The 72089-nt window shown below is 38.8% G+C and overlaps 2 protein-coding genes and 1 long non-coding RNA gene across 5 annotated transcripts; 2 read left to right on the forward strand and 1 right to left on the reverse strand.

The window, feature by feature from the left end:
- Positions 1–17069: 17069 nt before the first annotated feature.
- LOC113333564 lies at positions 17070–18100 on the forward strand. The gene is made up of 3 exons (XR_003352167.1): positions 17070–17102; positions 17204–17286; positions 18054–18100. It is a non-coding gene; the product is annotated as an uncharacterized LOC113333564 (long non-coding RNA).
- A 14700-nt stretch (positions 18101–32800) lies between these two features.
- Positions 32801–40915, forward strand: LOC113305023 (NEP1-interacting protein 1-like). 3 transcript variants are annotated; one of them, XM_026554139.1, is made up of 5 exons: positions 32801–33069; positions 33184–33335; positions 39614–39697; positions 39786–39986; positions 40184–40915. In XM_026554139.1, exons 1-5 carry the CDS (start codon positions 32988–32990, stop codon positions 40304–40306), a joined length of 642 nt encoding a protein of 213 aa, XP_026409924.1. In that variant the 5' UTR covers positions 32801–32987; the 3' UTR covers positions 40307–40915. The 3 variants fall into 3 exon arrangements, with proteins under 3 accessions (XP_026409924.1, XP_026409932.1, XP_026409934.1); XM_026554147.1 differs by having other exon boundaries at positions 39819–39986; XM_026554149.1 differs by having other exon boundaries at positions 40062–40325.
- A 140-nt stretch (positions 40916–41055) lies between these two features.
- LOC113305013 (probable nucleoredoxin 2) lies at positions 41056–43422 on the reverse strand. Its single transcript, XM_026554132.1, has 2 exons — positions 43121–43422; positions 41056–42594 (listed from the first exon to the last, which is right to left on the reverse strand). Exons 1-2 carry the CDS (start codon positions 43217–43219, stop codon positions 41461–41463), a joined length of 1233 nt encoding a protein of 410 aa, XP_026409917.1. The 5' UTR covers positions 43220–43422; the 3' UTR covers positions 41056–41460.
- Between the last annotated feature and the right edge of the window lie 28667 nt (positions 43423–72089).

The following is a 72089-nucleotide window of genomic DNA, read 5'->3' on the forward strand; positions in this document are numbered from 1 at the left end:
GAGTTCGCGGACTTGGCAAAGGGGGAGTGGTTTCCATGTGAGATGCAGTATTGACTAAGGGGGAGTGATATATATCACCGTAGTATTATTTTTAAAGTCGTGATGCAATTGTACTTTGATGTTACATAATAATACTATGTCACTGTATAATAATGATCGAGAATCTCGATTTCTCTCATTGTTATAGCTACGGATCTTTAACAACGGTGATGCTAAACTTACAACCTTTGGGATCATTGGAGTACTTGGAAGGACGAAGATTTCAGGGAACGTTGAAGATTAGACTATGGAATAGGAGCCACTAAAGTTTATCTTTTTTGTACTCCATATGTATTAATAGTTTTGTCACTAAAATTGACAAAGGGGGAGATTGTTAAAGCATTGCTCGGTCAACCTCGCATGCGTTGCTATCTCAAGCATGTTTGTCAATGTTAGTGATCAAAACTATGAGTCTTGATTTCTAGTCTACATAGCTAAGTCTCGGACTAGGATAGAAAAGTTTAGTTGAGCTCAAGGACTTCATGGAGATTCATCATACAACGACGAATATCTACTCAAGGAACCGTGGAACTTCATCAACAAAAAGGTATGTGGAGACTTGAACTTATCTATCACTCAAAAGTCTATCTCTTCTATCTCCTACTTCTTATGAGACAAAAGTCGTATGCTATATAGACTGGATCATACACATTTGATATTTCGAGCCGAGTATATCTTGCCTATCTATATCTCGAAATCATGTGTTGGTAAATCGTTTCGCTTTGATCGGGTTTATCTTCACCTAGTGACGAAAGTCATAATGTTTCAATCATTTTGAAAATCGCTTTGATGAGAAATAGCGTAACAACTATATAACATCCTCTAAGAATGTTTCAATGGTTGGAATAAGAGTTTAGGTCTATATAACCAATGATTGATATAAGCATTGTGTGGAAACACATATGTGCATAAGTCCTATTCCTTAATCCGAAGTTTGCGAACTTTGTTGATTGAGAGAAACCGGAGGAATTGGCTTTGTCAAGTCCGCGAACTCAGTTTGCAAAATCAGACCGCGAACTGACGGAAGTTCTCTTGCAGAGAATTTCTGCTGGGATTTTCCAAAAACTCGTTTGCGTGTTTAGTCCGCGAACCTAGTCCGCAAACTGGCGAAAGTCTCCTTGCCGAGATTTTCTCCTGAGTTTGGAAAACTTTGCCGGTTGTCTTAAGTCCGCGAACTTGTTTGCGTACTTGAGTGGGTTATGATCTAAAGATGTGCTCAGAACATGAAACTTAAATTACTAAGGAATGCAGTATGCAAACCGTGGCTATAAATTTCATGAGCTGATTCAATCGAATCGAATCATCTTTGTTTCAATTGTGTCTTGTGTAGTTACATAAGATCTCATAGCAATTGAACAACTCTCTAACTAGTTCATTTGAGTCAATTGAACTAGTTATGGTGAAGAAGAACAAGGTTAATATGAAATGCTCATATGGTTGACTTTTTAGGTTACTATGTTGAACCAACATACACGTACACGTTTGGGCACGGTTTTCACAAACCCAGTAAACGTATATCTCAAGTGTGTGTGACAAGATAAGTTTTCGATCTAACGGTTGATAAATATTAGCTCGAATCTAAATCAGGTTTTCATCTAACGGTGAATATTGGTTGCTTTGTAACTAAGGCAAAACCCTGATTCTAGCATTGGGAAAAACCAATCCCCACACGTCTGTGTGATACTAGTGCGCTCGCTAGAGTCGATTCTCCTCTAACCTTTGGTTTTCTTCTCTAAAACCAGGTTAACGACTTAAAGACTTCACTGGGATTGTGAAGCCAGACCGATACTACTTTTATCGTAGTTGTGTGATCTGATCTTGCATCTTCTATCTTACGAGTACAATCTTTGATTGGCTTGAGATCGTGAGAGTTCTCCGATAGGCAAGATAAAGAAGTCATAAACATCTTTGTCTCACTGTTTGTGATTCCTCGACGTCCTCTTGTGTATTCAAGTAAGACTGTTGAGAGGTGATTGATTAATCTAGGTTGTTCTTCGGGAATATAAGACCGGATTATGAATTGGTTCCTGTTCACCTTGATTTCATATCTTAAGACGGAACAAAAACCTAGGGTTTTTTTGTGGGAGACAGATTTATCCTTTGATAGACTTTTCTGTGTGAGACAGATTTGTTTATTATCAAGTCCGCGATTTTGGGTTGCAGCAACTCTTGGTTGTGGGTGAGATCAGCTAAGGGAATCAAGTGCGCAGTATCTTGCTGGGATCAGAGGCGTAGGAGTACAACTGTACCTTGAATTAGTGGTAGACTGATTGGGGTTCAACTATAGTCCAGTCCGAAGTTAGCTTGGAGTAGGCTAGTGTCTGTAGCGGCTTAATACAGTGTGTATTCAATCTGGACTAGGTCCCAGGGTTTTTCTGCATTTGCGGTTTCCTCGTTAACAAAATTTCTGGTGTCTGTGTTATTTCGTTTTCCGCATTATATTTTGTTATATAATTGAAATATCATATGTGCGTTAAGATAAATCAACTAGAATATCCAACCTTTGGTTGTTGATTTACATTGATTGACACTTGAACATTGGTCTTTGGTACCGTTCAAGTTATTTCACATAATAATCAGGCTCACGGATTTCTGTCAGTTCGATTTGCTGATTACATTGTGAAATAGAGATATTAGAACTCTTTGATATACTTTATTAAGATTGAGTCTAGTTGATTCTCTTAAAAGTATATTAGAGTTTGTCCATACAGATTGCTATCGAAATATTGGATGAGGTTGGTGTACCCCCGCATTTTCACTACCAATATTGAGTTTAATCTTCTAAGATTTTCTCGAGATTTATCTCCGATAGGTAAGATATAAAAAGTACTCACAACAGTTTCTTCGTCTCAGACTCTTGTGATTCCGCAATAACTTCTTATTTTAATCAGTTAAGTTATTGTGAGGTGACTAATATTCTAGGCTGCTCTTAGGGAGTATAAGACCGGATTATTAGTTGAGTTTCATGTTCACCTTGATATTTATCTTAAGACGGAAATAATAAATAAAATATACTTATCAGTGGGAGACAGATTTGTTTATAAGTCTCCGACTTTGGGTCGTAGAAACTCCTAGGCTGTAAAGGACGTCAGCTAGGGTAATCAAGTGCGCAGAGTCTTGCGATATTCAAGAGACGTAAGGAACGCGACTGTACCTTAATCAGTGTGAGACTTTGTTAGGGATCAACTACATTCCAGTTCGAAGTTAACTTGTAGTAGGCTAGAGTCTGTAGCGGCTTAAAACAGTATGGTATTCAAGTTTGGATTAGGTCCTGGGGTTTTTTTTTGCATTTGCGGTTTCGTTTTTAACAAAATTTCTGGTTTCTGTGTTATTTCTTTTCTGCATTATATTTTCTTTACATAATTGAAATATCACAGGTTGTGCCTTGTTCAATCACAGTTGACAAATCCGATATTGTTTGTTGGATAGAGCTTGACTGACACTTGATGGTTGTTGTAAGTGCAATCAAATTAATAATCTTATTTCCGCACAATTAACTGGTAATATAATGGAAGTAAGGATCGTTCCCACGAAGAGTAGTGAGATTTAGTGGCCAAAGTGTCACAAAGGGGGCTTTTGTTTTAGATTTAAAAAAAATAGATAATCAAAGCAAATAAAGTTAAATTGCAAACAATAGAGAGAAATATGATCGAGGAATCCTTCTCTGTTAATAAACCGTCAATGAGTTATTATAATTGCCTACTCGTCGTTAACCATAGATTATCACCAACTGTGAAATAACAGCTAGATCAGTGTTGTTCCCTAAATTTCTTTTATCACTGAGTACAAAAGCTCTCCAATACCAGATTCTATTCTTCTAAACCACCTAGTAGTAGTAGCTCACTCAAGGTGTAATTTGGTTGAATGCTTTATCTTCTGTGAATTTATAGGTTGATCCTAGTAGTTAGACTCTTAGCTCAAGGTCCACTTTCTAGTGTTGTTTATACCCACAATCGCTCCACAAAATCCCTCTGTAAGGTCTCGTGTTCTCTACTTGTGTAAAAGTTATTCGACGATTACTTATCTCCTAACTCAATACTAGCAATATATTAGATCAACAAATCAATTTAGTTGGCCACCTAAACAATCTATCAATCAATCATAAATATTCATTATAATATAAACAAACGATACTCATATGAAGAACTTCAAAGTAGATTGATATAATAACTCAAATCTTGTTTACAACTTAGAATTCATTTTCAATCAATATGTGTTTAGTTACTCATGGATGTAGAATCATCCATGTTATACATATAAGAAAAGTTTAGAGATATTGTTACGATTGAGGAACCGCTCCGAAACCCTAGCTTTCGATGTTTCTTCTCTCAAAGACTTACAATTTCGTGACATATTTTTTCTCCCATTTCACATAACCTAATACCTTTTTTATAGGTTTACTTTGCTTGGCCATCAAGTATCTAATTCGGTTCAAGAACCCAAACCGAAACTATGAAATAAAGACCTCAACCGTGAGTTTTGGCCTTCCATGGTACTTAAGTATGCATACCCGTACGCATACCTCCAAATCCAACAGAAATTCACAGAACTATAGGTATGCGTACCCGTTTTTGTACCATAAAGTCTTCGGTATTGATCAAGAGCTTGTTTTGCCCAAAACTTCTTCGTCCGAACTCGGAATGACCTCATTCATTTTGCATTCTTTTACTCTTTCAATTCTCTTCAAGATGGTGATGAGAAATCCTTAATTTGAATGAGTTAAGATCAATCTTTGGCCCGTATCTTGATTTTGAGCATTTTGCTACTTTTCGTCGCACTTCTTCAACTTCTCTTGGAATTTGGCACTTGGATACTTGGAATACTTCTCTTCTTAGCTATTTTAACACTTTATAGCTTCTTTTAGGATGATTCACCTAATAGAGGCAAATAAGAGAAAAAAAGAGTAATAATACGAATACATGCAAGAATAATAGCTAAAACAAGTATGAAATGGACACTAAAATCATATGAATTATGCACTTATCAACACTCAGACTTTGGTCTTTGGTACCATCCGAGTTATTCTCATTTCAATCAGGTTCACGGATTTCTATCTGTTTGATTTACTGATTGTGTTGAGAAAGAGATAAAGCTATTTTATATCTTTCTTGATTGAGTTTCATTAAGTTGATACTCTCGGAATTATATTGGAGTTTAGTCCATACAGATTGCCGAACGAAATAGTTGGGTGTGGTTGTTATACCCCCGCGCTTTCAATTGGTATCAGAGCAGGCAAACACGATAAACCTAATAATTTTGTGTTTGTTTGATCCTAAAAAGCTTGTCCTGATGGGAAATCACTTTGATAAACTTTTTCTGTTCATCTGCGACGTACACCAGGAATCTTTTAAGGTTGTTCAGAGTTTATTTTCTTCAAGACCTCTGGTCAAAAAAGATGATCTCGACTCAACCAAGAATTTAAAAACCTTAGCTGATGGAAAACAATCTAAAGGAAAAATGAAGGGTTTTTCTAATAGAATTCGATACAGGCAAGAATAAGAGAAATTGATAAAAAAACCACAACGTTGGAGTTACCAAAGAACAGGTAGATAAGATAAAAACCAAGAACTTCAAACACATACTCTTTCCACATCCAAGCAATCCCTTTGTTACCATCAACCGAATACCTCTTACACTTCCACCAGTTATATATACTTACCTCCCAAGCCCTCGGTGAAGGAGTCAAATGACTTAAAGGTCTTATGTCGAGATATACCAAGAAGAAGTGCAAACTGAATTCCATCAAATCATCCCAAATGTTTAAAATAATAGACTGATTGAAAGAGAAGAATTTAGTCATAAGATCCTCAAGAACCTGCCGGGAAAAGAAGAAATTTCTCGAATACATTCAACCAAACCACTTGTACCCAGCAATAAAAGCCCCCTTATACCCATACCAAATATGAATACTGACATCCCAAGCCCCTGAAGGAGTAAAATGGCTTAAAGAATTTCCAGCGAGGTATATATAACAAGAATGTAAACAGAATTCAGCATAAGATCCCAAATGCTCAAGCGAAGAGAATGCATTAAAGGATAGATTATAGAAGTACCCAGTACAAAAAAATGAACCATAAACCACTAAACTTCCACGATCCAAGTCCTGGAAAAATAAACCCACAAACATACCGATGAGAAAATCCAACATTCTCCTCAAGGTTTATTTCAGGGATTAAGATAACATGCAGCAAGATAACTAACCAGAAAAATACTAATATCCTTACAGAAGAAACAATTAGACCTTTCCCTGGAGTAATTTCTCTACCACCAAACCTTTGTGTTCAAGCCAATCATGCCAATTATAATGTTTACCTCATATTCCTTAAAGGCCAGAGTAATGATTCCATTCAACTCTCGAAAGAACAAGTAGAAGTCAAGTCTTACTTGTCTAGAAGAAATAATTCTCATGACTGCAAGCTTCTTCCAAATACTATCGATAAGTTTAAAAACATAGCTACCTTATGTACCTTGATTATGGCCACTACAATCCATATCATAATGATTAGTACTTATCTTATTAGGCACCATTAATTATCTTAGATTGATAGACCTTAGATAGGTAATCACAGATAAATAATATTTCAAATACATACCATCATACTCAAACAAATAAAAATCCACAGTAATAGAAAGGGTTAGGAAGGCATAAGGGTTAGGAACGCATACGAAGATGTACCCATTACATCACATGAGCTGGAGAAAACGTACCACTCGCCTATGTCACTTGAGTAATAAGATCCGCTGAATGAAACACAAATCAGAACCCTATAGATATCTCCGGTGATCCCAGGAAGACTAACTGTCGGAGAAGTACACTCCTTCATAGACTTACTTCTTATCCCAATAAGAGGACCCGAAAAAACCCTAAAAAGAGATAAACCTTGTATTAGATTTCAAAGAAAAAACCAGACCCATAATCAAGATAAGTCAATCCACATGTAGGATTTAAGATAAAGTAAGAGATTTGACCATTAGCTAGATGACCTGAGTCCCGGTTCTTAATTGCCTGAATCCCGTTATAGCTTAAATCTCCTTCAATCTCGCCGGAGAACTTAACATTTTTCAAGTCAGTCATCATGATGACATGGTTAGGCCTTTTGTCGACTTGATCTAAACATCCATTAAAAAAACAAATTGATTCAGTATCCAGAATGTTATAGCTCTTTGAATCTTCATTAACAAATAGTAAAAACGGGTAAAAATCTTCACCGCCAATAGTATCTTTCCCATGAATCAGGTCACTTGAGACCGCATACCCTTCGGATTGAGCATTGTTATGAACGCCACCGTTTATATTAAGACCCTTAAAGTTATCTCACGTAAACCCAATCTCAATTAAAGCTAGAGATTGTCCTGTGGAAGCATATTCAAGACCAAGTGTTTTGGGGTAAAAACTGATTCTACTGGAAATGGTAAATTTGGGTGTGCCATCGAGAAACGTATCTAAACCCTAAACAAATGCATTGCACGGGAGTACTTTAGATGAGAGATCAATCTGTACAATTCTGGCCTAAACCAAGAAATAGTCGTTCCAGTCTTGCTTCGGTCACAAAGTGAAGTAGAAGGGTTGATCTTATAGAGGGAAGCGAAGAAGGTGTTGAGATCAGAATGGTTAACTCTGAAGGTGTGGTTGTTTTATGACTTGTATCAGAATGTGGAACTCGCTTGTGAAATGCAAGCTATGAGTTCTTTGGTGTTTTTCTAGATACTTATGTTGATAACCGTTGTTGTTGGTTGAAATAGGTTGAAAACCTATTTATACAAGTCATGATTGAGCGCACCCTGATCTCATAGGAAGTGGGATCATGCAAAAATGTTGGAAACCACGTCTTACCATGAAGGAAGACAGGTCGGTTTATACCCATTACTTCTGCGCGCCACTAACTGTCCGCCTTTCCTGACACTTTCTTATAATGGGCGTGTTGCACGCCGCACGCTGTAAACCGCCAGACCAATATCCTGATGAACATACCCCAGTTTGTGACATGATGTCTCCAGTATTTTCGTGGAAAATATATAGTAAGTTGTTGAGTGGGTCTGTCTTGCAAGACCTAGCTATCTGACCAATTATGCGCAAGCTAGGCGGCGGGCGGTCATATGTTAGGAGTCAAGTCATGAGACTTGCCGCAAGAAATAGCATGTAATGCTTTTAAGTCAAATAATTAAATTATTTGTGAAATCGATATTTATAAAACATCGTTTGTAATCGATGTGTATAAAGCGTCGCTTTTAAGAAAGCAGCTCAAATAATCGATGCCCATAAAGCATCGTTGTATAAAGCTCATTTAAATTAGTCGCGGATCTTAATGTCTTAAAAGGAGCATGACCGGCCATATGGCTGTTACCCATTTTGACATCCTATTCATCGGCCCAAGTCAAATCTAGACCGATTAAATTGGCTAGCCAAATTGGATGGATGAGATGATTTACGACAGTTATTGGTTGCCTCTAATTTATTTAAGACTCCTATAAGAAGCACGGCTAGACATCTTTAGGAGGCCGTCGAGAGCCGTATGGGTAGGCTGTGGATTGGCCGATCGGCCCTCATGGAAGAGGGGCGGCTGGTGATCATGACAACATCCTATTGGTTGCCCGGAATTATATCTGGGATAATCAATTTGGCCAGCGAAGTTGTATGGCTAGGATTACTTTGCGGTAGTTATACACTGCCGCTGGTCGAACCCGAGGCTTTTAAATCCGTGTAGTCGGCGCTCTTTGGGTGAGCGAATCGCGGCATTGCTGGCATGCTATGAGAATTCCGATTGGTTGGACTAAAAGTGGGCACGCCAGTGAGTATCATGGAGCTTGTCTGGATGTGCTGGGAGGATGTCAGGCTCGTCGAATTGGCTGGCCAAAACGTATAGTCATGATCGTCTTGAGACTGACATGGCCATCCTATGTTCAATTCCTTAAAGAATTAGGCGTGCGCCCAGCCAACTTCCACTTAAAGCGTTTTGATTGGTTGATTGGCCGGTCGGCTACGGGTAGCGCCTGCTAGGGCAAACTGTCTGACCAAGTGATGTGTCCGCGCCTTCTTTTGCTGCTATCTTTATTTGCCACAGTTTCTCTTTGTTTCTTTCTTTCTACTTTTGGTAGGATTTTGCTCCTACTAGTCCATGACGGATCAATTTCCTAGCTTGCCTAGGTTTGGACTCGACCAATAAGGTTCGAGATATTGCGCAAACCGCAAAAAAACTAATTTTTTGCAAATTGATTAGGTTCGAAAATTGAATTTTGCGTGCTGACACAAAATTAATCAATTTCTGGTGAATTTTGCGCGCTGGCACAAATTCACTAATTTTTATCTCAAAGAGAAGCCAACTTGCATGCTTCTGATTGAGTACCTTCATGCGTATCTTAATCCTGACACTTCGGGAAATTCATGTTACTCTGCTGCGAGCGAACATTAATTGTCATGTCATGTCAGTAGGGCTGTTCATGGTCGGTTTTGGTTCAGTTTCCAGCCAAACCAAAACCGAAACCAGTACAATTGGTTTCTAAAAATCTAAACCAAACCAATCCATTAACCATTGGTTCAGTTTCTAAATGGTTTTTGCCGGTTTCGTTTTGTTCCATTGGGTTTATGGAAAACCCACTGTGTGTCAGTTTTCTGAAATTGATAGTTCAAATCTTTTAAAATAATAACAGTTGAATTTTTTTAACCTACCTACAGAATGTAATTAACGTACAAGCGTAGTTCATAACTCAAGTTTATAAGCATAGTTCAAAAAATAAACATTAAAGATTCAAAATACATATACTCCAAGTCCTGCATGCTCCAAATTCATAAGTCAGCTGAAGATTCTGGCGAATGGTGACTGGAGACGAAGAAAAGATGAAGAGAAAAAAATGAACTCATCTGGAGTAAGGGTAGGTTTACAAAGAGTGAGATGGACGGGGTAGATTAAATCTATATGATTTTAATCAACAGCCTATACTTATCGATTTTCTATTAGTTTTTGTTCGGTTTTCAGGTCAAACCAAAACCGAACCAGTAATGTCAGTTTTCAATTTTTTTTAACCATAACCAATCCATTAGTAAATGGTTTGGTTCGTTTTCTTCTTAATCGGTTTGGTTCGGTCCGGTTTTCGGCGGAAAACCGAAACCATGTTCATCCCTACATGTCAGTATTAAGAGTTCAACTGGGGAACATAGCATGGGAAAATACTCAGCAGGCCATGCATTAGTGGATAATACAGCTAGGAGGTTCAAATACTCATTAGTCTCTATACTAGTGAACAATTAATCTAGGAGCTTGAGTTTTAATATAATATGAAGAGACGCATAGGTGCTCATCATATTTCGATATATTCTTCAAATTCTTTGCGGAATACAGACATATCAAGGTATAATACTTCTGATGTCGGATCAGGTAGACAGACTTTTACAGTTTTCGCCCTAAGAAAAAAACCACCATCAACATTAAGTCCCTTGCTTAGCACGTAACAGTGACATTGTTGCGGGGTAAGCAATAGATGGTGACAGACGAGATTAAAATTGAAAATACGAAGCAGGTAGATATTACCAGGAAAATTCTAATCGTCCTTCAACAACGGTATTGCGCGACCAGTGGTCTTCGTAGTAGCATGTCTCTAGATCGGCTATGGGGTATGAGTGTTGTGTGCCTAGTTATCTATTCTCGTTCATGGAGCAAGAAGGAATCCTTCTTCTGTTCGAACTCTGGAAACTCCATTCGTAAAAAGGGGTATCAACCCTCTTCTGTTTTTTGTTGCTCGTATGGTTCCGTGCTTTCGTCCGCAGAAGCCGGATCCTCTTCGCCACTATCAACAGCTCCATCAAGAGCATGCCAATCGTCAGCGACAAGGTAAGTACATCTTGTTCTTTCTTCTTCTTTTTACAAGTATAAACTTTAGTTGTACGTATAACTTTCACGGTTTTGAAATTTCATCAAATCTTGAGTGAATTCCATCGATCCTCTCTGAAATGTGTAATAAGGTCCTGTCTCCAGAAAAATGAGTATCTAACCTCTCAAGTGGATTTCAAAATTTGCCAAACTCCATTGTACTCAATTCAAGAGTCCTTGACTTTAAATTGTTTGGTGTTTGTACTGCTGAGTCGCAACTAAAATGTTCTTTAAACTCCTGAGCATTGACTGGAATGAAATTGGGTTCATTCTGACTCTTTATCTCATAGGCTCGTTCTTTCCCTTCTGATTACGATAACGATATGCTTGGGATGCTTGTATGAGCAAAATCTTCTGGAGCCATTGGATGGAGTAGACCAGCTGAGAAGCGTTCCGTTTCCGACGTGCTGCTATCAAGTCTTCAAGGACTTCGTATCAGGCGACACCCTTTGAACTATCTTCCGAATCTTGGATTGTTGTATGAAATGAGATGCGATTGAGCAGTCCCTAGTTACACTTCTGTTTAATTACTAGATATGTATTTTGAGTCGGCATGGGAATACAATGCAGTCTTGTAAGGAGTTGTAGATGCGTGCTAGATCCGATGGCGTGGCAGGATATGTGAAAATATCTCTGTGGCGTACTTTTGGAGTCTTTGATGCACGTGTACATCTTCATGTTGAGGAATTACTGCGGCTCGTAAAGCTTTGACAGCGATGATGCTGATATCAAAAGTAACCTGGTCGAGGGACGTGAAGACATCCCGTGCTGGCAGTCCCCAAGTGTAATTATCCTGAGCCTATTTTCTATTGATAGATGTACTTCTATTGCATTTGCTGGTAAGGTGGTTGACGAATTGATGAAGGCGGCAATCTTTTGGATTCGTCATTTTTTGATCAATGAGCGGGAGTCGCATTTGATAGATCTGTATTGTATCCAAACTTTTGGCATCCGATGCACCCCTTGTTAGAGCACTGCTCGGTCGAACTCGCAAGTGTTTCTATCTCAAGCTTGTTTGTCAAGTTTAGTTGCCAAAACGATAAGTCTTGATTTCTAGTCTACTTATAGCTAAGTCTCGGACTAGGATAAAAAGTGTAGTTGAGCTCTAGACTCCACGACGTTCATCATGCAAAGACGAAGAACTACTCAAGGAACTGGTGGATCTTCATCGACTAAAAGTTATGTGGAGACTTGAACTTATCTATCACTCAAAAGTCTATCTACTTTATCTCCTATCTTGAGACAAAAGTCGTATTACTATATAGACTTCGATTATACACATTTTTTATTTCGAGCCGAGTTTATCTCGCTTATTTATTTCTAGAAATATGTGTTGGTAAGCTTTCGCTTTGTCCAAGTTCATCTTTACAAGTGACGAAAGTCATGTTGATTTTCAATATCTTGAAAATCGCTTTGATAAAAAATAGAGTGTGAATAACCTCTATATAACATCCTCTAAGAATGTTTCAATGGTTGAAATAAAGAGTTTAGAACATGTAACCATCTTTGGATATACGCATATAGTGTGTTCGCACATTAGTGTATAAGTCCAAAACCGGGAACCAAATGTATGCATACTTGTGTGTGTACTAAATGGTTGATGGAGACTGGCTAAGTATGCGTACCCGTACGCATACTGGCGGAAGTTCACGACCGTGAATTTCTGTTAAGTTTGGAAATCAAAACCAACTCAATCTGGTTACATAAGTATGCGTACCCGTACGCATACTGGTGGAAAGTTCACGTCCGTGAATTTCTACTGAGTTTGAAAACCAACACAAACTCAAATCCGGTTACTTGAGTACGCATACCCGCACGCATACTTAAGTGTGTTACTTTCTAAAATTGGTTTGTTCATGAACTAAAACATTCATATAATAAGGAATGCAATTTGCAAACCGTGGCTATAATGTTCATGAATCGATTTGAGTGAATCAAAACCGATTTTGCTTCGATTGTGTCTTGTATACTTCTATAAGATCTAAGCAATTGAAAAACTCTAGAACTAGTTCATTTGAGTCATTTGGACTAGTTATGGGGAAGATGAATAAGGTTGATATGAAAGTGCTCATATGGCTAACCATTGGTTAACTATTGTTGAACCAACTAGGTGTACACGTTTAGGTAGGTTACACAAACCTAAATGAACGTGCATTTTGTTTGTGTATGACAAGCTAAGTTCGATCTAACGGTTGAAAAATATTAGCTTGAATATGAATATTGAATGCTTTGTTACCAAAGTAGCATTGATTGCAAACCCTGATTTGAAGACTATATAAAGGAGAACTCTAGCAACTGGGAAACCTAATCCCCACACCTCCTCTGTGATACTAGTTGTATAAGCTAGAGTCGGTTCTCCTTTAACCTTAGGTTTCTACCGAGACCCTGTAGGTTAACGACTTGAAGACTTCATTGGGATTGTGAAGACAGACCCAACTATTTTCTCTGTAGTTGCGTGATATGATCTTGCTGTTTCTATCGTATTGAGTACAACTGTAAAATTGGACCGAGATTAATTTCTCCGATAGGAAAGATAGAAAATTAGTCACAAACATCTTTGTCTCATTGTTTATGATTCCACAATATCTTCTTTCGCTAGTCGATTAAGATTATTGTGAGGTGATTGATATTTCTAGGTTGTTCTTCGGGAATATAAGTCTGGTATATTAGTTGGTTCATGTTCACCTTGATTTATCAAAAGACGGAAAAAAACTCATAGGTATTTCTGTGGGAGACAGATTTATCTATTCTTGTAGACTTTTCTGTGTGATACAGATTTGTTTATTAAAGTCTTCGACTTTGGGTCGTAGCAAATCTTAGTTGTGGGTGAAATCAGCTAAGGTAATCAAGTACATAGTATCCTACTGGGATCAGAGATGTAAGGAACGCAACCGTACCTTGGATCAGTGTGAGATTGATTGGGGTTCAACTACAGTCCAGACTGAAGTTAGTTTGTAGTAGGCTAGTGTCTGTACCGACTTAATACAGTGTGTGTTCAATCTGGACTAGGTCCCGGGGTTTTTCTGCATTTACGGTTTCCTCGTTAACAAAACTTCTGGTGTCTGTGTTATTTCTTTTTCGTATTATATTTTTTTATATAATTGAAATATCACAGGTTGTGCATTGAATCGATCAATTGGTAAATCCAACCTTTGGTTGTTGATTGAAATTGATTGATCCTTCAACATTGGTCTTTGGTACCGTACAAGTGAATTTCTCTTGTATTCAATTAGATTCTCAAATTGTTATTTGCTTGAGTAAGTATTGAATCGAGAAATTGAGATATAACTCTTTGATATACTTTTTTTAAGATTGAGTCTGACTGTCTAGTTGATTCTCTTGAAAGTATATTGAAGTTAGTCCATACAGATTGCTAAGCATAATATTGGGTGAGGTTGTTGTACCCCCACTTCTTCACCCCTTCCATAGGAAATTAGAAATCTAGAAACACAGAATCTGACTTTGTCAGCGATGTGGTTGTTGACGCGCAGCTTCCTGCAGACCTTGGGTAGGCGGTGTTGAGTTCTGAGTAGGTGATGTGGCAGACATGATGCGGTTGGTCTGTGTGGCTTGCTGGGGCGCGACTTTCATCTTTGATTTTTCACTGACAACAATGCCTATGAATGGCTGAACCAAATACTGCTTGTTGGTCAGGCTCCTTCCAGACAGGGAGGTGATGATATCCTTACGCTACATCTTTGAAGAGTGGTTACCTTGTCACGGTTTCTTGGTTGACCGTCTCTTCTGAGTTGAAGAGGTCCTTGACAGTGAAGGGATTCCGTGTTGAGCCTCAGTCTCCTAGTGTGGTTTACGTGGTTCTATCTTATATGGTCGGTGGGTTTACCATAATAAATATATCAGCATCTTTCCTTCATACTGGTGACTCTATTACTTCCTCCATGGGAAAATAAAATATGCAGAAGTTCGGATTACCTTTGTCCGTAGTTATTGTTGCTATGGTGAAGCTCCGACTGGTATCAAAAAATGGGCAACAACGGTTCTTAGAAGCAGCTGCAATTAGAAGAGACATGCATTTTCGTGGAAACAAAACAGATTGGCTGGAGCTTGGCTGTCTACAGTCACGATCCTTGACAGGGAGGAGTGGTGGCTGGGGACACGGCAGGGAGAGGCGTGGTGACGGTGGTCATGGGCTTTGGTAACCACAACCATGAATCTTGGATGAGCGGAGAGGCATAAGTAGTGGTAGCTACGTCCACGATCTTTAGGCGAGCATAGCCGGTGATGTTAGCCACAAACACGAACATTAAAAGGCTTTGATCGACTGTTATGGCCCAAAGGATGAGTTTCTTCCTTTCGTATAACTCACATACGTGAGCTTAATTCTCCTTTTATTATTTCCCCTCTTTTATTTTCGGTGAAGCAGATCCTCCTTGATTCCATGCGTGCGGAAGCTTGCCTATTGTTGCTTTCCTGATACAACACGGTTGAGGGCTGCAAATATGTCTTAACACTGCGCCTTGGAGAAATACAGAATCTCACATGAATGCTCCATCATGGACTGTACAATTTTGTGGACGGAGTCCCCAGAAACCATGCAGCTCCTGACGGGAAGAGGATCTACGTGGACTCCCTCAGTGCTTAGTTGAAGTTCTCCTGCATCCACCTTTTCTTTGAAAATGTGCTTCAATTTGTTGCAATCGCTAGTGGGGTTATTGACGAACCTATGGTAACGTCAATATTTAGGATTTTCCATTTCTTCTTCAGCTGGAGGACGTCTGATAGGAGGTATCTTGATGACGCCATCTTGAATCCACGCTTCTAGGAGTTTGATTACCTCTTCAATTGGAAACGAGAAGAGTACAGCAGCCTCTCCAGTTTCTTGTTGTTGTGCAGGCGTCTTAATCGTAGCTTTTCGGGCTTGAGTTGTCTGTTGCGCTAGTGCCACACGTTTAGGTTGTTGATAGCCGTTTCCCAGATACCTTCTCTTTCCACCCTCACTAGTGATTGGCTGGAGGCTGGATCTTTTATTGGAAGGATGCCTGCTTTCCTGAACATCTTTACGAGCTTTTTTATTCTGGGACGGTTCAGATCGACTGGGTAAAGCAACATCGGATCTCTTAGCATCTTCTGATGCAATATGGGAATTTATATTTTCCAAGAAGGACGCATATAATGAAATCACCTTTTCATTGCAAGGACTCTGATAAGAACGTGATAAATCCCAAAAGTCTTCTTTCTGAGTTTGAGTAAACATCTCTTGATCTTCATGAGCATACAAGTTAGGTTGGTGGCTACCTTTCCATTCAACGTGACCATGGGCTTCATCTTCATCACCAGGAATAGGAATATGAATCTTGGAAGAAGGACTACTACCATCAGTATTGATCCAAAATGAATTGTTGATAGCATTTCCTCCAGAATGAATACGTGTTGGTTCCTTTGATAGTTGATCCGTGAGGACTTTCAAAAGCGTAAATACTTCGTCCTGCGTCTTGAAAATAGTATCTTGATTCCTGACAATATCATTCAGGATTTTCATCAAATCGTGAATAATTGTTAAATATTGAGACTCCATAGCCTCGACTAGAGCTGGCAAACAAGTTGAAACCCGCGGGTTAACCCGTGCCCGGACCGTGAAAACCCGAACCCGGACCGGCTGGTTTCTAAACAAGCCGGGTTAGGGTTGGAGAAATGGTGACCCGTCAAAAATCGGGTTAACCCGGACCGGACCGTACAATCACGGGTTAACCCTTAACCCGCACTTCATTCATAATGTCGGGTGTCACTATACGTGTCTCACTCATCTGCCATGCATCCATGGTATAAAAACAAAAAAACCCTACTTCGTCTTTTCTTCTCCGTCCGCAGCACTTCCCAGCGGCAAAGTTCACAGACAAAGTTGAAAGTTCTTTCGTCTTCTCCGTCTGCTACTACTTCGATCTTGAAGGATTTGAGTCATTTGACTCTTGAGTATTCTCTGTGTAAGCAAGCGGGACTGTGGGTGTGGGAGAAAGTCTGAAAGTGAAAGAGGGAAACCCCTTTTCTCATACCCTATTTCTCTTCGTATCTTCAAAACCTATTTTTGATTTCAATTCTCATCACTCATCAGGTAATGTTATGGTTTTCGAAAGTTAATTTCTTTTTGTTTTGTTTTCAATTTTTTGGATGTTAGGGTTTGAATTTAATTTAATTTTTTTTTTGAATGTAGAAGTCCTTCAGGTGCAAATTAATCTTCAGGTAATTTGAATTTCTCCATCACTTTGATTTTATTTGAATTGTTAGAGGTTAATTTCTTGATAGATTGTCCAGTAACTCCTTTCTTCAATTTCTCTGTTAAGGTTTCAATTGAAGTTCCCTTCTTTTTAATATTGTGTGGAAGACCTCCAGCCTCCAGGTGCAGTAATTTCTCAAAGATCTTCAGGTATAACATCTTGATTAAAGATTGGTTTGAATTTAATATTTTCTATGGTTTTATTAGGGATTTGCTTATGTATGTGATTGTGAATATGTTATTGTGCATATGTTTTATTAGGAATCTTGGATGAATGTTTTTATTAGCTCAAAGCCTCAAAGGCTCAAACTATGTGGTTTTAATTAGGGATTTGCTTATGTATGTGAATATGTGATTGTGCATATTTTATTTTAATTAGAGCATGGATACAGTTTGTTACAGACACAATTACAGTTGGTTCTTTCTTTACATTTTCATTCATCTCAATTCTCCATTCTCCAATGATTGTATTTGTATATTTGTAATTTTGTATGCTATGTTTGGCAAGACGTAGTGAGTAGTGAGTAGTGACTACTGACTAGTGCTAGTGTGCTACCTCCTACCTTGAAAGAACAAAGTGGGGGTTTATTATGTGAACTTCCTTGCTTGATGTTTCTTTGTTGAGTATCCAACATTCCAAGTCCATGACTGGGTTTTGGTTGTTAAAGATGGATATCATCTTATTCAAGATAATAATGTGTATGGTATTATGCTCTCCATTTGTGTGTAAAACTGTGAATTGTGATAAACTGATAATGTTACTATGAGTCTGTGACTGTCAATTGAATGGGATGAAAATTGCAATGCAAGTAAGTGGTTGTTAATATCTTTATTGTTCGACACAAAGTCATAAAGTACAAACAATGATATGACTCTCTCTGATGTGTTTAGCTCTAATTTTGTGCTATTGTTTTTAGGTTACTCTCTCTGATGTGTCCAGTATGTCAAGTGTACAAGAACAAGAGTTACAAGAACAAGACCATTATAATGATGTTATGAGTAGTGATGGTGAGGATGATGATGTTGAGATGATAGATTCTGTGAATGAGGATCCAACTGTTGGTTATGCACCTGCCTGTCCTGCACCAGTTTCACGTGGAAAATATCATCATGATTCATGACATGAACTGATGAAGTACTGTAACTGAAGTATTTAAACTACTAATGACTAGTATTTGTAATTTGTGTTCTTTTAATCCTTTAAATGCAAAATTAGTTTAGTTTTGCAATTTTGAGTTTTTGAATGTGGCCTGAATGTGGCCGGAAATAGCCCAGAAATCGATTTCTGGCGAGTTGACCCAACATAAACCAGCTAACCCGTGAGCTCCCGTGAACCCGCAACCTTTACCCGGGACGGGCGCGGGTTGGAGAAATGACCACCCGTGAAGAATTTCAACCCACAAGCTTAGGCTTGTATTAACCCGTAACCCGCGGGTTGGTCACAAGCCAGCCCCGGCCCGCCTGTTTGCCAGCTCTAGCCTCGACAAGGGTTTTGAATGAAAGAACGGATTTAGGAATAACATCTGAAGTATTGACAGTGTTAGGAGAAGTAAAATTAGGATTGAGGGTTTCTGAACCATTCCAAAAATCATCCATCTTGAGAAATTTAGGAAATTGAAAATGGAATTGGGAAAATGGTTTTTGCAACCGAGAGATTAACCTCCCACTGTGGTCGCCAACTTTTTTGGGGTAAGAACTGATTCTGCTGGAAATGGTAAATTTGGGTGTGCCGCCGAGAAACAAATCTAAACCCTAAACAAATGCACTGCACGGGAGTACTTTAGATTCGAGAGATCAATCTGTTCAATTCTGGCCTAAACCAAAAAATGGACGTTCCAGCCTTGATTCTGTCACAAAGTGAAGGATAAGGGTTGATCTTAGGGAGGGAAGCGAAGAAGGTGTTGAGATCATAATGGTTAACTCTGAAGGTGTGGTTGTTTTATGACTTGTATTAGAATGTGGAACTCGCTTGCGGAATGCAAGCTATGAGTTCTTTGGTGTTTTTCTGGATACTTGTGTTGATAACCGTTGTTGTTGGTTGAAATAGGTTGAAAACCTATTTATACAAGTCACGATTGAGCGCACCCTTATCTCATAGGAGTGGAAGTAGTTGAGTGATGAGAACTGGGGATCGTGAAGACAGGTCGGTTTACACCCACTACTTCTGCGCGCCACTAACTGTCCGCCTTTCCTGACACTTTCTTATAATGGTCGTGTTGCATGCCGCACGCTGTAAACCGTCATAACAATACCCTGATGAACATCCCCCAGTTTGTGACATGATGTCTCGAGTATTTTCGTGGAAAATATATAGCAAGTTGCTGAGTGGGTCTTGCTTGCAAGACCTAAATATTTGACCAATCACGCGCAAGCTAGGCGGCGGGCGGTCATATGTTAGGAGTCAAGTCATGAGACTTGCCGCAAAAAATAGCATGTAATGCTTTTAAGTCAAATAATTAAATTATTTGTTAAATCAATATTTATAAAACATCGTTTATAATCGTTGCGTATAAAGCATCGCTTTTAAGCAAGCAGCTGAAATAATCGATGCTCATAAAGCATCACTGTATAAAGCTCGTTTAAATTAGTCTCGGAGCTTAATGTCATAAAAGGAACATGACCGACCAAATGACTGGTAGCCATTTTGACATCCTATTAGTCGTCCCAAGTCAAATCTAGACCGGTTAAATTGGCTAGCCAAATTGGATGGATGAGATAATTTGTGGCAGTTATTGGTTACCGCTAATTTATTTAAGACTCCTATAAGAAGCGCGGCTAGCCATCTTTGGGCGTTCGTCGAGAGCCGTATGGGAGGCTGTGGATTGGTCGGTATGCCCTCATGGAAGAGGGGCGGCCGGTGATCATGACAACATCTTATTGGCCGCCCGGAATTAGATCTGGGCCAATAAATTTGGCCAGTGAAGTTGGGTGGATAGGATTGCTTTGCGGCAGTTATACACTGCCGTTGGTCGAACCTGAGGCTTTTAAATCCGTGTGGCCGGCTCTCTTTGGGTGAGAGAATCGCGGCGTTGCCGGCAAGCTTGAAGCAATGCAATTGGTCGGAACTATAGATGGGCCACCAGTGAGCATATCCGTACCTTGCTAGTCGATTAACATCAAATATGGGTCGGCCGATTCGGCTAGCGAAGTTGGACGTCCGATATCATTTTGCGAAAGTAATGTGATGTCGCTAACATAAATTAGGGTTTTTTGGCCGTGTGGCCAACCTATTTTGAGCCAACGAGGGCAGTTCGATCGGCCAGAGCTATAGCTGGGCCGCTGGTGAGCACATCTGTACCTTGACCGTTGATTGGGATTAAATCTAGGCCGGTCAATTCGGCTGGCGAAGTCGCATGATCACGATTGATTTAAGACCACCTGTAGATGGTGGATTTTAGTTCAGGGCTAAAATTGCAAAACCAAATTTAATGTGTTGACATCCTGCAAAGGATAAAGTCGTGTGCTGACATCCCGCAGAGGATAAATCTGTTTGATAAGTGATGAGTACCTTTTCGCTTTATTAATTCACCTAGAATGGAACATGTGGCAACAATCCAAAATATTCTGTGAATTAAATACACAAATTCACCTAGAACGGATCATGCAGCAATAATCCCGAATATTCTGTGAATTTTTAGCATTATCGATTAATGCATGGTTTGCCTAGTATTTCCTGTGCTGTTCCCGGGAACTCTCACTATTGGTGCGGCATGATGACTGAGTGTTGCTCTTAATAGAGTAAAATGAATATCCAAGTATCAATAATGAGGCATGCACAAAATACCCGTACATGCAACATCTCTCGGTGTGCTTATATTAGCCCGATTGATCATATTTAATCGGGACTGACTGTATTATTCTCAGAAACAATCACGGCCACGCAGGTTGACCGCATGATTTAACCAGCCTAGACGAACCCTAGCGGGAGCAGGCTATCACCATGATGAACACTGGCGGGCCTATTTATGCCCTAGCCGGTCGAATATTACACTTTACTTCCCAGCATGCCAAAACGCCATCCTCAAAATAGGGTGGTCGCGCTGCTTTGGAAGAAGCTCGAACGAGCAAGACTGCTTAAGACAGTCTCAAAGTGATCGTGATCGTCCAACTTCACTAGCCTGATTGGACGGCTTAGATCGCACCATGAAAGATGGAGGAGGCACTAGCACGCACATTAGCGAGCCCAATCTATCCCTGCTTGATCGGTTTGCTCACGGCGTGGTCATATAGCCACGATCACATGCCCGAAACATGGATGGTGTGATGCTTTGCAAGGGTCACGAAAATTCCACTAATGTCTTAAATTGATCACAACCATTCAACTTCGCCAGCATGTTTGGATAGCTTAGATTGCGCCTAAGATCATTAGAGAAGTGCACACACGTTCATCGTCGGCCCCACACAATCGGTCCCTCCAAAAGAGGAGCATAACTTGCCAACCCGTTTGGTGGAAGTCGTTTGTACGTGACCATTTTAAAACCCTAAATTAGGGTTTGCGGCGCCGCATAATTTCCGCAGTTCGATCACGACCATCCATCTTCGCAAGATTGGATGGAGGGTGTAGATATAGACTTAAAAGGTCCCAAGAATGTCAACATGATCATTGTAGGCCCACCTTTTCGTGGAGCTGGTTGTCCTAGGCAGACTAGGACCCGAAGACCTCGAAACGTGCGCCCAAAAGTGGCATGCTGAGCGGCTTCCAAATCTTTTGCGGCAATGGATTTCTGCCACAAATCGATCTCGACCACTCACCTTTGCCGGTCAAATTGAGTGGCCTAGATCGCACCTCCATGAAATAAAGAAGTATGGGCATATACACTGGCAGGCCGTCTACACGCATGCCCGATCGGACCCACCAAAACTTGCGCCCAAGCTCGGATTCGGTCAAGTATAGGAGTGATGCTCGCGCACCTCCTAAAACCCTAAAAATCCATCAACGGTCGCAGATGAGAGTCTTAAACCATCTCGTCCGTCCAACTTTGCTAGCTTGGTCGGACATCCTAGGTTGAAAGCTAGACGACCAGTAAGGCATCCCGATGATCTCCATCCGCCACTCTTCCACAGGAGTGATAGGCCAGGAGATAGCTTGACCATGCAGCATCCAAACGATCACTCGAAGATGGTTGGACGTGGTGCTATTTTAAGACGCTTGGTCCGCGACTTAATCACTCAGGATTTAAAACATCGATGCTTCATACATGCTGATTTTCTGCATTGCATTACATGCATCGAGCATACACGATATTCCATAAATATCAAATCCTTAGTTATTTTAGCATCACATGCTACTTCCTACTGTGGGTCCCACGATCCACTCATTCGAGACATCAAACATGTCACAAACTGGGGGATACTTACTGGGGTATTGGTCTGGCGGTTTACAACGTGCAGCGTGCAACGCACCATTACAAGAACGTGTCAGGAGGCATGGACGGTTAGCGATGATGGAAGAAGTGGGAAAAGACTGATCGTGTGACACTAACACGACCCCACTATTCCATCACTCCACTTCCTCCACTTCCTATGAGAGACGAAGGTTGTGCTCAATGACTTGTATAAATAAGTTCTCTTCCTTATTTCCAAGACAGACAGAAATCAAGTGTTGATGCAACGTATCCATAAAACACCCAGAGCTGATTGCTTACATTATTGCAAGCCAGTTCGATATTCTGATACAAGTCATAAACAGCCAACACCTTCACAATCTCAACACCTTCTTCGCTTCCCTCCCTAAGATCAACCCCTCCTTCACTTTGTGACCGAAGCAAGTCTGGAACGTACATTTCTTGGTTTAGGACAGAATTGTATATATTGATCTCTCGAATCGGAAAGCACTCCCGTGCAGTGCATATGTTTAGGGTTTAGATTCGTTTCTCATCCACACACCCAAATTTACCAAAAACCGCAGAAATAGTTTTCACCCATAAACAATTGGCGACCACAGTGGGAGATTAATCTCTCGGTTGTGAAGTCAATTTCTTCAATACCCAATCTCATTTGGTTGATTTCAAAATGGTTGGCCTTAGGACTTCTCCAACAGCTTCAAATCCTGGTCGAAATTCCTCCAGTGGTGGTACCCCCCTTTCCAACGGTATATCTGATGGTATAGCCGGAAGAATCCCAACATTGATCGAGTTAGCACGAGCGCAGGATATTCACACGAAGAACATGGACCTGATCAAAGAAACGATAAACGACATACTCGATCTCCTCATCAAGATGACATCAGAGATGAGCGGTCCTATCACGGAGACTTCTACACCGGGGACTGATCCTCCTCAAATCAACTTCACTATGAACCGGAGGCCAGTGGACCAGGAAGCAGCTTCTCTAGTGGAAAGTTTGTGCGAACTTTTATACCTCTCGAAGAATCAGCGGGCGGAGACCTTTGCGCAATCAACCAGATATCCCTGGACGTGCATTTAACTCCTTCGCGTCCAGAAATCTCAAACACATCAGAGATGTCTGTGAATAATGTTACATTCACAGAGGAAGACATGATGGCGGAAGAGGGTCACAACCGGGCCCTACACGTTACTGCGCTCATCAAGGATTCAAAGTTCAAACAGGCCCTCATCGACACAGGAGCATCTTCGAATGTGATTACTCTCAAGACGCTCAGGACGGATAAGGTCCACCCAAGCAAGATCGTACGGCGTCCTACCTCGATGACGGACTTTGAAGGAAACCAAACCAACACATATGGGTATGCCAATCTGAATTTATCTGTAGGACCCGTTCAATCAAAGGTGAAATTTGAAGTCATAGAGAAGGACCCGGACTACCATATGATACTGGGGAGACCGTGGCTCCATGACAATAAGATTGTCCCTTCGACGTATCACCATTTCCTGAAGACTATGCTGAATAAAGAAGTCGTTCGTATTCCTGCATCGTTGTCTCCTTACGCACCGATATGTGGAGTGGAATTATTTGAACAAAGAGAAGATCCGCGGGAAGAAGCAGACAAAGTTCATTGCATCCCGCTCCCCACGTGGGCGTCAATCCAATAGGAGGACCGACTTGCATCATTGAGGGATAAACCCCACGATGCATCTTTGCTGACAAGGCGTTCCCACGTTCACACTAAGAGGGAGCGAACCTTTGTGGAAAGTCGTGATTAGAAAGGGAAAACCGTCTATCGACGTCGCTGTTAGCAATTAGCAGGGGAAACTGTTACCCAGTCTCTCCGTCCAATGGAATGCTACAACAACGACGAGCCACATGAAGAGGTGCTGGATGCTCCACGACAACTGCAGGACGGCACCAGATCCACGACCGATGAGCTCGAAATCGTTAATATCGGGAATGAAGAATCTCTCAGGCCTATCTCCATCAGCTCAACCTTGTCCACGGATGAACACACGGAGCTCGTGCAACTTCTCAAAAAATACCAGGACATATTCGCTTGGACGTATGAAGAAATGCCCGGTCTAAACAAAAAATTGGTCACCCATCATCTACATGTCATACCTGGATCCAAGCCGATCAAGCAATCTCCGAGACAATTCAGGCACGAGGTAGAAGAGCAAATCAAGACTGAGATTCAGAAGCTTCTAGCTGCTGGCTTTATTAAGCCTATCCATCATCCGACCTGGTTGGCTAATGTAGTTCCGGTGAAAAAGAAAAACGGACAAATCAGGTGCTGCGTAGATTTCAGAGACTTGAATATATGCTGCCCAAAAGACGATTTTCCTATACCTAACATTTACATGTTAGTAGATGCCACCAGCGGACACGACATGTTCTCCTTCATGGATGGATATAGCGGGTACAATCAGATAAGGATGTACCAGCATGACGCAAGTAAGACCGCTTTTCGAACTCCTCTCGGAAATTTTTATTATACTGTAATGCCATTTGGTTTCAAGAATGTCGGTGCAACGTATCAACGCGCTATGACGGCAATCTTCGACGACATGATGCATAAGCAAGTCGAAGACTATGTAGATGATATAGTCGTCAAATCGAAAGCTCGGGCGGATCACATAGGAGTCCTACGACAAGTGTTCGAAAGGTGCTGTGAATATAAATTGAAGATGAATCATTTGAAATGCGCTTTCGGCGTTGGCAAGTTTCTGGGGTTCCAGATAACTGCTGAGGGGATCAAGGTGGACCCATCCAAGACTCAAGCTATCTTCACGATGCCGCTGCCGCGAACTGTGAAGGAGCTCCAAAGATTCATGGGCAAGGTGAACTACATTCGACGTTTTATACCTGGTTTGGCCCAGTTTGTTGCTTCATTCACTCCCTTGCTGAAGAAAGGAGCAAGCTTTGCATGGACCACACTACAACAGGAAGCGTTTCGGAAGATTCAACGAATATTGTCATCTCCAAATCATCATAAATGGTTCGCCTATTATGTCAGCCCGGAAGAAGAGCGACCCCGGGACATCTTCAGATCTACAGGAGCCGACACCTCAAGAGATCAGCCTTGAGAAGATAGCGATGTCTGCATCATCATGTCGAGAAAGAATGCGCAGCTTGGGTGAATCACTCTGTCAGACTTAAGAGGAATGCTTCAGCGAAACAACGAACATTCAAATTATTATGTCAAGAGGTCATAAATTCAGGCACTGAAGGGTCACAATCCAGGTGTGATTGAACAACAAGTGGTGTAATTGAGCATCAATAGATGGTACCTGTCAATCGTGCTTTGTCGAAGAGCCTGTGCTTTCAGACACCCTCTGAACTACGTGAAGCTGCTAAATGCTCAGGTTGCAACAACACCTGCCCTGCTAGAAAGAACAAGCCTGCCCGTAATAAAGAGCCTCATGATGTTCGTGAAAACATACATCTCACCAACAAGCAATGCAAGTTTCAGCCTTATGTAAGCAGTTTCGCTGAAACAGCAAGAAGAAAACCACCGATATACAACATCCTACACGTCCAAAATCACCAACTCCAAACTCCAGTACCATATGCACGACTGGCACAACGGTGAAAAAACGTCCAAGATATTTCATATCTGGATCGACAGTAACTACGTCAATGAGAGACGCTTTTGGAATTTGTCTCCCGTAGAAGAAGTAGTTGCGTTACCAAAGGAGTATGACTGGGGACTGCTTAGCACTGCCCATCTCAAAGATGGTGAATTTAGAGAGATGCAAGAAAGCTATCATTATGATTCCAAGATGTCCAAAGACGAGGATATACTCAAGAGAGCAGACGTAAAGACGGCCTCATGAACCTAGCGTGACAACATCTATCAAGTCGAAAGCTCTGGATACTCGTGGGCAGGGGACTGTCTCCCTCTTCTCTATTACATGAATAAATATCAAGAAATCCATCGGTTCCAGCTTATCCCTCTAATAACGAGACGATCTCTACCATTGTATGAAGAGTGCCAAGTTCGTACAAGTTGCCACCACGCCTCTCCCTCCCAGTCTTTTCTGATCACAGCTGCTGCCAAGAACCGTTGTTGCTCGTCGATTTATACCATTCAGAGCTTCACCATATCAACGACCACTACGTACAAAGGCTCATCAGGCATACAAGATAGAGCCACGTAGACCACTCTTGGGGACTGAGGCTCAGCATGAAATTCCTTCGCCGTCAGTCAAGAATTTCTTCAACACAATAGAGATGGTCAATCAAGAAGCATGTAATTTGCAAGGGGAAACCAAACTGAAGAAGAGGCAGCTTCAACGCTCCCTCCAGCAGAAGCCGCTTCAACGCTCCCTCCCGCAGAAGCCGCTTCAATTCTCTCTCTCCAGAAGAAGGCGTTTCAGCTCTTTCTCCATAAGAAGAAGTCGCTTCAACACTTCAACGCTCTCCAGAGGAAACTGCTTCAACGCTCTCCGGGACCCGCTTCAGCGCACTCTCCAGGATCCACCTTAACGTTCGCTTCAGAAGCTGCTTCAACACGCTTGCCGGAAGCTACATCAACATTCTATTTGGGAGCTGCTTCAACATATTTTTCAGAAATTGCTTCAACAGCCTTGTAAGGATATTCCTCATGATAGGGATCGTCCACATCAGAGTCGAGGATTATGGCATCGTCATGGATAGTCTGAGATCACAACCAACCGCATACCTAATCTACCTGGGGCCAACCGACATCATGCTAGGGAAACGCTCACCTGGATGCCTCTTGAGCCTGACATGTTCCAAAGACAGACCGACCTATCTCTCCTGGTAATATCTAACTTTGTCTCATAAGTTTTATATTTATTTGTCACCATCTAATGCCTACCCCACAATAATGCAACCATTATGTGCTAGGCAGGGGACTTAATGTTGATGGTGGATTTTAGTTCAGGGCTAAAATTGTAAAACCAAATTTAATGTGCTGATATCTTGCAAAGGATAAAGCCGTGTGCTGACATCCTGCAGAGGATAAAGCTGTTTGATAAGTGATGAGTACCTCTTCGCTTTATTAATTCACCTAGAATGGAGTATGTGGCAACAATCCCAAATATTCTGTGAATTAAATACACAAATTCACCTAGAACGGAGCATGTAGCAACAATACCGAATATTCTGTGAATTTTTAGCATTATCGATTAATGCATGGTTTGCCTAGTATTTCCTGTGCTGTTCCCCGGAACTCTCACTATTGGTGCGGCATGATGACTGAGTGTTGCTCTTAATAGAGTAACATGAATATCCAAGTATCAATAATGAGGCATGCACAAAATACCCGTACATGCAACATCTCTCGGTGTGCTTATATTAGCCCGATTGATCATATTTAATCGGGACTGACTGTATTAGTCTCAGAAACAATCACGGCCACGCAGGTTGACCGCATGATTTAACCAGCCTAGACGAACCCTAGCGGGAGCAGGCTATCACCATGATGAACACTGGCGGGCCTATTTATGCCCTAGCCGGTCGAATATTACACTTTACTTCCCAGCATGCCAAAACGCCAGCCCCAAAATAGGGTGGCCACGCTGCTTTGGAAGAATCTCGAACGAGCAAGACTGCTTAAGACAGTCTCAAAGTGATCGTGATCGTACAACTTCACTAGACTGATTGGACGGCTTAGATCGCACCATGAAAGATGGAGGAGGCGCTAGCACGCACATTAGTGGGCCCACTCTATCCCTGCCTGATCGGTTTGCTCACGGCGTGGTCATATAGGCACGACCGCATGCCCGAAACATGGCTGGTGTGATGCTTTGCAAGGGTCACGAAAATTCCACTAATGTCTTAAATTGATCACAACCATCCAACTTCGGCATCATGTTTGGATGACTTAGATTGCGCCTAAGATCATTAGAGAAGTGCACACACGTTCACCGTCGGCCCAACGTGGGCCCCACACAATCGGTCCCTCCAAAAGAGGAGCATAACTTGCCAAGCCGTTTGGTGGAAGTCGTGTGTACGTGATTGTTTTAAAACCCTAAATTAGGGTTTGCGGCACCGCATAACTGCCGCAGTTCGATCACGACCATCCATCTTCGCAAGCTTAGATTGAGGGTGTAGATATAGACTTAAAAGGTCCCAAGCATGTCAACATGATCACTGTGGGCCCACCTTTGCGTGGAGCTGGTCGGCCTAGGCAGACTAGGACCCGAAGACCTCGAAATGTGCGCCCAAAAGTGGCATGCGGAGCGGCTTCCAAATCCTTTGCGGCAATGAATTTATGCCGCAAATCGATCTCGACCACTCACCTTTGCCAGTCAAATTGAGTGTCCTAGATCGCACCCCCATGAAATAAAGAGGTATGGGCATATACACTGGCAGGCCTCCTACACGCATGCCCGGTCGGCCCCACCAAAACTTGCGCCCAAGCTCGGATTCGGTCAAGTATAGGAGTGATGCTCGCGCACCTCCTAAAACCCTAAAAATCCATCAACGGTCGGATGAAATTCTTAAACCATCTCGTCCGTCCAACTTTGCTAGCTTGGTCGGACATCCTAGGTTGAAAGCTAGACGACCAGTAAGGCATCCCGATGATCGCCATCCGCAACTCTTCCACAGGGGTGATCGGCCAGGAGATAGCTTTCCCATGCAGCCTCCAAACGATCACTCGAATATGGTTGGACGTGGTGTTATTTTAAGACGCTTGGTTCGCGACTTATTCAGTCAGGCTTTAAAACATCGATGCTTCATACATGCTGATTTTCTGCGATGCATTACATGCATCGAGCATACACGATATTTCATAAATATCAAATCCTTAGTTATTTTAGCATCACATGCTACTTCCTACTGTGGGTCCCACGATCCACTCATTAGAGGCATCAAACATGTCACAAACTGGGGGATACTTACTGGGGTATTGGTCTAGCGATTTACAGCGTGCAGCGTGCAACGCGCCATTACAAGAACGTGTCAGGAGGCATGGACGGTTAGCGATGATGGGAGAAGTGGGCAAAGACTGATCGTGTGACACTAACACGACCCCACTATTCCATCACTCCACTTCCTCCACTTCCTACGAGAGACGAAGGTTGTGCTCAATAACTTGTGTAAATAGGTTCTCCTCCCTATTTCCAAGACAGACAGAAATCAAGTGTTGATACAACGTATCCATAAAACACCCAGAGCTGATTGCTTACATTATTGCAAGCCAGTTCGATATTCTGATACAAGACATAAACAACCAACACCTTCACAATCTCAACACCTTCTTCGCTTCCCTCCCTAAGATCAACCCCATCTCCTTCACTTTGTGACCGAAGCAAGTCTGGAACAACCATTTCTTGGTTTAGGCAAGAATTATATAGATTGATCTTTCGAATCAGAAAGCACTCCCATGCAGTGCATTTGTTTAGGTTTTAGATTCGTTTCTCATCCACACACCCAAATTTACCAAAAACCGCAGAAATAGTTTTCACCCATAAACACCACCATATCCGGTCTTAATTCCATTGAACCCTTTTCATCCGCGCAATAGGCCTAATTTTGGCTTGCGGTTAGGTTATTGCTGGCGTGTTATGAGAATTTCGATTGATTGGAACAAAAGTGGGAACGCCAGTGACTATCATGGAGCTTTTCTGTCTGTGCTGGGAGAAGGCCAAGCTCGTCAAATTGGCTGGCCAAAACATATGGTCGTGATCGTTTTGAGACTGACATGGGCAGCCTATGTTCAATTCCTAAAAGAATTAGGCGTGCATCCAGCTAACTTCCACTTTTAATCAAAAGAGCGTGATGCGCATTTAAAGCGTTTTGATTGGTTAATGAGAAATAGGGGCCAGCAGGCAATAATATGGGGTGTGGCCGATCGGCCACGGGCAGCGACAGCTAGGGCAAACTGTCCGGCCAAGTGATGTGGCCAAGCCTCCTTTTGCTGCTATCTTTATTTTCCGCAGTTTCTCTTTGTTTCTTGCTTTCTACTTTTAGTAGGATTTTTCTCCTACTAGTCCATGGCGGATCAATTTCCTAGCTTGCCTAGGTTTGGTCTCGACCAATAAGGTTCGAGAAATTGTGCAAACTGCAAAAAACCTAATTTTTGCAAATTGATTAGGTTCGAAAATTGAATTTTGCGTGCTGACACAAAATAATCAATTTCTGGTGAATTTTGCGCGCTGGCACAAAGTCACTAATTTTTATCTCAAAGAGCAGCGCAACTTGCGTGCTTCTGATTGAGTACCTTCATGTGTATCTTAGTCCTGACACTTCGGGAAATTCATGGTACTCTGTTGCGAGCGAACATTAATTGTCATGTCAGTATTAAGAGTTCAACTGGGGAACATAACATGGGAAAATACTCAGCAGGCCATGCATTAGTGGATAATGCAGCTAGGAGCTTCAAATACTCATTAGACTCGATACTAGTGGACAATTCATCTAGGAGCTTGAGTTTTAATACAATATGAAGAGAGGCATAGGCACTCATCATATTTCGATATATTCTTCAAATTCCTTGCGGAATACAGACATATCAAGGTCTACTACTTCTGATGCCGGATCAGGTAGACAGACTTTTACAGTTTTCGTACTAAGCTAAAAACCACCATCAACACCAAAATTTTTAAATAAATAACACAGCCACTCAGCCTTCATGATAGTATATAAACTTGAAACTAAACAAATAATACCTATTGTAAACTTGATAAATCGATCGAACGGAAAAAGAGATGCTGATAACTATGATTACCACACCAACAGATCTAAAGAAATTAAGAGAGAAAAATGATGAGGAGAAAAAGAGAACAAAATAAACAAAGGTTTACTAGAATTGAGAAGAAAGGAGCAGCATTCGAGACGAATCTATCGGTATTCTTAGAAATAAATAGAGAAACTTTTAATAAAGATATGGAGGTTTATGACCGAAAAATAGGTAACATTGCCTGCGAATTTTAGGAGGGAGGGGGTGAAAAGTGTACGACTCCATATTTCTCCAAGTTTTTTTTTTCTTTTCCTTCTTCTTGTTTGATTTTCTTTGCTACTCCAATTAATTTCAATAGTCCAACCTAAACCTTTCTTTAATTTGTTTGACAAATAAATGTTCTTCATGAGCTTGATGTTTGTGATGGTTTTACATTCAACCCTGAGCCTCTTTCCCAGCTTTTGCAGTTTGTCCTTTGGTGGATTCACACCTTGTTAGTTTGGATCTGACTCGCAATATGAGTCTGACTCGGTCTGAATTAGTTTTTCGGATGCTTGATTCGAGATCTGACTCGAGTCCTACTCGTACATTTGACTCAGAACTATTTTGAGTCGTGTACCATTTTATCACTGACTCGGGTGGCAAAATGTTGATTGGATTAATATTTTTTCTTTTTGTTATTTAAAGATGTAACGAGTAAGATTTAAACGATTAAATAAAGAAAGAAAACAAATAAAATGTCAATCTAAAGTTCCTGCGATAAGATTTTTAGATATAAAAGGTACCCAAAAACTTAAGCCGACATCATGTACATATTTGTTACATACAATCCCTTGGGTATCTAGAAAAATGATTTATATCCGGAAGAATTCTCCGGATATTGCTCCCGCTACACACAAACTATTGGCCCACACCCCCATATTTCTTCTGTGGCCCCCCGGGTCTGTGTGTCGGGAGAGTCCCGGTGAATTCTTGGATCGTAGCATCTCTGGGGTATTTATTGCGGGAGACAAGTATGAACGGAGTACGGACTCATCCCCTTTCTCTTTCAACGTGCATACAGGATAGGAACCTGTGTTTGGCGCCGGGTAAGATTTTTTCTTCAATCCGTATGCTAGAGTGACCACTTGGCATGATAAAACTTGCTGGTTTGTGGGTTAGGATCTGGGCAAGCCTTGGGACGTGAATATTGTGAGAAAATTGCCCCGATGGCGTCTCCCGGGCAAGGAATTTATCGGTTACGATCTACCCCGTTAGACTCAGATACCATCTTGGTCCATATTCTAGTATATTTGTTTTGATGCAAACCATATTCTAGTAATACAATGTCACCATATGTACATATCCCAGAACTCAATTGAGAATGGAGGAGGATTTAATGCAGTATACAATTTGGGGCAGCTTACTTTTCTCAATTTAGTATACCAGACCAAAGCTTTAAATGAGCTTACAGTTTCAGCCCACAGAAGTTAGTATCCCACTCACCATCAGCACCTAGTTTTAGATGGTTTTCCTAATTTTGCCCATCTTCTTTCTTTGGCTAAATTACTACGTAATTTTCATAAATTTAGTTCTCGACTTTTCTACGTCTGCGCTCATTCAATTCCCTTTCATTTGTTAATAGTATTAAGTTACTAGTAGTTATCATCTTCCTTTAATGCTCTTAATTAGGGTCATGCTCACCTCTTTGTAAATGCTCTCCTTATACCTCTCTCTGTTGCACATTCTGTAGTTTACTTTAAAGTTCCTCATTTCAAGCTGAACTTCTGGTAAAATATAACAGGGGAAGTTTTGAACCAGCAGCAAAACAAAAGGTGGGTTTAAGAGTTAGTTAAGAAAAACAAAGATGGGTGATTTTGGAATAAAGATTTTGTCAAGAATATTGGAAAGAATTTTTGTTGCTGGGATCACCTGCATTTTTGCACTAGGTAACTTTTTTCTTTATAACCCTCTCTTTCTCACTGTGGAATCTTATACATCCATGCATGCATTCACCAAGCTAATTAATCAAGGAAACAATGATTGTTGTTATGCAAGTACAGGAGGGGCAATTGTTGGAATTATTACAGGAGCAATCACAGGACAAACAACAGAAACAGGGTTTGTTCGCGGAGCTGGAATTGGTGCCGTGGCTGGTGCTATTGTTGCTGTTGAGTTGCTGGAGTCCTTGCTCAATGGTGATTCATCGTCTAAGGTTAGATCATTTGTTGGCTATGAATCTCATTAGTCATTTTATGTTGGGTACAATAATCAAAAACAAGGAAAAAATCAAATAAGTAAAAGTTATTGATACTTAACTCCTTTATAATGGAAGTGATCGATTTGACGAAACGGCCGAGCTTCCCAAATCTCCGCAACAGCAACAAGGCAAAACTTTGGAAAAAACAGAGTGAGTCACGTGTTCAACACGTTGCCCTTAAGATATTAGCGCCCGACTACACTCAAGAGTGATGCTATAGCCCTCACAGGACGGATAGCTCCAGGATAAAACACCCTACTACACCTACTACTAGCATATGTAGTAGATGTTCAACTTGAGCTTGGCAAGTCCGAAAAAACCGTTAAGAAAAATTGCGAACTCTTAAAAAACGTTATAAAATATTTTCTTTTAGGGGTCCCTCTAAAATATAGAGCAACCACTTTCCCATAGATTTTACAAAAGTAGTGAATTTCTTTATATAATGGAATCAAACAATTTAAGAAGAAAAACTCCCTGATGTGGGACTAAAAGGTTTATATAGTTTCTTAAAACTACTAAAAATTGGAAACTCCACGATGTGGGACTAAAAAGTTTCATTCACAAAATAAAACAATAAATTATAACTTTTTATTAAAACTTTGAAAAATTATTTTTTTATTAATCGTTTTCCAACAATCCCCCACATGAATGAAAACTCAATAAAACATGAAAACACAGATAGATCTTGGTAAATCAACATCCCAACCTCACGATCCAAACAGACTGATCGTGCAAGTGTTGAAATCATACTAGTCATTTCTACGTCCTCTCCCTCACACAAAAGTGTGTTGACCCCAGGGTCATACTATGGATTGCATAAATCATAATAGTATTGAGAGCTTTCATCTTTAGTTCTCACATGGTGAGACTATAGGTATCTTTCACCAAAGTGAAAAAGCATGAACTAGTGAACCCTTAGTGACCTTTAGGTCCTAAGTTCCAGTAATACCAAAACCATCAAAACGAAAATCACATAAAAGCGCAGGAAATACCATTTTAGGCAGAGGTGTCCATGAGGTCTTGAACCTTTGCTTAGTGAGATATTACCGGAATTACTTGCTAGAGACAGTGAACTATGTCTTGAACTGCTAGCATTTGATGTAATTCGTGATAACAACCACGGGTGATATCTCCAAGATTGCTGCCAAGCTCGTGCCGTTTTGTCCAATTTGGCCCTGGACATATCCTGTTTCTCAGAATGCTCTAGAGAATCAAAGCTCATATTCTCATAGGAAGCGGCCCACTTCCTCATTCAGATAGGTGAGTTTCCATAAAGAGTGTTACTGCTACACCCCACTTCAATCTTAAATTGAAACTATAGAACTCATTAAGACTTCTTAAAAGTCATCCTTCACATGCAGTCACACTATCACGTCTACACCATAGGGAAGGGACAGAGAATAAAATTCTCTGATAGTGTTTACCTTTACCCACCACAAATTAGTTGTCTCATTCGAAACCTTGATCTTGGGATCTCCAGTCAGCAAGGTTGAGTATCCTTCATGGCAAGTTTAATTTATGAGCTTAAGCCCCTTCCCCTCGATGCATTTCTAACTATCTCTTGGGATAAACCTTTCGTCAAAGATTGCGCGATATTCTCCTTGGACTTTATCCAATCAATGGAAATAACGCCGATTGAGATTAGTTATTTTCAGCTTTAGCTATTATATCTTGGCTAACACAATGTATAGATATAGCTGGCACAGGCCTATGCCAGAGAGGAATGTCTTCTAAAAAACATCTTAGGCACTCGCCCCCTCTCGTGCTTTATCTAACTCAATACTCTCAGATTCCATAATGAATTGAGCAATATATGTTTGTTTGTAAATCTTCCAAAAACAAACCCTGACTAGAGTGAAACATATCCACTCGTAGACTTAGACTCCTCTGAGTCAACTATCCAGTTTACATCACAAAGTCCCTCAAGGACAGCAAGATACCTTTGATAAATCAAATAAAAGGTAATAGAGTATTTTAGGTACCATAATACTCTACTCAGTGCATCTGAATGCTATTGCTCTGGACTAATTATATCTACTTAACTTACTCACAATATAGGCAATGTCTGGACTCTTACAGTTCATTAAATTCATCAGACATCCTATAACTCTTGAGTATTCAAGTTAAGATACTCCATTACCCTTTTTTCTTGAGTCTACAGAATAATCGTACGGAGTACAAGCAGGCTTACAATCACACTGATTGTATCTCTTAAGCACAAATTCAAAATAATGAGAATGACTAAGACTACATATGTTAGATTATTTTCTAATCCTCATCCCTAAGATTACATCAACAGGGCCTAAGTCTTTCAAGTCAACGTTCTCATTCAGCGCATGTTTTTAGTGGAATTAATCACATCTATGTTTGTATCAAGTATAAGCATATCATCAACATACAAGCATACAATCACACAGCATCCTTAACAAGTTACTTGTAAATATACTTGTCAGATTCATTAACTTAAATCCACTACACATTATCACATGATCAAATTTTCCATGTCACTGTTTACGTGCTTATTTTATAAACCATACAAAATTTTGTTCAACTTACAAACTTTGTCATCATAACCTTTCACTACAAAGTCCTCAGGTTGGTCTATGTAAATTTCTTTATCTAATTCACGATTTTAGAAAAGCTGTCTTAACATCCATCTGATGTATCTCTAATTTGTTTATGACAACAATAACAATTAGCATCTCAACGGAAGTAAATCTCGTCACATGTGAATAAGAATCAAGGAAATATACACCTTCTTTTAGTTTATAGCCTTTAGCTACCAACTTAGCCTAATATTTTTCTACAGTTCCATATACCTAATATTTCCTCTTAAAGACTCATTTACATCTCATGGTCTTATTCTCTGGAGGTAAACTATAAACCTCCCAAGTCAGGTTCCGACGGACTGAGTCCATTTCACTAAATGAAGCTTCTTACCAGAATGGGGTTTCAGTAGATATCAAGGCTTCTTTACAAGTCCAGGGCTTAGACTAAGCTAGGCATGTTATGAAGTCGTCTTCATAAGAAGTCTCAAGTCTAATTGTTTTACTTCTCTTAGGCTCAACCTTAACTTTATCTTCCTTTAAGATAAGTTCTGACTATTTGAAAATAAATCTAGGGGATCAACAACACATCTCTAATGAGGTACAGGTTTAAGAATAAACATGTTCAAAGAACTCAGCATCCCTAGATTATGTAATAGTATTCACAACAAAGTCAGAAAAAATCACACCAAAGTCTGAAAAATCAGAACACACAACCAAAAATCTATATGTAGAAGTATACTCAGCATACCTTATATGAAGACACAATCAACATTTTTTTGTTTCTATCTACTTCTTTTAGGAAGACGAATGGCAAACTTAGTCAAACACCCCCACACTTCGACGCATTCATAAGAAGGTCATCTACCTATCCATAAATCATATGGAGTTTTATCTGATCCTTAAGGGTACTCTATTCAGGATATACTAGTTAACATGACTGCCTCCCCCCACAAGGCCGCAGGTAATCCTGAACTAATCAACATGACAATTATCATCTTCTTAAGGATACAGTTGTTATGTTCAAGGCTTCTAATTGGTTTTGAACTTCAAGTTTATACATCTTAAGGCTTCTAAGGCATCATCCTTATCCCTAAGCAAGTATACAAGACAGTACGTCGTACAATCATTTAAGGAAGTTATAAACCATCTTTTACCACAGTGATTTTGGGTTGAAATCATGTCATCTAGGCCTAACTGAATTAATTCTAAAGGCTTAGAATTACTCTGAACATTTGTGCTAAAAGGTTTTAAAGCATATTTGATTCTTCAGAGATTTCACTTTTGTGTTCAAAGTCCAAACTAAATTTGGGTACGCAGCCTATGCTATCCAGTTAAGCATTGACTTATAAGTTTACGGTTACAAGCTTACCACATAAAACAATCAATCACATAAAGAAAGTACAAGAATCAACTATGTTCACATCATCAGATTTTTCCGTTAAGCTTATATAAACCCAAAGTCCTATAACTCTTGCTTAAAAAATAATTGCCTTGTTACAACAAGTTTTCCAGATTCAATTAAGATCTTAAATCTTTTTCCATCTACAATAGAACAAGATACAAGATTCTTGCATATGCTTGGAACATGAAAACTTCATTCAATGTGAGAGTATTACAGATATGAGCTTCTGCTCGACCTTTTCCTTTTATGCAACCTCTATTGCATATGAGTTACTCAAAAAGAGTTTCTCGACATCCCCTATCCTCTGATAGGAGGTGAACATGTCTCTGTTTCAACAAACATTCTTGGTGGCTCCAGAGTCCACCTTCTGGTCTCTCACATTGGTTGCTAAAATAACTTCCGACATCATGTCAATAAACTCGTTCTAATTTGTTTCAACTAAATTAGCATTAACTTTCTACTTATTAAGGTTTTATGTTGTCTACACTTTACTACCGTATGGCCCGGAATTTTACAAACATAACAATCACCCTTAATTAAAGTAACGCCGGATTCAGTTTTACGAAACATACCTTTCTTATGAAGACTACTGTTAGAGTTGTGTTTGATATTCCCGCCTTTGTCAGCTTTGGAAGACTTGTGTTCATCCACATGCGCCTGGTAGCCATGTTCCTTTTCAATTTCATGTCACAATCTTCGTTTATACTCTGACCACGGACACGGTAATTTCCCAATCACCTAATACACCACATCTCACAAACCTTAGTTCCGAAACGGAAGATAAAATATGAGTTTTGAAGATAATATCTAGATTTACAAACTTTGTTTGAACCACCATATCAAAAAACTCATGATTACCCCATAAAAAATACTTTAGTTAACAACAAAAGTTTGCCCGTCAGAATTTTTCAGGAACATTTGTCTGTTTTGTAAAATATCAAAAAAATACTTTTACAACTCCAAAAATTTTAAAATTTTACGTGGGTAACTATCAGGATGTCTACTACGTTGTGTCAAAAGTGTTCATCGAAATTCCTTCTAGGTTAAGAGATAATCTCGAAACTCTACAGCTGACCAAAAAATTATTTTTGTTTTTCACTCCACAATTAACATCCATGATTCACAAAACAACCAACCATTTTCGATTATTAAAAATTCTAATGTCTTAAGATTGGCTATGATAACAAGTTAGAAATCCCCGGGAAACGTGTTGAACACGTGACTCACTCTGTTTTTTCCAAATTTTTGCCTTGTTGCTGTTGCGGAGATTTGGGGAGCTCGGCCGTTTCGTCAATTCGATCACTTCCATTATAAAGGTGCTAAGTATCAATAACTTTTGTTTATTTGATTTTTTTCTTGTTTTTGATTATTGCATCCAACATTTTGAATCTATACAAATAACCAGCGATGAGAATTAAAATGTTCTAAGAATTTGGACATGCATAAATTGAAACGTAGGAATAGAACTCAGTGAGTCAGTAATCAGGTGGGGACTGACTATAGTTTTTCCTCCTCTGGCTAGTTTGGTGACTTTGGTCCCAATTCCCATGCATTGTAATCAAGACCTAAATAAATGAAACTTGAATGAAAAGAACTTGGGGAAGAATGAAAACTATGGGGAAGAGGTATGTCAGTCATAGTCACGAGGTCAAACTCAGCTGTTTGGTAGTAGAGTATATTGTTGTTGTTGTTTTGACAGATAACGCAGCTGTTGGGCATTGGCATGGACCAGATTATGATAAAATACCAAATGCCCAATCTTATTATGTTTCTACGAAAGTTTGACACTTGGAACTCTGTACTAAAATCTTAGACTTCTGTATGGATATTTCCACGTGGTTCTATGTGTGCATGTGATTACCTCGTAAGTTGTTTATGAACTGAAAGGTCCTCTTTTCGTTTCGACGAAATAAAGATAGCATATGATATGATGGGATGGGAGATGGAGAACACAGAAACAAGATACAAACTAACAACCAGGATTCTCTAGACTCTAGAGAGACCAAAAAATCAGATCATCTTTTAAGCCTCTTTTTGACATCAAAGCATCCTAGTATTCATTTAGCAGCATTTAGCAGCCACAAGTTCGGACTTCGGTGAGGGTGGCCGGCCCCTTAAATGTATCTCACTATATACTACACCACAAGAAAATCTCGACGGCATCAAACAATATAATTAAACTAACAAGTAACAATAGAACGTTTCATAACATGCTGAAAAACCTTCTCCAGTACGGATACCATTAAACTTTAGAATACTGAATGAGATTATGTATAATGCAGGTAGGAATGTTTGGAAGCTTAATAAATGGAAAGATATTTCGGGAATGGGTTTGCCCAGCAATGCTCAAGGCTTATCAATGGCAGGTAAGAGAATCAAGACTACACTGTTATCCAGAATAACTGAATAAGATTACTCAGGAAACGGTATTTATGATAATCATTTTGGTGCCAGGACCAACTTTTTGTCAGTTTTATTTCATTGCAGGTGGGAACACTGGAAACGAGTTATATGGAAATATCTGACATTTTCGATGTTCAAGGGACCAGAGGAATGCCTCCTGACTCTGTTGATAAACTCCCAAAGTTCAACATTATTCGCAATGGAACCGTGGATCACTGTGGCGAGAACAACTCTTGTTCAATATGCTTACAGGTATACCCACCAACATATTCTCTCGCTATCTAGTTAATTGCGATACTGAAATTAACCTGCTTTTTGAAATTTTAGCACAGCAACTGTAGATAGGTTGGAATCATTCTTGGGGAGCAGGGTTCTTAGCCAGTTTTCTTGTCTAACAATTGCACTAACTGATCATTCGTCACTGCTTTGCTTCAAATCCAACTGTATAGGATTTCCACGAGGGTGAAATCACAAGGGAACTACCAAATTGTAAACATCTGTTTCATTTGCTTTGCATTGACGGATGGCTAATTATTCAAGCATCTTGCCCAGTCTGTCGAAAGGATGTTTAACACTAATCAAGATAAAGAAAAGACACTTCGGTGATCCACAACACCCTTCATCGAGACAACAGAATATGCACAAAAAGGAGACGGATTCGAACCAAAAATTCCTGGTCCTGTCATGTAAATTAAGCACCGTGATCCTAAACAACATGTACTTGAACACGAGAAAACAAACATATATTTGCATGGAAAATTTCAGTTGGTAGCTGTTTGAAGAACTTCTCAAGTCTGAAGTCTTCAAACAACCAAGCACCTGTAACATAATCTTAAAAAGTATGTATGTACTCCTCTTGCTTGAAAGAAATTCTGTTTGATCTGATAACCAAGAATTTACATAAAGCTGAAGTTGCCCAAGATATTGTTCTTCTTGTTAAGAGTAGATTTGTCTAAGTTTCACTACACCACAGTCCATGGGTCCAGTTCATATGTCATGGCATATCCAAGGAACAAATACTCAAAATCCTAAATGGTAGAGAGGAGTACTTTTGGATGCCACGGAATATATAGGTTCACTTTCAATGTTAGAATTAAGGTATGCATGGAATAATTCCTCGAACTTAAATGGCAAAGCTAAGAGCTTTTGATTGTCAAAAAGAGTAGAAGAATATCAATAGTAGGTTGAGTAAATAGATGCTTAGATTCTAGTATTCTGCAAACAAGATAAGACATGAAATGTGATCATTCATTAGTAGAAGAATATTATCAAGAACCAATTCTAAAATTCTGTTTCCCAGAAGAGAAGAGAAGAGAATAAGTGGCAATGAAGAAAGCTCGATTTTACCGATGAAATCAGAAATTTTACTGTTTACATATATATTGGACTTCTGAAACATAACACAGACATTATAAGGCATACTTACCACATGAATACAGTTTTTAAAAGATTAGGTTCTGTTATAAAATGCTAATAACAGTTGGATATCTACTACAAATTACACACACACATACTATCTCATCACAAAGGCACGGACGAGGAGAATTACCTGGTTTATTGTAGATATACTTGCGATTTCTCTTGTTTAGCGAGATCTCGGCATTTGCAGAGAACTCCATACCTTTAGCTCTTACATTTCACTTTGTCATGCATTTTTACTTTCCTGTACATTTGCAAGCCTGTATTTTTCCCCCTCCCGAATTTTCAGAAAGTCTCTTCAGTCATTCTACTTTCCATTGCAAGCACAATACGAGTTAGCAGTATTAGCTTCTTCCTTCACTTGTTCATCTTCGTCCACTTGTTGTGCACACTTGAGATGAATTTCGTACCCACATTCAATACATTGATATGCCCATCCTGAACCTTGTTCATCGCATTTGCAACATATGAAAGGCCCACCTCCAGAACTGGCTGACACCAAACTCAGCTCATGCTTGTGACCACTATGAGAGATAGCTTTGGGATAGCTCTTAGCTTCTTCATCTATCTTTTCTTGTATGCTTAAAAGTTGAGCTTCTGTAAAAGGATAAGCCATGTCTAAGTGTAAGTTAATCAAGTTTCTTCCTTCTTTCGTAACGGTTTTTCCATCAGGTCCAATGATGATCAAACTTGGAATGGCTTGAACATTGAAGTACCTTAATAATACTTTAACCATCTCATCGCCATAAGGCAGAGCAAGCCATGGCATTGACTCGCAGCAGCTAAGATATCCTTCTTCATCTCGATCAAGCGAAATGAAAACAATCTCAAAGTCAAGTTTCTTATCTCTTAGACTATTATAAACACTAGCCAATCTCGGCGTAAACTTTACACATGGGGGACACCAGGAAGCCGAGAAGTACAAGCCGACCGTTTTCCCCACCAAACGAGCAACAGGCACTTGTTCATTTTTGCTAATCACATAATCTCTAGCATGGGTTGAAAGAAGTTTTTCAATAGTTTGAGAAGCTTGATTAGCTTTCTCTTCCGATTCCAATTCCGCTATCCTAACGGACGTAAAAGGAAAAGCTTGAACTCCATATCGATATATGAGTTCCACTCCTTCTGTTTGAATTGGTTCGCCAAATTCGTCTACAATTACTAGAGATGGGATTCCTTCAATTTGAAACTTTTGTGTTAAGCTCTTCTTAGATTGTAAATCAGAGAAAGGAATAGCTAACCATGGCATGGTCTTATAAAAATTGTCAAAGGAAATCTGATCTTCATCAGAAGAAACAAATACTATTTCGAAATTTGATCCTTGTTCTTTCAATTGGTTATATATATCTGCTAAAATTGGTGTAAAAGTTTGACACTGACTAAACCAATTTGCTGAGAAATATAGTCCAATTGTTCTTCCTTCTAATTCTTCAACTTTTACCTACATAGACTTCAAACTGTAAAAATGCTTGTACATATAAAAAAAATTAAAAAATGATTCACTTAACCAATATATATAAAATAGTTAAACTAAACACCAAAAGTAGACTCTAATCTAAGGTGAAAACAGTGTAAAGTTACAAAAAAAAATTAAGAAAATTTTAGATTTAGAAAGCCTTGGAAAGAGACTCTAATCTCAGAGATACTGCTCAGCAGTTAGGCTTGTTTCCTAATCAAACATTCAAGTATTTTTTTTTCAGTTCAGGGAAAAGACCCAAGTTAGAATTTAGTCAATTAATGCAAAAGGAACTGGAAATAAGATCTACACAACAGAAAATCTAACTTTCTCAATTAAGCAAAATATAACAGAAATAGAAAAGAAAGTCAGAATAGAAAAAAAAAAATTTTAAAGAAAGAAATAAAACCATGAAGCCCCAATATGGAATATCAAAGCTTAGCTCACAAAAAGATGCACCAAAATGAATCCACCATGAAATAACACAAAACAAAGCTTAAAAGAATGGTACCTGAGCTCCAGAGGAAGAAATCAAAAAATCTCTAGTAAAAGAGATTAACAAGTTATAATAAGAGCCAGTCCTGTTGATGATAGGTGAAGCAGCTTCCATTGCTGTTTTTGCTCACTGAAACTTTTTTTTCTTCTTTTCTCTGTATAAATGAATGAATATCAAGCAAGGTATGATGAATGAGAGAGGAACATATAAGCTGGCACTACAACAGTGGTAGTGATAATCAAAATTGAAGAGAAAAAAGGTACTTTAATTTTAGACGGAAATTACTACTACCTAAAAAATAATAATAATATTAGTACAAACAAACACACGCGTCAAAAATGCAAAAACCAAAAGTTTAGTAACAAGGATTAGATACAGGAAAAGAAAGAAAGGGTCATACCTATACAACCAATCGATTGCGACGTTCTCCACTTTTTGGACCCTCTTGCTTTTCTACGTGTTAACTATCAAGTCTAGCTACGTACTGTTACAGAGATAACAGTTTGGAATTCCTTTATGCCGATTCATTTTCTTGTGGTTTGATAAATCCGGTAGGAATAGTTTTTCACGAGTATGGAGAAGGTCAAGCAAATGCTTTTATGCTGAAGCAATTTGCACTGTTGATGCGAATTAAAATAAAAAGAGACGAATGGCATTTTGTTTCGAAGACTTGAAGCCTTTTTTCTATGAAAGTATGCAAGTAAGACTAAAGGAGCCATTATCTGGGAATGACTTTTCTTGTCTTGATGTGGGAATGACACCTGGTGTTGTTTCTTTCCGTTGAAGAGATATTGTGTGTTCGTTCAATTATCGAAGTAATTTTGTTTGATCCAGCATATGGATGTGCCAGCATGACTACTTAGAGTGAATGTCACGGAAGGACTCTCTATCTATCAGATAATCAGAAGAGGTACATTCGGATTGGGCTTGACATCCAACAAAATAAGCAAATATTTGTGTGCATACTTCTAAATTAAGAGTGTTAATCTCATTTACTTAGTTAAGTAACTATTAGAAATGATCAATAAACTGGACTTGTAAATTAAGAGAGTTAAATCAAAAGACAAACTGAAAAATCAAGAAACTGGACTTGTAAAATTGAAGGGGGAAAAAATGGAACCCTCATTTTTGGGATACTGAAATCTTACTAGGCATACTGCATAAAGACAAAAAAAGGTTGTGAAATAGCAAAATCAGATTACCCCTTAACCCAAAAAAAATTTAATGGCAAATCTGCTCTTTACGTATTAGTGTTAGTAATATTGATTAGTGATTAAATATTTTGTTTAGTGATTAAGATAATTTTCAGAATTATAAAGGTTGTTTAGATGATTTTTTGAATCATGGTTCGGCGAAAAAGGTTGAGGTTCGGCTCACATCTATGAGCCGAATCTACCAATTGATGAACGGTTCGGCTCACTGAATCTGTTTACTGCATGCGCCGAACCTATAATTTTCAATTCCAACCCTTTTGCTAGACACTAGTTTGGCTTATATGAAAGTTTTATAGTAAGCCGAACAACATCCTGAATAGCTCGGAAAAAAATAATTACCGGTTCGGCTTATATTTCGAAAATCGTATGAGCCGAACATCGATTTGCTATTTTTTGGGTTAAAATATTGTTATTGGTTCGGCGCATATTGAGAATATCGTAATAGTCGAACCTCGTAAATGTGATAGGTTCGGCACATATTATGATTATCGAATACGCCGAACCCCTATGCATCTCTATCTGTGACTAGGTTCGGCTTGAAATTTCATGAAATTTCATGCCGAACTGTTCATATACACTTACAGGAAGCTTTTGTGAAGAACAGTTCGGCTAAAAACGCAACTCAATTTTGAGCCCAACCCAACACTGTAACCGTCATTTAATCGATGAAAAACAACAAATAGGATATTGAGTTTGTAAAACTTGCTTTCTTATCCTCATTTCCGGAGTTGGAGATGCAGTTGGTTCAATTTCTGGTTGAATTGGTGGTTGATTTTCAGTTTCTACACCTTCATCTTCAATTGGTTCTTCTTCTTCAATTGATGGATTAGAAGACGATTTGGTTTGCCTAGTCCCTTCTTTTCTTTGTACGAGTCATTATGTGGTTGAGTTTAATCGACGATCAAATTTTTACGAATCGACAATTAATCACGATGATGAATTTTTTTTTCGCAGGAGGGGAAAGGGTTCGTTTAGAGGAGGAGGAAGAAGAAGAGACGGTAAGGGAAACTGATTTTGATTTTTTAGAAAACTGATTTTAGATTTTTGTATTAAGGATATATAGGTAATTGAACTACCCATAGGATACCCCTTATAAAATTACCCAAGATGGGACGATTGTTTTGTATGCCTAGAAAGATTTAGATATGCCCAAAATCAGGGTTCAAAAAATGATCATGATCACACGGTAGCTAATTATAGACATGGTTCTCATAATTTGGCCCAATATGTTTTAGCTATCACATAGGGGGTTTTGGGTCAAAATTCGTAGGAGTCAACTAAAACATGTATTTGGACAGGGAATGTCCCGCTGAGGTTTTTCTAACAGAAGGTGTTACTGGAAAGCCAAACCAGTGACAGCCATTTTGAAGTTACCTTTTCAATAAAATCATTATGATAATCAATTGCAGAAGTCTACTTATCAGTTTTTTCTCTGACTAATGCATGGAGCAACAAGCATTGTTTTCTTTGTGGCTATGAAAACCTCGGCTACTAGATGTTGTGGTGGCCTGACAATCACTAATCAGTGGAAAGATGCATCTAATTCAAAAAGACCACCGGGCTAACCATCTTAAGCCCAAGTTATTGAGTTGTCGGTGTTACGACGAAAATTCCCAATTCGTATGGGTGAGTATTTGGGATCGAATCTGCGGACCGAACTCGCATGTATTTTTGTGGGTAAATGGGTGGCCATTCACAACCATTAAATTAATAATTATTAATTTTCGGTATGCTTATTCAGCTTAATTGAAGTATTAGTATACAAATTTCATGATATCATATATCAATTAAAATAAAATTAGAAAAATCATTATTAAACGAAATTGATGAATTTTTTATTAGTAGTTGATGGCAGATGAGTTTACTCACTAATATTCAATTTGTGAGTAAAAAAAAAATACTAGTAAGGGTTGCGTGCATTGAGTTAATATTAGAAATCATGATAATAAGCTATTTTTATTAATTTTGTCTTTTATATTTTAAATATTAATTATAACAGAAATCCATTGCATCATTCTCATCCAACCCGTCAGATGTTGGATCATGTTAAAGTGATTACTTGAATCCACACACTAAACTGTTTTAGATATAACTTTTGCATACAATCACAATTGGACTTTGATGTTGATGATGCTGAGTTGAACACGTTCAAAATCACTGGAGTACTTGGAAGTGACGAAGATTTCGAGTAATGTTGAAGAACCAAGGAAATCAAACATTTGGATTGAGAGCTACAAAGTTTATTTATTTTGTAGCTGATCTCACCCACAACTAAGAGTTGCTACGACCCAAAATCGCAGGTTTTAATAATAAACAAATCTGTCTCACACAGACAAGTCTATCAAAGAATCAATCTGTCTCCCACAGAAAAATCCTAAAAGTTTTTGTTCCGTCTTTTGATAATAATCAAGGTGAACAGGAACCAATTGATAATTCGGTCTTATATTCCCGAAGAACAGCCTCGATTAATCAATCACCTCACAACAATCTTAATCGTATGGTAGCGAAACAAGATGTCATGGAATGACAAACAATGAGACGAAGGTGTTTGTGATTACTTTTTATATCTTTCCTATCGGAGAACTCTCACGATCTAGCCAATCAATATGATTGTACTATTACGATAGAAGATGCAAGATCAGATCACACAACTACGATAAAAGTAGTATCGGTCTGGCTTCACAATCCCAATGAAGTATTTAAGTCGTTAACCTGGTTTTAGAAGAAGAAAACCAAAGGTTAAAGGAGAATCGACTCTAGCAGAGAAACTAGTATCACACGGACGTGTGGGGATTAGTTTTCTCAATGCTAAATGTCTCCTTTATATAGTCTTCAAATCAGGGTTTTGCCTTAGTTACAAAGCAATCAATATTCACCGTTAGATGAAAACCTGATTTAGATTCAAGCTAATATTTCTCAACCGTTAGATCAAAAACTTAGCTTGTCATACACAAATGACTGTACACTTCTAGGTTTATTAACCACACCCCAAACGTGTACATTGTTGGTTCAATAATAGTCTACCCAAAGAGGTTAACCATATAAGCGTTTCATACCAACCATGTTCTTCTTCATCATAACTAGTTCAATTGAATCAAATGAACTAGTTAAGAGAGTTGTTCAATTGCAAGGAAATCTTATGTAGCTACACAAGACACAATTGAAGCAAAGATGATTTGATTCACTTGAATCGGTTCATGAACTTTAATATCCACGGTTTGCAAATGCATTCCTTAGTCTTTTAAGATTAAGTTCAGAAATCATCTTTAGATATATAACCTTCTCAAGTTCGCAGACTAGGTTCGCGGACTTAAGACACCAAATAGAGTTTAAAAACTCCAACAGAAATTCTCGGGTTCGAGAACTACGCCGGTTCGCGGACTGGGTTCGCGAACTTGGCTCACGCAAGTAGTTTGTCAACTCCAGCAGAAATTCTCGGGTTTGAGAACTTCGGGAGTTCGCGGACTTGGCACTTGCCATACTTCCGGTTCTCTTGATCAACAAAGTTCGAAAACTTAGGTTCAAGGAATCCATTGGTTATGTAACTAAACTCTCATTCCAATCATTGAAACATTCTTAGAGGACGTTATATAGTTGTTACACTATTTCTCGTCAAAGCAATTTTCAAAGTGATTGAAACATTCATGACTTTCGTCACTAGGTAAAGATAAACTTGGTCGAAGCCAAAAGCTTACCAACACATATTTCGAGATATAGATAGGCGAGGTATACTCGGCTTGAAATACCAAATGTGTATGATCTAGTCTACATATATAGCATACGACTTTTGTCTCAAAGAGTAGGAGATATAATAGATAGACTTTTGAGTGACAAATAAGTTCAACTCTCCATATACCTTTTTGTCGAGAAGTTCCACCGGTTCCTTGAGTAGATCTTCTTCTTATATGATGAATCGCCATGAAGTCCTTGAACTCAACTACACTTACTATCCTAGTCCGAGACTTAGCTATAAGAGACTAGAAATCAAGAATTATAGTTTTGATCACTAACATTGACAAACATGCTTGAGATAGCAACGCATGCGAGTTTGACCGAGCAGTGCTCTAACAATCTCCCCTTTTGTCAATTTTAGTGACAAAAATATCAATACATATGGAATACAAAAAAGATAATGAAACTTTAGTAGCTCCTATTCCACATGTCTAATCTTCAACATTCCTCGAAATCTTCGTCACTTCCAAGTACTCCAATGATCCCAAAGGTTGTAAGTTTAGCATCACCGTTGTTGAAGATCCGTAGCTATAACAATGAGAAAGCATCGGTCTCGATCATTGTTATACAGTGTCATAGTATTACTACATAGTGTCAAAGTCCAATTGTATCACAACTTCAACAATAATACTATGGTGATATGTATCACTCCCCCTTAGTCAATACTCCATCTCACATGAAAACCACCCCCCCTTACGCAATGATCCGAAAACCATATGTATTTGTAGTGTGAACTACATATTAATTCTCCCCTTTTTTGTCAATAAAATTGACAAAGGTACAAGAACGGGATCATAATGAAATTTCCGTAAGAGACATTTCATGACTGAGAGAAAGAAACACACATCATCTTATTTAGATGCAATCATATAGCCGAAGCTAACAACATTCATCAAGGAGTTTAAAGATACAAGATAACCCCTCTAAAATTCCACAGCCGCACACCCCTCAAGATATGACCATTAAGCACAAGTTCTAAAGAAGTCTCCCCAATTTGACGTCATTCCCAAGGGAACAACAACGAGCGACCTTAAATTCCGAAGAAAAGAAGGATTTTTATTGGACACCAAAACCATAAGAATGATTTTTATATCCAAAACTCAATAAAATTAATCACAAATAAACCCATGATTAATTTAATCGGAATACGCAATCAAATTAAACACACAAGGTGATCAACTTAATTGTTTTATGCTCAACATAAGAAAAACTTACGGAACATATGACTAACATAACCATTAGAAAATGATTAAGATAGTCGTTCATATACTCAACACAAGAAAAACTCATGGAATATATGAAAACTCAACTAGACTAATTACAAGAGATCCCATAATTAATCTAATTGGAATACACAATCAAACTAATCACAAAAGTAATCAATTTAATTGTAATTTGTTTTGCTCGACCTAAGAGAACTTACGGAGCAATAACTAAATAACCAAACAAGATGATTAATTTAGTTCACAAATGCTCAACATAAAGTATCTTACGGAACAACCAACAAAGTTAATCAAGAATAATCAACTTAGTTGTATCGTACTCAACATAAGACACATTACAGAGCCTCACAGTATTACATAGATTATAGATCAGTGAAGATCAATATTGTGGAATGCACAAGGATTCATTCTTTTGCACAAGCATATACAATAGCAATAATCCTTGGATACAAAAGATTTTAACCTATCTTCGGTCAAGGGTTTACAATATAGGCTTAACTTTTGTATATGTCAAAAGTCTATTCATTCTTAAACCAATACATGAATACCGATCATGAACGACTTTACTTTTGAAAAAAACTATGGAACAACAAAGTTCACGGACGTAAACACAAATATCCCATAACAAGTTGCAATATAAAAAAATCAAAAATATTGCAAAACATCATCCTCCAAATAGTTTTAGAATTTTAAACCAAAAAAACCTAACAACAAGAAGATGAAAATAATAGCTATGTGTAGTCACAATCATCGTTATTCAAAGCACTAGTTATTCTTCCAACTAAAGAAAAATAGAAGATTTACTAGATATACTCCTAAAGACATTTCATTTACTTTCAGTGCTCTTCTCAAATTCTATGTATTCATCAAGCTCATCTTCAATTAGATCAATCCTCGATTCCAGATGATCCATCTTTTCTTCAAGTTTCTTGGAGGAAGTTTCAAGTTCACTTTTTAGGGCACAAACTTGTTATAGGACCATATTCATTGTTAAAGAGAGCTTATCAAACTGAGAGACAGAGATGTTTCCGTCCAGATAGGAGCTGTGAATATCAGGGCTCATCACATTATCAGACGAATCGAATCGTATCTTCTTAGATGGAAAGAGAACAGTCCAAACATCACTTTCTTTACTGGAAAGACTTGAAGAGGACATGATGGAGAATATAAATGAAATGATCAAGGAGAAACTTCATTTTTAAAGGAATGAATATGGACAAATTCCAAAAAGGACCTTTTACCAAACCCTAACAGAATTCGGTTATCTCCAGAAAAGGTCTTTTAAGGAGCCAAAACTTGTACACGAGCAATCAGTATCAGAGGAGAATACTACAAGGTAATTAACAAACACGTTCCAACACATCCCTCTTGAAAATCATGATTCTTTCCTGAGAGGGATAGGCAAAAGAATCATGAACAACAAGATTACTGATCATAACCATTCCAATCCAGTATAGGACTGAGATTTTTCTTGTGAAGGGAAGAATTGTTTGTTAATTCTAGTTTCTGCTTATTCTTTAAGAAAGATGAGTTATGCACATCCTTCTTTTCCCTTTTAATCAAAGTGTTGAACTTGATTTTAGATTTGTGCAATTCTTGCACCACTCTAGAAAACACTTTTTGAGGGAAGGAGGGTTTCATAGAGAAATTCTTCTTCTTCTTCTGCACACAACGTTTAGCAGAAAAGGACTGCTTTTGATTACTCATGCTATGATGATCCTGATTTTTACACAAGAAACTCGAGAGTTTTGGTAGCATCTTGTGTTTTTCTATAGCACCCTTATTGTCAAGATGATTCGAGAGTGATACATAGTTAGGTGACATTTGCTGACACAGCTTATGAGACATAGTCGGAGTAATTCGGCATGTCGTATAAGAATCACGATTGTGATTTTCAGCAAAGAGATTAAGAGAACAATCACAGATTTCATCCTCAGGACAAAAATCAAGAGTATTCATACATGCTTTAGTTATCTTATTCACCTCAATATCTGGACCATTGGAAGTATGAACACTCATGAGACCAGTTTCGCTAGTACAGTTTTTCTGAACTCTCTTATCCCTCTTTTTGATTGATTGAACCTCTTTTTGAGAATTTATTTTACTTCGTCTAAGAATTTTCTTAAGTTGTTGTATAAATAGAGACAACGTAGAAATAAAGCAATTCTCATTTTTCTTATCAATCAATTGAGGGCAGTAAGATTTTTCATCAGGAGTAGTAACATGACTGCTAGACAAGTGATGTTTATCTTTAGATTCAAGTTCGCGATCAAAATTTTAAGCTTCCCAACAAGCGTATTTCGCGAAAGAGTATCAAGGTTATTTCCCCCAATGATGGCATGTTTTTTAGATTCGTATTTAGATGGCAACGATCTGAGAATCTTCATCGCAATTTCCCTTTCAGGAATAGTCCTACCCAATGCACAGGATGCATTAATAATTTCATACATTTTGTGATAAAATTCATCAAATGAATCTTCTTCTTCCATATGAAGGTTTTCTCATTCGGAGTTAAGGTTTTGAAGCCTAGCTTCCTTTTCGCTGGTGTTACCTTCAAATACAGTTTCTAAAGTATCCCAAGCATCTTCAGACGTGGAGCAACAAGCCATATGGTGTCGAAGATCTGGGGTAATTGCATGCATGATGGCATTCAAACCGTCGGAGTTTTTCTTTGCAGCAAGAGACTCAGCAGCAATATATGTACCAATGTTTTTAGGCATGATAGCATCTTCAACTATAACGACGAGAACCTCATAGCCATTGACAACATAAACCCATGATTGGAAATCACGCGACTGAAGAAAAGTACGCATAGCAATTTTCCACCATAGGTAGTTTGATCCATCGAAGACTGGTGGTACGTTAACTGAGATAGCACAGCTGTCCGTAGAGTCAGATCGCTACAAACACAGACTTGTGAGGTCTTAACGTGTTTGCCTGCTCTGATACCAATTGAAATAGCGGGGGTCTAACAACACCACCCAACATTTCGCTTAGCAATATGTATGGACTAACTCTGAAATACTTTCTAGAGAATCAACTAGACAGTCAGACTCAATCTAGGTAAAAGTATCTCAAGGAGTTAATATCTCTATCTTGTTTTGATTTACTCAAGCTAAAAGAAATCAGCGAGTCTTTAATCAAACACAAGGAATAACTTGGACGGTACCAAAGACCAATGTCCAAGGATCAATCAATGACAATCAACAACCAAAGGTTGGATTATGCTAATTGATGATCTAACGCACAACCTGTATTATTTCAATTATAAAGATAAAACAATATAATGCGGAAACTGAAAGAACACAGACACCAGAAATTTTGTTGACGAGGAAACCGCAAATGCAGAAAAACCCCGGGACCTAGTCCAGATTGAATACGCACTGTATTAAGCCGCTACAGACACTAGCCTACTCCAAGCTAACTTCGGACTGGACTATAGTTGAACCCCAATCATTCTCCTACTGATCCAAGGTACAGTTGTACTCCCTACGCCTCTGATCCCAGCAGGATATTGCGCACTTGATTCCCTTAGCTGATCTCACCCACAACTAAGAGTTGCTACGACCCAAAATCGCAGGCTTTAACAATAAACAAATTTGTCTCACATAGACAAGTCTATCAAAGGATCAATCTGTCTCCCACAGAAAAACCCTAAAAGTTTTTGTTCCGTCTTTTGATAATAATCAAGGTGAACAGGAACCAATTGATAATCCGGTCTTATATTCCCGAAGAACATCCTAGATTAATCAATCACCTCACAACAATCTTAATCGTATGGTAGCGAAACAAGATGGCGTGGAATCACAAGCAAAGAGAAGAAGGTGTTTGTGATTGCTTTTTCTATCTTGCCTATCGGAGAACTCTCACGATCTCTAGCCAATCAATATGATTGTACTATTACGATAGAAGATGCAAGATCAGATCACACAACTACGATAAAAGTAGTATCTATAGTTGCAGGAAATCCTACACTACACCCCTCACAAGATTTCATTAACATTCAACTCATTTTTAGATTAACAATCTTAATTTTATTGATCAATCTTTGAACAATCTTACAAGTAAAGATAAAAGAATCAAAAATAACCATTGCTCTAGATTTTCTCTCTCCTATTTACTTGCTTCTTAATCAAAAACGATCTATCTCCTTTTCTTTACAACCTAATGGCTATTTATAGGAAATTACATAGTGGGTGACAGCTGATCTGTCCTTTATTTTCGGATATGGTTTGCGACATTCTCGCAACCTTACAAATACTTATCTCGCAAACTTCCTTATTTTCGCAGGATCGTCACACTTTTCTCATGATTTGGCTGATGTCGTTTATTATGTCGTTTCTGAAGTTGTTTTGCGACACTGTCATATTGTGTTGTTTAATAATTTCGCTGAGACATTATTTGCTGCGAGATTCTGATCCTACATCTTGCCTCTTCTCATATCTTCTCTACGAAGTAGACAACGATGTGCGAAATGCCGCAGCTATCCATCACTTCATATTCTGCATTTATCACACGTATCTTTTCTCCCATCTGTTTCTTGACACGTCTTCTGTAACCGCTGCTTTTCAACCGCTCATGTCTTTTCGCATTAATTGTGTTTATCTTTTCGAAAATCTCCTCTATATATACTCTTCTTACTCTCCCTTTTCTTCTTTTTTACTCTCTTTTTCATCTTCACTGCAACTTCATTATTTTCTCTGTAAATTCTTCTGCTGTAATTTTTCTTCTATCTTCCTTCTTCAATCTTCTTAATTCTTCGTTCATTCCCATACTCTATATTTAGATATGCCTCCAAGTGGTCAAAAACATGAGAAAACCTTAAAGGATGTTCAAAAAGATCTTGCTGAGAAAGGTTTCACACTTTCTACCATTCCTGGTGAAAGTGCCAAGTCAATTCTTTCTATCAAACTTTACTCTGATCAACATTGTGATGATCAATCAATCATAGTTTCGCTGGGTCAAATTCTCGCAGGTCTCCCTATTCCTCTTTATGACCCAGATATTCCTCTGTTTTATGAGATTCTCGCTCACTCGGGATTTTCGTGAGCTATCTTCCAATTGAGTGGGGATTGCATCCGTCTGATGCTGGAGTTCGCTAACTGTGGTGCTGGTAAAGGATCTCTTTATTCCAAAGAACTTAGGGATCCTAAATTCGTAGATCTAGAGATAGTCGCTGAGAAGTATACAGTAGCGAATTTCATCGAAAATTATGAATTAATATCCATGAAGAAGGAGAATACTCGCTTGGGTATTCGCTTGAAAAGGAAGGATGTTATTGCTGAAGATAAAATATTCATGCATGACATTGATTGGCATTCTGGAATAAATAAAACCCCTCATCAATCCAAAGATGATAAATGGTGTGTCTTCCCCTTGATGCTGAAAGGACCCTATATTGCTGGTTCTAATGTCATTCCTGCAAATCTCACCGCTTATCGACCCTGGGTATTCTCTTGGCATGATAAAGTGAAAGAGGTATATTTCTTCTAATTTCGCCCACTTTATGTTTCTTTATTTATCTTTACTCTTTTGTTCGCTGATTCTTGCGACATTCTACAGATCCAGAAACAGAAAGATAGCTACCACAGGACTGGTAAAGCCAATACCTTTCCAGATATTCGCTCATACAAAGATGAGGTAAGAAATATTCTTTTATGATTTTAAACAATATATTGTTGCCTCTGTTTCTTATATTCATTTTTGTGTGAAGGTTATTTCTGAAGTAGAAGAATCCACCAAGGCTGCGACGACTGGTGATAAGGGTAAAGATATTCTTCGCAAAGGAAAATCATCTGCATCCTCTTCAAAGAAAAGAAAGAGAGGTAATTCTCCTCCTCCTTCAGATGTTCATTTCCCTGATGGTTCTGAAGATGATGAAGACAATAAAGATGATGATGACGACTCTGCTGCGAATAAAGATTCTCCACCTGAATCCTCTATGGCATAGTTATCTGGTATCTTCTCTGATTCTTGGCAAGAGATGGGAGATAATTTCCTTGCCAGTATATGCAAAGCTCTCGCAACTATTTGCGATACTTGATGAGTGCTAAAAAGTACATATTTCAATATATTTTTCTTGGCATTTAACTCATCTTTTGTGCATTAATTCTACATTTTATCCCATATTCTGTATTTTCATTGTTTTCAAGAATAAATATTTTTATTAATTAATTTTGTATTTTTAGGTACTAAATAAAGCTTGGATGAATTGTTGAGCGAAAAGAGCAAAGAAACGATCAAGACTCCCGCAGGAAGGCAGCGAAGAATTATGTTTTCAAGAGCCGGATAAACTAGAAGTGGGCTTGAAGAGGAAGAATTATTCTTAAAGAAGATATGGGCTTGGCATACACAAGGCCCAAAACCCTCACCCAAATCCAATTCCTATATCCATACCCGTTTCCCTTTCTAGCCGTCAGATTGGATCATCTCAGCATCCTACGGTCGCTTCATCGTCGTGCATCGAAGTCTGAAGCTCCTGTCAAACACTACAGCACCTAACTCCATCTTGAGCCGTCAGTTTCGTTGTATCGGGCATCCAACGGTCGCTTCCCGCTTCCTTCCATCTCGCCGTTAGATCGATCCATCATCTTCGCATCCAACGTCTCATCCTCGCTGTTCATCAACAATTGCTAAACCCACTCAACACCCTAGCATCTAGGTTTATAACCCAAAACCAAACACACCCCTATCCCTAATTCCATCGACTCCACCTCAATCTTCTCCACTCCGTCTGCAACAGCCTCACCTTCACCACCTGCTCTGCCTCTGCCACCACCACCAACTCCGTCTGCACCTTCCATACCGCCACCACTATAAACCATCATTAGCAACACGTTCACCATCCTTCTATCAACTTTTTTCATCATTTCCAAACCCTATTTTTCTCTGAAACCCTAGGATTAGGGGATGATGAAATAAGTTAGGTTAGAAAATCAATTGGGAGTAGCAGGAGACGCAGGAGAAGAAATTGAAGAGTGGGTGAAGATATTTGATTGGATTCAGAGATTAGGTGAGACCTAATTTCACTTTTCATGAAACCCTAGTTTTCTGATTTTGGGTATTTTTTGGGGGAAACTTGCATGTATAAATTGGGGGACTTGGGTGTTGATTTTGGGCATGCCTGGACTAGCTAGTGCACCACCAAGAGGACTGGACTAGCCAGTTCCTCAATTGTTCATGTTCTGTTTTTGGTTCACTTTCAAATTCAGTTTTATTTTCACATATTCATCATGTTTTAATTTATCACTTGCTAAGGTTGAGATGAAGCTTCCATGCTAATGCTAGTTGGTTAATGTGTAGACAATGTTCTTGTGTTCTGAAACTGTGTAGGACAGTTATAATTTAAGCATTTCATCACATTGCTCTCACATTGTATGTCAAGCATACATTGTAGTTAGGATAACCCTGTGATTGATGGTGCTGCAGCTCATGATTAATGTTTATTGTTCAAACCTTAGACTAGTTGTGCTCTAATCAGACAGTTAGTGCTATGGAAGAACATTTTAGCTGTAATTAGATTATCCTTTAGGAAGGTTTAATCATCTAAGTGGCTTATCTGCGGGTAGTTGCAGTGTGAGAGCCCCAATTACTACAAGGACTAGACTTGACTTAGTGACCCTAAATCCTTCTCTTAAAACCACCTCTTTGATAAGCAGCAGGCTCGAACCTCCACTGCTATCTAGATAGTTAGCTGAGGCTAGAATCTCACTAATATCTAAACAAGGGGCAATAACATGAGTTAGCATTGAAAATTGACTTAGCATAGGTTAGAGGTGGAATCAAAAGCCTTAGTGATTTACTTCTTAGCTTCTTTGCCTTATCTCACTGCCTTTGGCTCACTGCCACTGATTTTTCTTGTTAACTGTCACTTGCTTCATCACTTTAATTCACTGCCTTAGTTTACTGCTTAGGATAATCTTAGCTTAGGAAAGTAGGAAAGCTTCAACTCACTCACCTTGTCCCTGTGGAATGACCCTGTTCTTGCACATACATTTCTACAACTGACCCTGTGCACTTGCAGGTATCACTGTAGGCTGTCTTTGCTCTTATTTTATACATATCCCAAAGCCTACCAAGTTTTTGGCGCCGTTGCCGGGGACTTGGTGTCGTGTAGTGAAGTCTTTGCATCTTAGTATAAGCATTTAGTGCATCATAACTTGCATTTTCATCTTTGCATAATTTTTCATCTTTGCATCATTTTCCCTTGCTGTTCTTGCTGTTCTTGACAGCTTCTGTTGAGCTTTCCAGGTGCTCCTGTTGCTGTGCTGTTGTGACTCTATTTTGCTTGGCTGAGCCCTTGCTGTTGCTGCTGATTGAGTTGCAGCTGGGCCTGCCACTTGCTGCTACTTTCTTCCTCTTCCCTGTGCTGCTGGCCTGTGCAGCTTGCTTCTGTGCTGAACCTGTAGAGCTGCTGCTGCCAAGCCTGCAACATTGCCCCTGTTCAGCTACTGCTTGTGGTGCTGCTGAACTTGTGGTGCTGCTGCTGCTGCTGTTTTCTGCCAGGCCAAGCCTGTTGCTGTTGATGAGTTGATATGGTGTTGTTGTCTGCTGCTGCTGTAGCTAGACCAAAACACAACTGGGCTACACAAGCCAAAGAAGAAAGACCAAAGCCCAACTGGGCCTTGAGTGTTGAAGCCAAAGCTTAGGATGATCCAAAGCCCAACTGGGCTTTTGCAACCAAACTGAACAGCTGGGCTGTGCTTAAAAGGTAAGCCTAAACCCATTAAAAGAACCCAACCTGTGGGCTTCCATTTTTAATTTTTTGTGGGCTTGTAATAATTTTTTCCATTTTTTTGTTGGGCTTGTAATTTAAGTTAACTTTTGGGTTTGTATTTGAGCTTAACTGTGGGATTGTCCTTATCAAAATTTTGGGTTTCAAAAACCCAACAAACAACCTAAACAAGGTTAACTGAACCTACCAACTCAGCTGGGCTTCATTAGTTTCTGGGCTTGCTGAAGTCGTTAGTGGGCCGTGTACCCAAACTCTAGGCCGAAAGTTGGGCTCTGTTTCACAACAGTTCCCAAAACCCATTGCCTCACCAAAGCACAACCAAAACAGTGGGCTTATCCCAATAAGAACCAAATTTTTAATCCCATAAAAACCAAAGTTTTCAAAACCCATAAAAACCAAATGTTTCCCATCAAAAACCAAATGTTTTTCATTCCCATCAAAACCAAAATTTTCACATAAAAAACCAAATTTTTGAAAACCCATTAAAACCAAATAGTGGGCTTTGTGTCTTTTCAATATGGGCCAACCTCGTGCTCTCCATGAATACATGTATCCCACAATAAAAATTCCATTATCATGTATTGTCTTACCTCAAACCAATAACCCTTTTAAAATAAATGCAAGCATGATACAAATACTTCCTATATTTCGAGGGTTCGATACTGAGAACCCCTATACTCATGTAAGAGAGTTTGAACAAATTTGTCGGACTATGCAACCTGAACATATGTCCGAAGACTCTCTGAAATTGCGTTTGTTTACATTTTCTCTAAAGGAAAGGGCCAAAACATGGTTTTACGGTTTGAGACCACAATCAATCAACACTTGGGACCAACTCACAGATCTATTTTTCAAAAAATTCTTTCCACATCATAGGACCATCGCTATTCGTCAAAGTATCAATTGTTTTGTCCAATTGGATGAGGAAACTGTTTTTGACTATTTTGAACGTTTTAATGATTTGTTGAGCGAATGTCCACACCATGGATTTGAGAAGTGGAGACTTGTCTCTATCCTCTATGAGGGACTAGACTTTAAATCTCGAGCCATGGTTGAGTGTATGTGTAATGGTGAATTTCTTGATAAAACTGTGGATGATGCATGGAAATTTTTAGCTGAGATTGCAGAGAAAACCCGTCAATGGGAATCCATTAGGGAAACTGAGACACTGTCACATGATATAGGTGGTAATGAATTGAACTTTGGAAATAGCATGTCTAGTCCTTCTCATGTGTATGATATTGAATATGAACCTAATCTAGAGGAACATGAGTTGACTAATAACACCACAACTGCTAATAGGGACAAGTATGCATATTACTATGATGATGATGATGATAATGTTATGTTAGAAGAACATGTCTATGCTGAAAATGTTGTGGAACCTTTGGTTTCAAACACATTAGGCTTTTCTGCCCCGACCTTCATGAATGATATTTCTTCTAGTATTCCATATGCATGTGATGTTGATACTGATTTAGATATTGTGCAATTATCCTGTGAAGAGCATGACTTAGGTAAATCTTCTGTTGACACTAATGATCCTATGCATGAAAACATAGTTGATTGTCTGATTCCATACTTAAGCCACAATATATTGCTTCTGTTGATGATAATTTGAATATATCGGATAACCATGATTCTGAATTAGGACTTGTGCAAATTTTTTGTGATGATGAGCATGCTACACATCTTGAGTGTGACTTAAATAATGCTGATGTGACTGATAGTATTGATACTCTTGTTCTCATGCATGTGAGACACTTAGATGTCACTTTCTTGCCTAAGTCACAATCTGATAGCCTTGCATCCTACCTAGATTTGGTTTGTAACAATATTGTCAAACCAATTTTCATGAGAATACCTAATCTAGGCCTGGAGCTGTGTGCCTCTCAAGTCCTCTTGAACTATTTTGCATCTAAATACAATACTTTCGAGGAGCCACAGTTAGGATATGCATGTTTGCCCGTCCCTACCAAAGTTCACTTTGAGTTAGACCTTGTGCATGATGAACCCCAAAAACTGCGATATTTTGTATCCAAAATTTTGTCCGTTGAAAAATCCAGGTTTGGGGGTAGCTCATTTTGTTTCACAGTTTCACTTGCGTTTCTTTCCTGTTGTATTTGTGTGAAGCTGTTGAAACCTCTACACTTCGTCTTTTGGGTTGATCCTCAACTCTTTAGATTATTGGTGTATGGTGAATTTTTTGTACATAATCCAGTAGATAAAAATTTTAAAAATCCTTTTGTTCCTTTTGTATATATTTTGCTAATCCAATATGATCTCGGCTGACATATGTTGGATTCTTGCCTTGAATAACGGAGTTCTAATCTTGCTTTCGCCGAAATCGGGTATTCTCTTTCCTTTTTCTCTACTCAACATGATCCTCTTCATATGTTGTATTATAATTGTGTTCATATTTTGAAACATTGAGGACAATGTTTAGTTTAGGTTTGGGGGTGAAAAGTAGATACTTTGATAATATGCCATAATTGAAAACAAGAACTCCTTCTTTTTGAATTTTTTTTTAAAATTTCCAAAAAAAATAAAAAATAAAAAAATAAATAAAAATAAATTAAAAAATAAATTAAAAAATGATAAAAAAACATAAAATTGGAGCTCATTTACCTTGAAATGTTGACTCTTGTGCAAATATGTAATTATTAGGAGTCTTAGTCTAGATATTTAGGCACCCTGATTCTAGCACAATTCACATAGTGATAAGAAACTTGCACGCGCACGATCTACCAATACATGTATAGCCTCATCCTTGAGGTGTTCTATCGGAAGTTTTAGTTGCCAATCACTTTAGAATACTGAACGAAACTTGACTAGCTTGTTCTTTGGTTGGTTGGGATAGAAGGTGGAGGTTACATTAAGAAAGACAACCATCGAATTTAACTGGGTGCATCAAAAAGGGCTACCTCTTGCAAAGTGTCATGTAATTTTTTGTTTTTTTTTTGTTATGTATCAAAAGCGTTAGCATGTTTTAAAAAAAAAAAAAGAGAAAAAAAAAAAAAAAACGATGTATATATTCAGAAAAAAAATAAATAAAAAAAAATCAAGTATTTTCAATTCCATCCTCTCTTGTTCCAAAAATAAAAGAGAGTAGTCAATGTAAATAAGAGTCATGTAAAGAGTCATTTTGTTGTTTCATTGTAATAAGCAAGGAGGGTGTATGCCATTGATGTACAACGCGAGTAATTGTGAAACACCTCCTACTCATTCACAATTCTCGTAAAGTCCGGACAGCTAGCTAGATTTCGACCTTGGTTCTTAGCCTGAGAAACTATCTCTTGGTGATTAGTAGTCATAACATCCGATCTTTCTTTACACATGTGTAGATACACTTTACACTCTTATCACATGTCTTTATTTGTTATCAGTGCTAGGATTGTGCCTTTGATAGCTAGATTGACATCTCCATTTTGCTGTGAGCTTAAACTGACTTGCACATGTCACATTTGATGGAATCTGAGCTTATATTTTGACCTAGAACTTTGTAGGTACGTTCTAAGCAAACCTTCACGAGACTTCACTCGTCCACTAGGGACACTTAGTGGTTTAAAAGGCTTAGTGCATACGCTAAATGCATTCGAGAGACCAGCGACAGTGGTATAGGTAGGATTTCCTTAGTTTTGTTTTACTTGAGGACAAGTAAAATTCAGGTTTGGGGGTATTTGATGAGTGCTAAAAAGTGCATATTTCAATATATTTTTCTTGGCATTTAACTCATCTTTTGTGCATTAATTCTACATTTTATCCCATATTCTGTATTTTCATTGTTTTCAAGAATAAATATTTTTATTAATTAATTTTGTATTTTTAGGTACTAAATAAAGCTTGGATGAATTGTTGAGCGAAAAGAGCAAAGAAACGGTCAAGACTCCCGCAGGAAGGCAGCGAAGAATTATGTTTTCAAGAGCCGGATAAACTAGAAGTGGGCTTGAAGAGGAAGAATTATTCTTAAAGAAGATATGGGCTTGGCATACCCAAGGCCCAAAACCCTCACCCAAATCCAATTCCTATATCCATACCCGTTTCCCTTTCTAGCCGTCAGATTGGATCATCTCAGCATCCTACGGTCGCTTCAACGTCGTGCATCGAAGTCTGAAGCTCCTGTCAAACACTACAGCACCTAACTCCATCTTGAGCTGTCAGTTTCGTTGTATCGGGCATCCAACGGTCGCTTCCCGCTTCCTTCCATCTCGCCGTTAGATCGATCCATCATCTTCGCATCCAACGTCTCATCCTCGCTGTTCATCAACAATTGCTAAACCCACTCAACACCCTAGCATCTAGGTTTATAACCCAAAACCAAACACACCCCTATCCCTAATTCCATCGACTCCACCTCCATCTTCTCCACTCCGTCTGCAACAGCCTCACCTTCACCACCTTCTCTGCCTCTGCCACCACCACCAACTCCGTCTGCACCTTCCATACCGCCACCACTATAAACCATCATTACCAACACGTTAACCATCCTTCTATCAACTTTTTTCATCATTTCCAAACCCTATTTTTCTCGGAAACCCTAGGATTAGGGGATGATGAAATAAGTTAGGTTAGAAAATCAATTGGGAGTAGCAGGAGACGCAGGAGAAGAAATTGAAGAGTGGGTGAAGATATTTGATTGGATTCAGAGATTAGGTGAGACCTAATTTCACTTTTCATGAAACCCTAGTTTTCTGATTTTGGGTATTTTTTGGGGGAAACTTGCATGTATAAATTGGGGGACTTGGGTGTTTATTTTGGGCATGCCTGGACTGGCCAGTGCACCACCAAGAGGACTGGACTAGCCAGTTCCTCAATTGTTCATGTTCTGTTTTTGGTTCACTTTTAAATTCAGTTTTATTTTCACATATTCATCATGTTTTAATTTATCACTTGCTAAGGTTGAGATGAAGCTTCCATGCTAATGCTAGTTGGTTAATGTGTAGACAATGTTCTTGTGTTCTGAAACTGTGTAGGACAGTTATAATTTAAGCATTTCATCACATTGCTCTCACATTGTATGTCAAGCATACATTGTAGTTAGGATAACCCTGTGATTGATGGTGCTGCAGCTCATGATTAATGTTTATTGTTCAAACCTTAGACTAGTTGTGCTCTAATCAGACAGTTAGTGCTATGGAAGAACATTTTAGCTGTAATTAGATTATCCTTTAGGAAGGTTTAATCATCTAAGTGGCTTATCTGCGGGTAGTTGCAGTGTGAGAGCCCCAATTACTACAAGGACTAGACTTGACTTAGTGACCCTAAATCCTTCTCTTAAAACCACCTCTTTGATAAGCAGCAGGCTCGAACCTCCACTGCTATCTAGATAGTTAGCTGAGGCTAGAATCTCACTAATATCTAAACAAGGGGCAAGAACATGAGTTAGCATTGAAAATTGACTTAGCATAGGTTAGAGGTGGAATCAAAAGCCTTAGTGATTTACTGCTTAGCTTCTTTGCCTTATCTCACTGCCTTTGGCTCACTGCCACTGATTTTTCTTGTTAACTGTCACTTGCTTCATCACTTTAATTCACTGCCTTAGTTTACTGCTTAGGATAATTTTAGCTTAGGAAAGTAGGAAAGCATCAACTCACTCACCTTGTCCCTGTGGAATGACCCTGTTCTTGCACATACATTGCTACAACTGACCCTGTGCACTTGCAGGTATCACTGTAGGCTGTCTTTGCTCTTATTTTATACATATCCCAAAGCCTACCAATACTCCTTTGTTGGATGGTGATAGTTCTCTTCGTGGAGTCTCCATATCAGTGACTCCTAGCTTCCTAAATTCCCTCAATAATTTAATATGCTTTCGTCTTTTTACTTCTTCATTATTGTGATTCAAAATTTCTTTTTATTTTAATTATTTTTTGTATTTTCTTCGTAGGCTGGAAAAGCTTCTTTCGTTGTTGCCTCAAATTTGGAGAGGAGACGCGAAATTCTTGAAAAGAAGAATCTACAATTTCGTATGAAGAATGAAGAACTGGAAACTGAAGCTAAAGGTCTTCGCGAGAAGAACGAACAATTAGAAGCTGAAGTTAAAGGTCTTCGCGAGAAGAACAAACAACTGGAAACCGACACTTCTTCGCAAAGGAACAAAATTTCTACTCTTCAAAAAGCTAATGATCAGCTCTATGGTATGCAATTTTTCTCCTTTCCTTTCATTCATTCATCCTATTGTCTTATCTTATTTGATTAATCCTTTTTGCAGAAATTTATGGTCTTTTCGATGAAGCCATTCTTCTTCGTTTATCTCCCGATGCCCTAGATAATGACACTCTTCTTGAACATCTTAATAAATCTTTGAATAGTTTCTCTAATGATAAAATTTCATCTCTGCCTTTGAATGAACTTAAATCCAAATTTCGCCTCATAGAGATTGATCATAGATCTAGTTTATATTTAGCCAACCAATTTAAACTTTTTTTTATCTCAATTCTAAAGAGAAGATTTATGAATTAAGAACCAAGATTAGCAAACTTATAGATGATAAAGATCGTATCTCTGATCAAGGTGTTAAGGCTTTGGCGAAATTCCAAGAGACTCTTCTTGAGGTTCAACTTGAACGAGATGAAGCCAATCGTCAAAATGATGTGCTTAGCGAGAGAGAAAACCAAGTTCGTTCTCGTCTTCTCATAAATAGTGATGATGAGTTCGCTTAGGCCGTGACAATCTTGGATAACGCCAGAAAAGATTTAGGTGTAAATGTTAGTCTCCAAGTTGAGCATACAGCCTTGATTAGAGATATGATTTTTGAGAGAGAAGGTCATTAACTGTTTTCCTTTATTAATCTTTGGTTTTTCACGAGTTTTTATCAAGTTACTGATTAATTGCCATATGCTTCGCAGGATCTGAAAGTAGATATCACCAAAAAGTTGAGGAACTTGAATCTGAAAAAGAGGAACTCGCAAAGAATCTTTCTTCTCGCAACGACAAATATTCTAGATTAAAGAATCAAACCAAGATCACTGTTGCGAACTTTAAGAACGACGCTCTACATTTTCGCAATCAAACTATTCAAATGGTTTGTGATGACCATAATATTCCTCATTCTGATTATCCTTGTCTCTTGGAGGAGATCCCAAAGAACATTCCTAGTTTGACCATCTCTGATAGCGAAGCTGATGATGAAGAATCTGATGGTGATGAAGGTTCTGATGCAGACGAAGAAGAGAATAAGTCTGATGAAGATGATGAAGGATCAACTAAGAAGTAGTCTTTGTTTCTTTCTTTGGTCTTCTGTAATACTTGTACATTTATTCCTTCTTTTTGTATATTTGCGAATTCTTTTAGTTCCCCATATTCCTTAATATATGAGTTTCTTTCATTTCGACCTGCATTCATTAAAACAATTCTTCCTTGCAATATGGTTAATCAACATAATCATTAATTTTTGAATTTTTACGTAAATCTATCATGTGGAGACAAATAACATTTTCTAATTTCATGCATTCCCATACTTGCCTCTGTTATTTGTATCCAAATGAGAGATTTTGCAGATTTTTCTTATTTTGTGCCTCAACTTCGCGGTTGTTTATGTATAATTTCGCAATCATATGCGAAATAAATTTTGATTCTTTTCAAAATCTCATTCCTGTGTGGTCTTATTTTGCCTTCCTAGTTAAAGGTCTTATTATGCCACCTCTTGTCATTGCGACAAAATCACAGGACGTCCTTGCACTTTCATGCAAAAACCCATTGATCTTGCCTTAACTTTTTTCTTTGTATTATTGCCTCTCCAGGATAGTTGCGACAATATGACAGGCCTAAATTTTCTTGCGAAAATGAAGCCCCATGACATTGCCGTCTTGCGACGAAATCGCAGGACGTCTTCGCACTTTCATGCGAAAACCCATTGATCTCGTCTTATCTTTCTCTTTAGTATTATTGCCTCTTCAAGATTGTCGCACAAATATGACAAGACTTAATACCCTTGCGAGTTAAAAGCCTCATGACATTTGCGTCTTAATACACTTATCAGCTCCCTAATGGAGGGTGCCGCCCTTATCTCCCCCTGGTTGCCCCTTCAAGGAGGCGTACCTCTACCATACAAGGTTGGCTCCTCCCATCCGGTCTTAACAACAACCAGTTGTTTTCGCAGCCTCTTATCCCTTTTACCTATAGGGTTTATGGTTACGAGACTGCACCCTAAGTGGGGTTTTCTTCGGGCCGAGTGCAGTATAAGCCAAGACTTGTCAAGAATGGCAAGGTACGCTCCAGACGCCCCTGGCACTCTTGACTCAACCGTGTACCTCGGCGCCTTGGTCAGATTCTGCACTCCTTGGGAGAGTCCTTATTACCTTAGTCTCCCAACCTAAGTCATATGCTTAAGCTGAGAATCCAAGGCGCCTCTCCCGGATGGGTTTATTGACCCCAAATCTCCATGACTCAGGTTCCGGTGGCGGTGTAGCCTTTCCCTGAGCATGCAAAAGGTACCCCCTTATATGACGTACTTTAGGTCTTACATTTGCCTCTTGCGAAATTGTATGTGCGAACTAGGGTGTGCGCCATAAAGGTTCGCCCCTTTCTCTTTTGTCATTGTTCTCTGATTGTCTTTTGTAGAATTCATTATCCCTGCGAGATTCTCGCACATCATCATATTGTATTTGCACTTCTCAATCTCATTTTCATCATTCAGTAAAATATATTTTTGAGAATTTTATTTTTTGCGAGAATGTCGCAACAAATCAATCATTCATACACTTCTTATTTTTATTACCTCTGTCATTCTCTGTTTCTTTGTTATTTTCTTCTACTGCTTCCTTGGTAGTGGTATATTCACCATTTCTTATTCTGAGCTAGCATTAGTTTCGCAATATTTCTTCTTCTTTTCGTTCGATTGCATCCACCATCAATCTCTCACTTCTTTGTGTCTCTTTGATTTTGTGTCGCCAACTTTCCTTCTTGTTTGCTCTTCCTTCGCAGGATTCTACCTCAGTTTCGTAACATTTCTTTCCTTCAACCCAATCTCCTTTTATGATTCCTACACAGCTGGGGTGAGAGAATTTGATGCATTGGTGGAAAGTTGAAGCTACACCTAGAATCCCATGTAGCCAAGGTCGACCAATTAATGCATTGTAGGGTGACTCTACGTCAACAACACAGAACAGGATTTCAGAAGATATTCCCTTCAATGGAATTCGCATAGTAACCTCCCCTTTAGGCTTGTTGGCAGTACCATTAAAACCATATATCTTATATGTTGATGGTATAAGATCATCATCTCTCCCTTCCATGGTTTTATAAGTATGATAGAATAAGATGTTCACAGAGCTTCCGGTATCGATTAGAATCCTATTAATTTCCCATGAGTCTTCAGCTTCATCATCTTCAGCTTCTTTCGGTTTTGGATTAATTTCTAATTTTACCACCAATGGATTTTCATGTACCTCTCCACCTTCGGGGACTTCTTCTGCTGTAAAAGAAATAGTCTGCTTTTGTCATTCCTCTAGTGGCGAGATTTTCGCAATGTTCATAATTTCTCTTCCATCACTGTCTCTTGCGAACACTCTACTCAAAACATTGTCATGAAAATCTTCAATTATCTTGTATGAATGTACGATAGAGTGACAAAATAGATTCTTTGCTTTTGCACCAACTTCTACGAAGAACTTTTCCTTCTCTTTCATCGTGTTTACTCTGTGATGCTCTGGTGGTGGTGGTAGTAATGGTTGAGATTGTGGGTGCCCTACCAGAAAGTGGTTTAGTTTTCCTTGATCTATCATTCTCAAAATAATTCTCTTTATATTTCTGCAATCATTTGTAGTATGTCTGTGAAAATGATGATAATAACAGAACTCATGACTTCTGCGGCTTTGAGGTGGTTCCGTTCCCATGTTCCATGGTGTTGGTATATTCTCCATCAAAATTATAGCTTCCCATATTTTCTCCACACTTGCATTCAGAGGTGGCATCTTGATTTCTTCCCATACTATGTTGTGACCTCCTTGTCCTCTATTATAATTTTGTCTTTGACCTCCATAAGTTTCTTGCGGCTGATCAAGTCTTTGAATCTTATTATTTCCACCACGATTGTAGAAATTTCTTTCTCTTTCATACTCCTCTTGATCTCGGCTTCCCATAGCCACCAATTTCTGTTGATTATTGCCTGTAACCTTTTCTTGTTGTACTTGCGAAGTGCTCGCCGCTGTGTTTATTAATTTAGGTAATAAGCTTGCATTCGCTGCTTGTGAATTGGTGTTCGCAACTGGGTATGATTCCATTTCATTTTTCCTTTCCTCTAGAGCAATATACTCTTCCTGAAGTTCTCGCAGTTCAGTCATTGTGATTGTATTCTTGACTCTGAAAATTTGGATATACAATAGATTGGTTGCGAACATAGCATTGATAAATGATAAGATAAGATATCTCTCATCCACACGGCCATCCATTTAACTACACATAGTTCTCCACCTTTTAGTTAGGTGCTTCAAACTTTCACTAATTCTTTTTTTTTAATCCAAACACATCTACAATACCAGGTCGCAAAGAATTGTTACTTATATATGCTCCCAAGAATGTGGTCTGCAAGTGATTGAAAGATGTTATTATATTTTTTGGTAGACCTTCGAACCATTTTAACGCCTCTCATGTTAGACTGGATGCAAAATACTTGCACAATACGGCATCATGATTTTCCCACTGCAACATGCACCTCACGTAGGCTTTAGTGTGTTGAATTGCACAAGTTGTTCCATCAAAAATGTTGGTTAATGTGGGCAAATTTCATTTCGGAGGTATTCCTCCTAGTTGTACTTCTCTTGTAAATGGAGTTTTCGCAGCTTCTATTATAGCTTCATCTAATTTTCTTCTTCCTACTTCTCCTCTATTATTTAGCATTCCTCTCATTTCTTCCAATTCTAAGATTTGTTCATTTACGCCTGAATTTTGATCCATTGGTCTTTTTAATTTCGCCTCCCTTCTTCTGCGTTCATGTCTTTCTTCTCTCGCGAAATTTTTCATTTCTTCTTCATCATCCTCATCTCGTCTTCTCGTGCGGTTCTGTTCCTCATCTCTATCTTGAATTCGCATATGATGATGTTTCTCATTTTCCCCTTCATGATTTTGTTCATTTTTTATCAATTCCATTCGTTGTCTTTCAGCCCTCCTCTGTACTCTATCATACTCTTCATTGAGATTACCGTTATTCCGGTTTTGTGTACGCCTTGTTCTTCCATTTCCGCTCTCAATCTTTCACGTTCGCAAGTTAAACGTGTTTGTCCAGCATAGTGTCTTTCAATTTCTTTTTCAATCGTTTGTTGATTTCTTTGAGTTTATCTCTCATGTAAAATTCTCCTTCCTTCCTCTCGATTCCCTTCGCCATCTTGATTATTTCTTCCCTGACGTTGTCCATTCTCCTGATTTCTATCATTTTGCCTATCATCAAAAGCTTCATTTTGTGGAACGTAACGATCATCAGTCCTTTCTCTACCTTCGCGATGTTCTTCATTCGGATTTCGTATTTCTTCTCGAATATTATTTCCAGCATTAACTGTGGATGAGTTTCGCCTCATCTCTCTTCTAGTTGATCTTGAATACGATCTTGTAGTATTTCTTGATCTTCTACTCTGTAGTCTCATATTTTCCATCCTCAATTCGTGATTTTGCCTTGTTAGATTTGCACACTCTTCTGTCTCAGCTCTTCTTTCTTCATGCATTCTTCGTCTCAACATCTCTACTTCTCCTATTTCTTCATCTTCACGAATTATTCCTTCAACTATTTCTTGTCCTCCCTCTGTTTGTCTATTATTTCTCGTTTTTCGTTCTTCTTCTTCATTTGCTGAATTTGATCGCCAAGTATGTATGCTCACTCTATCATAATCCATAGTTCTATTTTGTACCGGTGTTTGTTGAACTGGTTGTTGAATTTGATTTTCTCCATCATTTCTTATTCTAGTAGATTCTCCTGTTTCACTTCTCTCCCTTCCAGCAAGTATTTTACTTCTTCTTCTAGCTGTTGTTGGTTGTTCGGATATATTCCTCCTTCTAGCCATTTCTTCAATACTAATGAATTGTAAGAGATTCCCTAAAATCCTTCACCAGTTATTCTAATTTCCCACAACTCATAATATTAATCTGCAACCTTTTCTAGAGTGATCTTCAATATTCGTTCCCTGTTTCTAGCGCCATTATGTAGTTGCAAGAAATCCTACACTATACCCCTCACAAGATTTCATTAACATTCAACTCACTTTTAGATTAACAATCTTAATTTTATTGATCAATCTTTGAACAATCTTACAAGAAAAGATAAAAGAATCAAAAATAACCACTGCTCTAGATTTTCTCTCTCCTATTTACTTGCTTCTTAATCAAAAAAGATCTCTCTCCTTTCCTTTACAATCTAATGGCTATTTATAGGAAATTACATAGTGGGTGACAGCTAATCTGTCCTTTATTTTCAGATATAGTTTGCGACATTCTCGCAACCTTACAAATACTAATCTCGCAAACTTCCTTATTTTCGCAGGATCGTCACACTTTTCTCATGATTTGGATGATGTTGTTTATTATGTCGTTTCTGAAGTTGTTTTGCGACACTGTCGTATTGTGTTGTTTAATAATTTCGCTGAGACATTATTGCTGCGAGATTCTGATCCTACAATATCGATCTGGCTTCACAATCCCAATGAAGTCTTTAAGTCGTTAACCTGGTTTTAGAAGAAGAAAACCAAAGGTTAAAGGAGAATCGACTCTAGCAGAGAAACTAGTATCACACGGACGTGTAGGGATTAGTTTTCTCAATGCTAAATGTCTCCTTTATATAGTCTTTAAATCAGGGTTTTGCGTTAGTTACAAAGCAATCAATATTCACTGTTAGATTAAAACCTGATTTAGATTCAAGCTAATATTTCTCAACCGTTAGATCGAAAACTTAGCTTGTCATACACAAATGACTGTACGCTTCTAGGTTTATTAACTTCACCCAAACGTGTACATTGTTGGTTCAACAATAGTCTACCCAAAGAGGTTAACCATATGAGTGTTTCATACCAACCATGTTCTTCTTCACCATAACTAGTTCAATTGACTCAAATGAACTAGTTAAGAGAGTTGTTCAATTGCAAGGAAATCTTATGTAGCTACACAAGACACAATTGAAGCAAAGATGCTTTGATTCACTTGAATCAGTTCATGAACTTTAATAGCCACGGTTTGCAAATGCATTCCTTAGTATTTTAAGATTAAGTTCAGAAATCATCTTTTGATATATAACCTTCTCAAGTTCGCAGACTAGGTTCGCGGACTTAAGACACCGAATAAAGTTTACAAACTCCAGCAGAAATTCTCGGGTTCGAGAACTACGCCGGTTCGCGGACTTGGCTCACGCAAGTAGTTTGTCAACTCCAGCAGAAATTCTCGGGTTTGAAAACTTCGGCAGTTCGCGGACTGAGTTCACGGACTTGGCACTTTCCATACTTCCGGTTCTCTTGATCAACAAAGTTCGAAAACTTCGGTACAAGGAATCTACTGGTTATGTAATCTAAAATATCATTTCAATCATTGAAACATTCTTAGAGGACGTTATATAGTTGTTACACTATTTCTCGTCAAAGCAATTTTCAAAGTGATTGAAACATTCATGACTTTCGTCACTAGGTAAAGATAAACTTGGTCGAAGCGAAAAGCTTACCAACACATATTTCGAGATATAGATAGGCGAGGTATACTCGGCTCGAAATACCAAATGTGTATGATCTAGTCTATATATATAGCATATGACTTTTGTCTCAAATAGTAGGAGATAGAATAGATAAACTTTTGAGTTACAGATAAGTTCAAGTCTCCACATACCTTTTTGTCGAGAAGTTCCACCGGTTCCTTGAGTAGATCTTCTTCTTGTATGATGAATCTCCATGAGTTCCTTGAACTCAACTACACTTACTATCCTAGTCTGAGACTTAGCTATAAGAGACTAGAAATCAAGACTTATAGTTTTAATGACTAACATTGACAAACATGCTTGAGATAGCAACGTATGCGAGTTTGACCAAGCATTGCTATAACACATGGGGATGCAAATATGATATGAAAATAATAAAAACAAAAAATAAAAGGGTTTAAGATACAAAACCTATGGG

This window comes from Papaver somniferum, chromosome 1 (assembly GCF_003573695.1).
Source record: "Papaver somniferum cultivar HN1 chromosome 1, ASM357369v1, whole genome shotgun sequence".
Lineage (NCBI taxonomy): Eukaryota > Viridiplantae > Streptophyta > Magnoliopsida > Ranunculales > Papaveraceae > Papaver > Papaver somniferum.

Coding starts and splice junctions, on each gene's coding strand:
- LOC113305013 (XM_026554132.1), bottom strand. CDS start 43,219: ATGGAAGCTGCTTCACCTATCATCAACAGGACTGGCTCTTATTATAAC. Junction 42,595..43,120: donor TTTCTTCCTCTGGAGCTCAG/GTACCATTCTTT, acceptor AAGTCTATGTAG/GTAAAAGTTGAAGAATTAGA.
- LOC113305023 (XM_026554139.1), top strand. CDS start 32,988: ATGGGTGATTTTGGAATAAAGATTTTGTCAAGAATATTGGAAAGAATT. Junction 33,336..39,613: donor ATGGTGATTCATCGTCTAAG/GTTAGATCATTT, acceptor TGTATAATGCAG/GTAGGAATGTTTGGAAGCTT. Junction 39,987..40,183: donor CTTGTTCAATATGCTTACAG/GTATACCCACCA, acceptor CCAACTGTATAG/GATTTCCACGAGGGTGAAAT.